We start from the raw sequence: 69,739 nt of genomic DNA, 5'->3' as shown, positions 1-69,739 counted from the left end.
GCCAAGAACAACCTGCCAGATTTTTTGGGAAGGTCAAAGGCAAAGAGTGAAAGTAAAGAACTGTTCGTGAACTAGTATGTTTTGAAGTGTACTGCCCCAATCATGGTGGTTCTTTGTAACTAATAGTTGTTGATAAGTCTGTCTTCCAAAAACTAGGCCGTTTCTGCATGGTCCAAATATCCTGGGTTAAGCAAGAGAAATACCCCATTCAATACAAGAATGTCACGCAGTTCCCGGTCCTAAAGTGGGTTTGACCTGCAATATTTCCCTGCTCCCAAGGTATTCAAAAAACACCAAATTGGTGATTCTTTTCCAAAATCCTGGGGTGAGCCCGCTACCGTGCAAACATCACAGGACCAGAACCGGTTTATTTTTCCCTGCCCAGCTGCCTGATCTCACCGTTCCTCCATCCACACCCCTGATCTCCCTGCCTGACATTCATTCAAGGTGCCACTCAACAACAACAGCCAACCAGAATGCGGGACACCGGGCATGTTCAGATACGCTTCCAATGTAAATACAGAAGTCCCGGGCTCGTGCGAAAGAAACTGGAGTATTTCCTCTCGGTCTTGACTGGATTCCTTCAAAAAACGTGCAGCCATGTGAAGGGAGAAACTAGGATAAAACAGACCCAGATTGTAAGAAACCAGTTGTAACTAGGCATGATTGTGCCATGCAGAAAAGGCCCTAGTCTAATCCTTTTCTTTTAAAATCCTAGCTAAGCTCTTGACGATCATCGACATCTTGAGGAACTGGAGTGTTTTCCGCACAAATCCCTGACAACATTTGCAAAATGTTTTAACCCCCTCCTTTTTTCATACTCATCCCCTTGCAATGATTCCTGACTGCCATTTTGTGATGGTTCCATTGGGTGGGGGTGTGTCTTAGTGGATTTGATGCTGCGTTGCTTCAAAGCTGTGTGCTGCGATTCTCATAGGTTGTATACACAAGGCTTCAAAAATTTGACTCCCCAAGTTCTGATCTCTGTTGCTACTCTCTTTCAGTCAAGATGACTTGTCTCATTCTTGAAGGAGCAGGATGCGGTATTGGCCCCAATCCTGCGAATTGCTCCCTGTGTGCATTGCAATTTAAGGGCTCACCAGGAACCTGAAATACTGTATTATGAATGGTGGTGGAAAGTGGAATCAAGGCACAACCAACTTATGCTGAACCCACAAAGTTTTGAAACAAGACATGATCAGAGGAAGTATGCCAGTACCTGCCTCTGTATAGCAACTCAGAACTTTGGGCTAGTCACAGTTCTCTCAGACCTCTCTCAGCCCCACCTATCTCACAAGGTGTCTGTTGTGGGGAGAGGAAGGGAAAGGAGCTTGTAAGCCCCCTTGAGTCTCCTTACAGGAGAGAAAGGTGGGGTATAAATTCAAACTCCTCCTCCTCCTCCTCCTCTTCTTCTTCTTGGTCACCTAACCAAGTATTGACCAGGGCCAACCCTTCTCAGTTTCTAAGAAAAACTAGGGTTAAAAACCCTTTCTCCTTGGGCTGGTATTTTATGTGTATGAACGGGTTGAGGGAATATTACAACATTATAAATCGGTAAAATAATGTTAAAAGTATAATAATTCATTAACAATGCATAGAGGCCAACATAATTTATTCTCATTTAAAAGAGTTGTTGAATATCTACACTGATTATCTACATATATATATATAAAGAAAAAAAATGTATATAATATAGGGAAGTACCATTTGTACTTTTGCCCCCCCCCCCTTGAAAAAATGTAGATCTGGCCCTGGTGAACACAAGTCTGGGAGCAAAGTTACTTCGACTGTTGAAAGATTGCCATTTCCAGCGTAGCTCCAGCGAGCAGTTTTGCAATTCAACCAAGATGTGTTTTCTTTTATGGCCGAAGACATGTGGAAACGCATACCACTTGGCATCACTGATTAACAAATAGGCCCTCTCTGGTTTCCCTTTCTTCCATGATCCAAGATGACATGTCCCATGTGTTTGGATAGCATTGGATTTCACATGGTAATCTAGGGTGAGTTGAGACACTTGACAATTAACATTGTTTTCGTTGGAAACATCGTGTTTTCTGTGGCTCTGTTTTGTCATCACTAAGCACAAAAGAAACTGATATCATAGTATTATGACTCTGTGAACCATTCCGATGGGCATGTTCGCTTCCTTCCGTGATAATCTACAAGCATCTGGGAAAACAAAGCTCCAACCTCAGTGAAAGGGAATTTTCATGTTAATTTCCCCCTTACTACCCCCCCACACCCACCAAAAAAAATCCTGATTTCATATACTCTCTCCCTGTTTGGAGTCATTAGGACATAAAAGTAAGTTGAATTATGAGATTTTAAAAATCACATTCTCCAGACGATAAGATCAAACTAGCACACACACAAACACAGAGACATGCACATTCCCCCCCCCCAATATATTTGCACAACAACCTTGTTTGGTAGGCTAGACTATGGGTGTGTTAAAGTCAGGGTCTAGTCTAGTTTTGGTATAAGTGTGACCCTCCACACTGGTTATCAGTGGTAAGGAATATCCTGAGCTATCCCACCCCACCCCAGAGAGTACTTACCCTGTCTCCACTTATTTCCTTTTGCTATCAAACATTTATCAGACATTTTTAAAGGAAACAGTGAAGCTTTATGATTGATAAGGGAGCAGATGCAAACTTGTATATTTACAGACACTGGGATACCTTCCGCACATGCAGAATACCGCACTGGGATACCATCACACACATGCTGGTTTTATTGTCATTTAATGCTTTGTTTACTGTGGTTGTTCACCGCCCTGAGCCTTTTGGGGAAGGGCGGTCTATAAATTTAGTGAAAGGAAAGGAAAGGAATAATCCACATTCAATCCACTTTCACAGTTGTTTGAAAATGGATGTTGCTCTTCCGCACAGTAAAATCCAGCTTCAAAATGCATTAAAAGTCGATTGAAAATGCCATATATTCTGCATATGCAGAAGGGGCCTACCCTGTTTCCCCGAATATAAGACATCCCCGGAAAATAAGACGTAGTAGAGGTTTTGCTGAAGTGCAAAATATAAGGCATCCCCCAAAAATGTAAGACGTAGCAAAGTTTTTGTTTGGAAGCATGCCTGACGAACAGAATACAGAAATATAATACATCCCCTGAAAATAAGACATAGCGCATCTTTGGGAGCAAAAATTAATATAAGACACTGTCTTATATTCGGGGAAACACAGTAGGAGACGAAACTACGGCAAACGCAGTCCCTACGTTTTTCCTTCTGAAAGGCAGCGTCAAGATTGTGGGGATGTAAGAAGGCCGATGGTCCCATCAATGTTTTTGGGATCTCGCCGGATGTTTTGGTAACACGTTTTTATTTGACATCTGTTTCATCGTAAAGTTCCAGGAGAACCATTTTGGCTGAGGGTGAACTACAGATGATAGATAGGTACTGATGACAGACAGACGGACAGACAATACTATAATGCCTAGAACTACAATATCATCTTTAAAAATGATGCTTTTCTTGTAAGGAAACATAAAAATGCTCTGCCATTCAAAGAGAAGAACAGCTGCAATTCCCCCAGCACAATCACACGACCTTTGAGTTTTATGAACTAAAAGAAGAGAAAGATGATGCCAAATCATCATAGGGGATTTGTAAGATTGGACAAGCAGTAAATTCCTTCCTGAGCTTTGACTTCAGCCCGTCCAAGTGACAATAAGGGGCTAGAAACCCGGCGAGTCCTTCTTTTTCTTCAAGTTAGGTGCAGTGGAGTTCTCATATTTTATTGGAAACTTTGATTTATGTTTCCTAGATCTGCTACCTACTAAAAAAGACCTTGTATTAGCAAATGGATACAGATCCAGCCCATTACTTTGGGACAGTTGAAAAACTCAAGGGGTTTTGTGAACGAATGCCATAAAACATCATTAAACGCCGGAGCGTGACAAGGGAGACAGAAGGTTTGAGTTGAAAGTCAAGAGAAGTGTTCAGAATAAACCAAAATGGACCATCAATACACGGCCATACATCTGGCTTCCATTTGCAGGAGGTCGTCAGAGGACCTCTGTGTCTGTGATGTAAATGAAGAACAGAGCCTTCTACAATTTAACTGTCATCAGCACGAATGCTTTAACTGGCATTGTAAAAGCAAAGAGCTGGGCCTCTTTCTAAATCTCCATAAACTCCTGGTCTGAATTATAAAGGAGGCCATATTACCTGAAGATGAAAGCAGTCAGGTCAATTCACTTAAAACCAGAGAATTACAACTGCTAAGAAATGATGAGTAGCAACTGTATGAGATCCCTCCTCTTTTTAAGCACAGCATCATATGTTCAGGGAGACAGGTAAGCAAAGGGAAAGTCTAGTCACCGGCAATCCAGAATAGCCTTACATCCAGTGTTGAAAAAAACTGTAAGATTCCAGTTTAGTAGTACTTTGGAGACCACCAAAAACTTTTGCGGGATTAGCTTTTGTGAGTCAAATCTCCCTTCATCAGATACAAGTGGGAATGAAAATCCCTCAGCCTTTATATGTCAGCCAGAAGGTGGCAGGTTGATTACATTTTGCAGGGTGATGACTCTACCTTTGTGTGCCCTGGTCTGGATGGCCCAGGCTAGACTCATCTTATCAGATCTCAGAAGCTACACAGGTTCAGCCCTGATTTGTTCCTGGATGAGAAACAACCAAGGAAATGTATTGTCAAAGGATCCTCTGATGATGCCAGCCACAGATGCAGGCGAAACGTCAGGAGAGAATGCTGCTAGAACACGGCCATACAGCCCAGAAACCACACAGCACCCAACCAAGGAAATCCTGGGTCGCAATGCATTGGCAAGTGATAGCAAACCACTCTGTGCATCTCTTGCCTTAAAAACATGGGAAAGTGATGGCAAACTACTTCGGAACCTCTCTTGCTTTAAAAACCAGAGGCAAGTGATGGCAAACCATTTCTGAGCATCTCTTGATGTTCAATTGTTAAAGCAAGAATGAACAAACTGAAGACAGACAATCTTGTTTGTAGCCATAATAGTTAAAGGCATCCTCAATTGGACACCATTGCTACCCTATACTAGATTGGATCATTGGTCCATCAAGGACAGTACTGTTTTCTCTGATTGGCAGTCTCTTCCCAGGGTCTTGGGCACAGGTCTTTTATACCATCTATCTCCTGATTATTTTTAACAATAAAGATGACCAGGAGTGGATCTAGGATGTATGCGGTGCAGATACTCTCTTAGGCCCCTTCTACACATGGAGAACAATGCACTTTCAATCCACTTTCACAATTGTTTGCAAGTGGATTTTGCTATTCCACACAGTAAAATCCAGCTGCAAAGTGCATTGAAAGTGGACTGAAAGTGCATTATTCTGCATGTGTGGAAGGGGCCTTACTAGACTATGACATTCATGATCAGAGATATGATGTCTTCAAACATTGGATGCTGGTGTCAGGAGGGGGTGCTACACATTGGTGGAAACAGAATCCTGATCCCCACGGATTTCTGGTCCGATTAAGCAGGGCTTGGGTTCAGGCAGAACTGATTCACATGTTCAAACAGATCAAGCTTTTACTTGCATGTGCAAATCAGGGGTGAAAGAGCTTTTGTATGACTTCACATGTATTCAGTGCGCTCAGTGAGAGATATGCACAGAAACATTATTTGGACTCAACTTATTTTTATTTTATTAGCATGCTGTTTGGATTCTTTCCTATCAACAGAGAAGGCATTCAGTTATTGCATTGGAATGGTATTTGCATGGATTTCAATAAGAAACACATTCCCAACTGACTTTTTTGGGTCACACTTAGCTGGGATGAGATGTATCGGGGAAAGTGAATGCCGAGAGCTCCCATACATGTTCCAGCACCCCTAGGAAGAAAAAGAAAGGAGTCAGATCCGGATTAGTCCGTTTAGATTAGAAAGGGATGACAAAAATGTCTTAAACATTTCTTTTTAAATGCTGACTTTTTTTTTCAGTTTGCCAATTTTGGCTCCTGCTCCATTGGTTTCTTTAAATGTATTTCAATGCCATTTCTGCTCCATTTTTATGCCACCATTGCAAAACAAAAGTTTTTCAAAATGCATATACCAGTAGTTATTGGGGGGGCTCTACAAAAGAAAACGATTTTTTTTTAAACCAGGAGATCCATCTTTTGAAGTTGTTTTTATGGTCTTCTCCCAGTCTTATGTGTACCATTTTTGGGCAGTTGAATGTGGTTTTATGCTATTTTTATGGCTGATGACTAATACTGATAGTTTTAATGTGGTTGTTTCTATTGCTGTTTTCACTTTGTAAGCCATCTGGAGGATGCCTCTGGAGGTAGCACAGACATTTTCCATATAAATAAACTGACATGGAACTTTTGGAATTGGAGCTGAAGGGATGGGATCTGTGGTTCAGATTTAAGAACTGGAGGATGTTTTATGCAGCTGAGTTATGGTACAACCATGGAGTTTCTGCAGATTCCTAGAGCTACTCACTTTAGGAAGCATCTACAAGTGATGTGACATTAGTGATGGCTCATTCCGCACATGCCGAATAATGCACTTTCAAACTGCTTTCAGTGCTCTTTGAAGCTGTGCGGAATAGCAAAATCCACTTGCAAACAGTTGTGAAAGTGGTTTGAAGACGCATTATTTTGCATGTGCGGAAGGGGCCAGATGTGCCAATGAAGAAGCCAGGAGGGTCTTAAAACTATGTTTATTCCGTGCTGCCACTCAGAACAATGGAGATGGTTGGCGGGAGTCCTCCAACCCTAGTGGGAGTAGGGTTGCCAGAATCGGTCACCTCCAGATTAGACTATTGCAACTCGCTCTACGCGGGCCTCCCCTTGCGGCTGATCCGGAAATTAAAATTGGTCCAGCATGCGGCGGCACGTCTGCTCACGGGCGGTGCCTTTAGAGACCACATCATGCCCGTGTTGCGTCGCCAGCACTGGCTCCCAGTTGAATTCTGGATCGTCTTCAAGGTATTGGTTTTAACCTTTAAGGCCTTGCACGGCTTGGGACCCTCGTACCTACGAGACCGTCTGGCCCCATATGTCCCACGCCGGTCTCTGCGTTCTGCGGAGGCCAATCTGCTGGTGATCCCCGCCCCCTCTATGATGCGGCTGGCCTCCACCAGGGCCAGGGCTTTCACGGCCCTGGCCCCTGCCTGGTGGAATGCTGTCCCTCCAGCTGTCCGGGCCCTGCGGGACCTCAATGAGTTCCGCAGGGCCTGTAAGACTGAGCTTTTCCACCGGGCCTTTGGGGAGACCAGCTGCTGATGTGGGTGCCCGAAACAAACATGCTGAGAAACACTCTAGATCCACTGTCCCTCTCGTAAGAGGAGGTTGTAATAGTCGGATGCCATCTATTTTAAAACTTAAATAAGGTTTGATATTGAATGCTGCATTTTAAGTCTTAATTTATTTTTATCTTGTTTTATTGTCTGTTTGTTAGTGTTGTACACCGCCCTGAGCCCTCCGGGGGAGGGCGGTATAAAAATGCAACAATAATTAATTAATTAATTAATTAATTAATTAATTAATTAATTAATTAATAAATAAATAAATAAATAAATAAATAAATAAATAAATAAATAAATCCAAATAGGGCCTGTAAATCTGCTGAAATCTGAAGAGATTTTCAGGATACAAAAATCCGTCCCCCTGCTGTTTTTGGAGCCTAGTCTCCATGACATTATACCCAGCGGAGGGTATTTTATTATCTAATAACTTTTGCCAGATTATCTCTAGCTCAAGATTGGAAGAAGATGTACCGTCTAAAGATGAGTGGCTGGAAGAAAACTTGGTCCTTGGACGAAGCTGACAAACTCATTTAATAAAAGAAGAAAAGGAAGAGAAAATTAAGAAGATATAATAGACCCCTTTCCTGGACTTAATTACAAATATAATTTAAGGATACTAGAACAGATAAAATACCAATGCAAGCAATTGTTTATAGCGATAAGATCTGACTGATCTCCCTGTTTCACTTTTCACGCTCCTCTTATTATTTTGTTGTTCTCGTACAGTTAGAAATAATTTGTTTAGGGAAACCTAGCAAGTTTAGTTATATAGAATAATTATACTTTTTTGCCTGCTGGATCGCTGCCTCAAATGAGAGAATGAAGAAACGCTTCATGGCTGACGAAGGGGGAAGTCAGCTGATTTTGACTGAGCTCAAGAAATCTGTGTGTGTTTTTAACACAATGATGAACTTCGATTTTTAAGTGTTTTTTTAATTTTTTAATTTTGATTTTATCTGTTGAAACTTAATAAAAACTCTATTTTAAACCAACATTGTACCCTGCTGAGATCCTTCTGCTCCCCAAAGCCCTCCCCCTCCTCCTGACTCCACTCCTAAATGCCAACCCACAGTACACAATTTGTATCACATTTGAGGAGGAGGAGGAGGAGTTTGGATTTATATCCCCCCCCCCTTTCTCTCCTGTAGGAGACTCAAAGGGGCTTACAAACTCCTTGCCCTTCCCCCCTCACAACAAACACCCTGTGAGGTGGATGGGGCTGAGAAAGCTCCACAGAACTGTGAACTCCAAAGAATTTGTCTTCCATCAAGAGACTCAAGACCGCAATTTACAACACTATTGTAAAGCGATAGAGCCGTGGTGGCGAACCTTTGGCACTCCAGATGTCATGGACTACAATTCCCATCAGCCCCTGCCAGCATGGTCAACTGGCCATGCTGGCAGGGGCTGATGGGAATTGTAGTCCATAACATCTGGAGTGCCAAAGGTTCGCCACCACTGCGATAGAGGAATGTTCACAAGTGAGTGGATCTTGCACATTATAAACAGTTCAAAGGCCCATTGTTCATCAAATAAAAATGAGTTGGAATGCCAAGTGGTGTCGTAGTTAAGCGAGATGGACTCTAATCTGAAGAACTGGGTTCGATTCCCCACTCATCCACATGAACCTGGATTGGGGACCTTGAGCCAGTCACAGTTCTCTCAGAACTCTAGCAGGCCCACCTACCTCACCAGGTGTCTGTTGTGGGGAGAGGAAGAGAAAGGAGCTTGTAAACTGCCTTGAGTCCCCTTATAGGAGACAATGGTGGGGTATAAATTCAAATTCCTCCACCTGTTCTCCTCCTCCTCCTCCTCCTCCTTCACTATTCCACAGAAGGAGGCTGTAGCACACATCTCCCAATCTCCATTCCTTTCCATCTTCCCCACAGCCTCTCCATCCCCCGCCCTTTGAGTAATCCTGAAAATTCGTCACAAAGCTTTCAAAACAATTTATGCAAACAAACACGGAGTGTAGCTGTTTGTATTGGCAGCGTATTCAACTTAACAACCTACAACAAGGAACAGATGGACTCCGCTGGGAAACCAGCTACAGAGGAAACAGTAGGAGCAAGCGTGGAAGAAACATGGAGCACCCCCCCCCCCCCAGCCACCCAATTTTGTGAAGATTACAGCTTCGCTCTTGCTTATTTCTTTGATTAAGCTGCTGTTTTATGTCCTCGCGGATCTTTACTTTGCCATTTCATGGAACAAATTCACTAGAAGTTAACATTCTCCGACAGCATACGGTTTCGACTGGCAGTGTTTCACGCACTGCGCTATCTACGTCTCCCTGATTTTCTGAAAAGTATCCAAGAAGAGGGAGGGAGGGGGGGGGAAACACCCAAAACATACAGATGTTGTACAAGGGATTGAACAAAATTAGAGACAAATGCTTTCACAACTCACAACACCCTTAATCCCCATTTAGAACCACATGGCTTGCAAAAACTTGGTTCACACAGTGAAATCTGTTGTAAAAAAACACACACACATACACCAACACAAAAACAGCCCAGCTGGATCAGACTAGCATTCTGAAACTTTAAAAGCCGGAATGGAAACATGACGGAATACCTAGAATGCGATAAGAAACGTGGAACCTCCGTATACTGAGATAGTATATCTTTGCAATGCACTGCCTCTGAATATGGAAGCTCTACATTGAACTGACATGGTCTGTTTGAATTTGTACTCTGCTTTGGACACAGTGTGTAACAGACATCCCTCTGTGATATGCCTCTGAAGATGCCAAGTACAGATGCAGGCAAAACGTTAGGAACGAGATGCACCAGGCCACGGCCACACAGTCTGGAAAATCCACCACAAGAAGAAGAAGAGTTTGGATTTATATCCCCCCTTTCTCTCCTGCAGGAGACTCAAAGGGGCTTACAATCTCCTTGCCCTTCCCCCCTCACAACAAACACCCTGTGAGGTGGGTGGGGCTGAGAGAGCTCCAAGAAGCTGTGACTAGCCCAAGGTCACCCAGCTGGCGTGTGTGGGAGTATACAGGCTAATCTGAATTCCCCAGATAAGCCTCCACAGCTCAGGTGGCAGAGCTGGGACTCAAACCCGGTTCCTCCAGATTAGATACACGAGCTCTTAACCTCCTACGCCACTGCACTACGCCAGTTAAATAGAGGCAGTTTGGGAAATTCCTGGATATTTGGGGGTAGAACTTGGGGAGGTGGGATCTTGTGAGGGGACGGGCCACAGAGAATGCCATATAGCGGCCAAGTTCTCAAGTAGTCGAGAGATTAACTGTAATTCTAAGAGATCTCCAGCCCCCGCCTGGAGGTTGGCTACCCCAGAGGGACCCGGGGTCTGCTCAAGCAGGACACCCCTTAGGTGTTAATTCCTAGGTGTTAATTTCTATTTTAAACAAAACTACGGGGGGGGGGGGGGGGGAGAAATGCAACTAAGCATCATGTCTCGTTTGGGCCTTAAGATCCTAATGATATTTCGTTTGCGCTTTCTGAACATTCCCTCTGCAGACTCCTCACACGTTAAGGTTTGTTTTGGTTTCGGAACAAAACTGGCCTTTAAAGGAAAGCTTAACAGGTTTTTAAACTTTTTTTTTAAAGCAGAGAAACGCTGCCCTCCCCAAAGGCATTCAAAAATGCAAACTAAAAACTTCCCATGAGTGGAGGCTGTGACTTGTTTCCTTCAAACCAGAAAAGTATAGCTTACTTTCAGCAACGCCTATCGGCTTAACAAGCCAAGAAGCTGTTTTGTTTCCCTGCTCTCATTAACCTGAGTGAGCAACCCCAGTTTGCTGGTCTAATTTTCCCCTTTCGGTGTTTTTCTTTCCACCTCTTTTCGGTTTTTCCCCCCCTGCTCTTACGTTTCAGCTTTTCGCTCTTTGCCAAGTTCACCTTGAGAGGCCAATACTATCAGGCACAGTTTCAGGGGGTGGAGGTGCAGTTGAGGGTGGGGGGGGGGAGGAAGACGGAAAAGAAAAGCCGGCGGCAACCACAGGATCCTCGGCGTTGAAAAACGCAATTTCAATATCAAGAAATTAACAGCAGCCCCTTTCAAAAGCCCTCTTTGTGATCAGAAACTAATAGCAGGAGAAAAGTTTTTCTTCGCCCCAGGAATATTCTCCAATAAATATTTGCGTTAGATCTAAAAAAAAAAAAAAGCACTTATTTGACGCTGTGGATTAAATGCCAGTACATTAAACATACCTGTTTTGACAGTTTGCAGCTCTGGCAAACAGGCTGTAAGGACCAGATTGGCCAGAAAGAAAACGTAGGAGTGAGGCCCCTTCCGCATGTGCGAAGTACTGTGCTTTCAATCCACTTTCACGCTTGTTTGCAGTTGGGTTTTGCTACGTCGAACAGTTGCAGGGCTGGAGCGAGGGGGAACTGTGCCCGAGGCATGCATGTGCTCTGTGCCCCTGCCACGCCTCCGCCTCCACCCCACCCACCACGCTACACCCCCACCACGCCCCCACACCAGAACGTGCCCGGTGCATCACGCATCCCCCTGTCCCCCTTGGCGCTACACCACTGTACAGCTGCAAAGTGCATTGAAAGTGGATTGAAAGTGCATTATTCTGCATGTGTGAAGGACAGAAATAGAAGCTGGGTTGTTGTGTGGTTTCCAGGCTGTATGGCCGTGTTCTAGTAGCATTTTCTCCCAATGTGTCGCCTGCATCTGTGGCTGGCATCTTCAGAGGATCCTGAAGATGCAGGCAAGACGTCGGGAGAAAATGCTACTAGAACACGGCCATACAGCCCGGAAACCACACTACGCCCCAGTGATTCAGGCCACGAAGGCCTTCAACAATACAGAAATAGAAGTGTTTGGGGAAGGAATTCTGCACAACTTTCCCCCAAAACATTTTATTTCCGCTCAAAATCTTTTATTTAGGATCCACTAAACTAGTGATTTTTCCCCCCCTAAAAGGATTTCAAAACATTTCCTGTTTGCTGTGCGGAGATTGGGAAACATTTGATTTCTTCCGCCTGATTTTGAAGCTCTCACTTTTGTTTCTCCACCACCCACTGCTCCATGTACTGTTCTATCTGCCTCTCCTTCTGAAAAAAAGAATATAAAATATGTTTTTCTCCATATTTTTGGGGAAAGAGAAGTATACGTGACCTGTTGTATTCACGCTGGTGGCATTTGTTGAAAAGAATCATGCCTACGATGGAATTTTCAAAACAGAGAAGAAGAAAGGGTCTGAAAAACCCAACTTAATTTCTTGAACTTCTCCTCTGCAAACGCTTCAAGGCACACCATTCTTACAAAAAAACAATACACCCATGCTCACACACTGTATGGTCAATATTAATTATATTGTTATCAGCAATAAAGAAAATGCAATTTCCTTCCATCAGGTCTTCTTTGATATCTTAACTAAAGGCATATTTGCAATACTATTACAAGAAGTTACAATTCGAGTCATGAGGATCCCCCGTAATAATTCAGAACATGCCTGCTCTCATATGACTGTATCCTGCCGAACTAATGAGATTGTTCATTTCATAACTTCGGTTCCGGGTTTTTTTATTATTATTTCATAAAAAAAAACTGGAGGGTCCTTATCCATTTTATGAAAAAAGAACCACCAAACCTTTGCGAAATTCATTAAATAAGCATAAAAAATTCATTAAACAAGCGAATTGCATTCACAGCGGCTGTGATGCAAATGCCCTTTAAGCAATGTAAAACTCCATATTGGTTTAACCTTTCATGTTCTGTTATTTCCATGAGGGGAGATATAATATATATATATATCTTTATTCAGGGAAGGAAAATTAAGTGTTGAGCCTGCTGATCTCTGTCCCAAGAAAGGTAGACCGACTGGCCAATATAAACAGAAGTTGAAGATCACCAAACATCAGAGTTCATTCGAACACCAAGTTCCCACAAACAGGAAACTTTTGGGTTGCGCTGATTTCAGAGCCACCAGGCATATGGTTGAGGCAACAACAGTTGCCATCTTGGCCTCTGCTGTCCTTCTGTCCTCTTTCTGTCCTTTTGCTTGGTTAATCTTAGTGGGAATTGGATTTATTGCCATGAAGAAGAAGAAGAAGAAGAAGAAGAAGAAGAAGAAGAAGAAGAAGAAGAAGAAGAAGAAGAAGAAGAAGAAGAAGAAGAAGAAGAAGAAGAAGAAGAAGAAGAAGAAGCTGTCCTTCTGTCCTCTTTCTGTCCTTTTGCTTGGTTAATCTTAGTGGGAATTGGATTTATTGCCATGAAGAAGAAGAAGAAGAAGAAGAAGAAGAAGAAGAAGAAGAAGAAGAAGAAGAAGAAGAAGAAGAAGAAGAAGAAGAAGAAGAAGAAGAAGAAGAAGCTGTCCTTCTGTCCTCTTTCTGTCCTTTTGCTTGGTTAATCTTAGTGGGAATTGGATTTATTGCCATGAAGAAGAAGAAGAAGAAGAAGAAGAAGAAGAAGAAGAAGAAGAAGAAGAAGAAGAAGAAGAAGAAGAGGAGGAGGAGGAGGAGGAGGAGGAGGAGGAGGAAGAGTTTGGATTTATACCTCACCTTTCTCTCCTGAAAGAAGACTCAAGGTGGCTTACAAACTCTTTTCCCCTCCTCTCCCCACAACAGACACCTTGTGAGGTAGGTGGGGCTCAGAGAGTTCTGACAGAACTGTGATTAGCCAAAAGCTACCCAGCAGGAATGTAAAAGTGCAGAAACATGTCTGGTTCACCAGATAAGCCTCCACCACTCAGGTGGAGGAGTGGGGAATCGAACCCGGTTCTCCAGATTAGAATTGGATTTGTTGCCATTCACATCATTTACGGCCCCATCCTAAGGGAGAGAGGCAAGTACACCATTGGGAGTGGTAGGAGGCTGTGGAAGTGGATCTGCCCTCACCTGCTCCAGTAGAGAGGCAAATCGTCCTGTATTCAGCTGTCGCGGCCCTCCTTGGTGAGGGGAAGCAGCGCTGAATGTTTCCCTGTGCCCATGCTGCCACTGCCAGCACAGTGGGGCGGTTCAGGGGCATGGCTGGGGGAGGAGCCAATGTTAGTCACCTCCCACTCGGCCATTGCCCCAGTTGTGCCAGCAGCCGGAGTGTAGGACTTGCGCCATTTTTATGGTGGAGTAAGTCCATTTAGGCCAACGGGGGCTTCTGAGTGAATAGAATAGAATAGAATAGAATAGAATAGAATAGAATAGAATAGAAACTTTATTGGCCAAGTGTGATTGGACACACAAGGAATTTGTCTCCGGTGCATATGCTCTCAGTGTACATAAAAGAAAAATACATTTGTCAAGAATCATAAGGTACAGCACTTAATGATTGTCATATAGGTCTAGTAAGCAATCAGGAAACAATCAATAGTAATAAAAACATAAAATGTAAAATCATAAAATAAAATGAAATAAAATGAAATAAAATGAAATGAAATGTCAGCACAGGCTATAGTCATACAGTCATAATTGGGAGGAGATGGGTAATAGGAATGATGAAAAAAGTAGTGCAGTAATTATATAATAAATATATAATAAATAGTTTGACATTATCGAGGGAATTATTTGTTTAACAGAGTGATGGCATTCGGGAAAAAACTGTTCTTATGTCTAGTTGTCTTGGTGTGCAGTGCTCTGTAGCGACCGCCCATTGGAACCAAGATGCTAAAGCAGCTGTGTCCAATGGACTCTTATCTGGTGAGCTGGATTTGTTTCCCCACTCCTACACGTGAAGTCTGCTGGGTGACCTTGGGCCAGTCACAGTGGAAGGCTTTTTTGCATTTTAAGCCGCCCACGCCCCACCCGTGCCACCACAAAACCTCCTTGGGTTGCTAAACAGGGTCAGTGTTTGAATGGGGAAGGCTCTGCAGAAGCAAAGCAGTGGCAAACCACCTCTCCTTCGCACTGCAGTCGTGATACGGATGTACTTAGGGGCTTCCTGCTTTCTTAGCGTGATTCTAAAAACAATTTCAGAACATGATATGCTGTTTGTGTTTTTATTTCTTTTCTGAGTTACCCGTGCTCATGGAGGATTTGTGCATAGTGAAATCCCGCCCCGCCCCACACACACACTACCATGCTTTTCAGGTGCCAATTTTTTTTAATCAAAGCATCTAGCAGAATCAAAACGGGGTTCTAAAAGGCAAGCCAGCTGTCGCTAGAAAAACTCAAGTGGATCTATGCTTAGTAAGAACGACAGCGAAAGTTTACCTTTCCCCCTTTTCCCTTCCCTCCATAGTTAGTGTGTAAAATCTCCCTTCCCTGCAAAGAGCCTCTCTGACTGAGCAAACCCCAAACGGTACTTTAAGGCATTTATCGTAACTATTATTAGATTTTGGATTAGGCCTCCCCTGATATTTCAGCCTGGCGTGAAAGCCCTGGGGTGCCTCTAAGATACTTAAACACAGACCATCTTTGGAGAAAACCTTTTTACCCAAGGCAAGCTTTTTAAAGCAGCTCTGTGCATGTGTATATAATCTTTATGCTCCCTCCCACGCACCCAGATTACTAATTCAACAGACAGAAATACACCTATATTTTATTGATAGCTCCGATGGCAAATTTGCCTTGAGTATACACAAGAATCAAATGGGAAAGAGCAGGGTCTTTTGATTAAGGGTTTTTGTTTTTAAAAAAATCAAAGTTTTAAATAAAGACCCTGGTCCTCAATTAAAAAAAAAAGAATTACACAGGTGGGTCCTTCATCCCACAAGAACTAAAACTGCTACCAGAAACTATCTAAGAGATGTTGCTTGAGGGGTCAGCAACTAATCTGGAAAAACAAAATGGCAGCCCGCCCATTGGAACCAAGATGCTAAAGCAGCTGTGTCCAATGGACTCTTATCTGGTGAGCTGGATTTGTTTCCCCACTCCTACACGTGAAGTCTGCTGGGTGACCTTGGGCCAGTCACAGTTCTCTCAGAACTCTCTCAGCCCCACCTACCTCACAAGGTATCTCTTGTGGGAAGAGGAAGGGCATAAGATGTAAGCAGTGGTGGGATTCAAATAATTTAACAACCGGTTCCGGTGGTGGGATTCAAATAATTTAACAACTGGTTGTATGTATAAGCACCATTTTAACAACCGGTTCTGCCGAAGTGGTGCGAACCTGCTGAATCCCACCACTGGATGTAAGCCACCTTTGAGACTCCTTAAGATAGAGAAGAGCAGGGCATAAAACCCTACTATTCTTCATCCAGCTCCTCTCCATGAACTCAACAGAAGACTTCAATTCTGGTTTCTCTTCGACAAGCCATACAGATTGGATCTCTTGTCAACATGGAATCTGAAATAGCTGCAAATCTGAATGTTTGCCAGCTCCCTGCATTTTTTTACTCTACCATCCTCTCAAAGATAAGGTTGCATTCATTTTTACTTCCATTGGGAAAAGTTGTTTGGTTAACTGTTAAGTAAATCAATTATACGCTTTGGGGAAAAGGAGACGTGCATTTGCTATTCACGATCTTCACATTTTATAAAGCTAGTGAAACCATATTTTATCCTATGATCATTCCAACCATGTTAGTTACAGCAAAAAGTATTAACAAGGAGTTTTGGGACACCATAAAGATTTTGTGTTTAAAGTGTTACCAACTTGTTGCCGGGTTATGGCAACCCAGTAGGATTTTCCAGGCAAGAGGTTAACAGAGGTGGTTTGTCACTTTGTCACTTTGCAGAATGACCCTGGTATTCCTTGGGGGTCTCTCATCCAAATACTAACCAGGGTCAACCTGACCTGAGATCTGATAAGAACGAGTTAGATCTGATAAGAACAAGTCTACTTTTCCAGATGTAATGAATGGATCCTTACTATAATATGTTTTTACAGTGAAAATCAACTCATTGTATTTAAACAACTAATTTTTAGTTCATGAATGCCCTTAGCTGGATGAACCAGGCTACCTGATCTCATCAGATCTTAGATGGTAAGCAGCGTCAGCCCTGATGGGAGACCACCAAGGAAGTCCAGGGTCACTAGGCAGGGGCAAGCAATGATAACCCTCTTTTGTATGTGTGTTGCCTTGATGTTGGCTGCTGGGTTTCCTGTTTGGAAGGCTCATTCCGCACACACAGAATAATGCACTTTCAAGCTGCTTTCAGGGCTCTTTGAAGCTGTGCGGAATGGCAAAAACAGTTGTGAAAGCAGCTTGAAAGTGCATTATTTTGCGTGTGCGGAATGAGCCGAAGTGTTTTGGTTAATGAAAACACTTTGCAGCCAGCTTGAGATTTCCTTAACATTTATTTGATTTTTAAATATGACAGACAGCACAAATCCAACAACAACATAATAATTATGTAGCTTTAACGAATTAAAAGCTGCACCCAAAACAAAATCTTGCTAAAACAATGGTTGCAAAGAAGGGGAAAAAAACATTTAAAGCAGGTCTAAAATGTAACAAAACTCTCCCCCAGCCCACCCAGGCCATTTAAGAATCTATTTGAGAAGAATTTGGACTCCTTGAACCCAGGCAAACCCTAAAAGGCCTGGAAAGGTCTATAGTTTTGTAAATTCCTGGTTCTGAAATATTTAGCCAATGTGGTATAGTGGTTATAATATGTGACCTGGACCGAGAGACCTGGATTTAAATCTCTACTTGGCTATGAAGCTCTCTGGATCCCTTCCAACCAGTTATTTTCTCACACTGATATACCTCACAGGACAGTTGTTCAAAAAATGGTGGAAGCAAAGACATACTACTCTGTTCCTTAGATGGAGCCCAAATAAATAAAGGCAGGGATATATGGTTCTTGAAAACCTCAGTGCCGGTTCTGCTTTGGCCGCTTCGTATTTTTCTGTTCAGCCCGTTCTGCGAGGAAAAAGAATTCTCATGCTCTTTTTTTCCCTTAGAAAAAAACATAGGTAATAAAAATACAAAAAAAAAAAAAACCATTGCCAGTGGGTATAAATTTCTTGCCCGTGCAATTTCATTCCAAGTAACAAATTAAGAAATGAGCTATTTAAAGCACAAAAGACGGGCTGTAATGTAGCCACAAAACACAGAGATCGGGAGGGGGGACGGGACAGGAAGAATCCCGACATCACAGCAATGCCATCATTTCATTTCTCCCCTTGTTTGCTTCTTGATGTACTCTGTGTTGTTGCGAGTGCTATGAAAATATCGTAATAAGATCATAATTATAAGGTTTGTTAAATTACAGAGCCGGGGCTCCACTTATTTACATGTAAATGTGTACATTGGTAATTGAAGTGCCAGATGCGTTTCTCTCTCAGTTCTGGATTCCAGGAAAATATTTATCTACCAGCAGTTTGAAGACTTCTTAAACAATGGCTTGGATTCATAAAAGGAAATTATACAAATCCCTTGCCTCTTCTCTCCCCAGCCCCCAATCCCTATTCCCTGATATGTGTACTTTTCAAGAAGTGGTTTGTGGAACAGAACAAGTTAGTAATTGGTTGAAAGTTACTGACTGATTTTTTTTCTTTAAAAAAGAGAGTGATGGAGGGAGGGAGAGAAAAGTATTTCAGCATGGCATCCGACAGCTTGCAAAAAGCACATGACGCCCACCAGTCTTCTTCAGCTCAGAAGATAACGCCACTCTTTCGCCAAGAAGCTGAAGCTGCTATTCCTGCGTTATCACCTTCTCCATTTTACTCTCACAGCAACCCTGTGAGCAGTGGTGGGATCCAAAAATTTTAGTAACAGGTTCCCATAGTGGTGGGATTCAAACAGTGGCGTAGCACCAATGGGGCAGGGCGGGGCACGATGGGGGTGTGGCCGGGCATTCCGGGGGCGGGGCATTAATAATTTCTCTGTTACTGTAAAAAACTCTTACTGTAAAAAAAAAGTTCCTAATTTCCAGCTGGTATCTTTCTGCCCATAATTTAAACTCATTATAGCAAGTCCTATCGTCTACTGCCAACAGAAACAACTACTTCTCCTCTAATTGACTGCCTGTCAAATACTTAATACTTTCAAATACTTAGTTTTGTTTCTAGAAATCAAAAGAAGGATACTTTCCTTAAACAAGGAACTTTACCATATTTCTAAAACATGTTTTTTTTTTAAAACAGCCCAACAGGGAGAATTATCCCGTTTTCTACCTTCGCTAACCAGCCACATAGGAAACAACAGGACTTTATGATTTTTGGACCTAATGGAATTTCTAACGGAAAAGCAGACCCAATTAGTAACCCCCTCTCGGCACACACAAATAATTAGTAACCCACTCCCGGGAACTGGTGAGAACCTGCTGGATCCCACCTCTGCCTGTGAGGTAGGTTAGGCCCAAAGTTCATGCATCAGAACTTTGTGATGTAGCAGGGATTTGAACACCTCGTTGAAGCTCGCCTTGCGCATAATGCATATTCTTCTAGGTACCAAGAAAACATTTTTTTAAAAAAAACTTCTTCCAAGTTGAAGAAGACATACAAACGCCTTCAAATCTGTCTAGCTCAGTAACATCTACTTTGGCAACAGTCAAACATCTGCTGAGATCTTTTAGTGTGAGAAGACTTGGGCTGAAACGGGGATGATCCCCCAGTGAGGAAGAACCCTACGATTCAACCGGGGTTTGCTGCTACTGATCCACTGATCATGTGATCAACTTCCCCTAAAGATAGCTTGAAAATCAATAATATTTTTAAAATTTTTCATTTATCCCCTTCTTTTTCCCCAGTTGGGGACCCCAAATGGCTTGCTTAGTTATCTCCCCATCTGTTTTATTCTCACAACACCGTTAGAACGACAGTGTTTAAATAATTATTTTCTTTAAATAATTGTTCCAAATGAAGATTGCTAATCCTGGGCTGGGAAGTTCAAAGAAATCTGGAGGGGAAATTCATATATGGAATTTATCTATATATCTAGGGGAAATTCCTAGATATTTAGGAAGGCCAGAGTTTGGAAAGGAAAGGGGACATCAGTGGGGAATAAGGTCATAGCGTCAACTTTCCAGAGCAGCCATCCCCACCCCCACCCCCTAGGGAATCTGATCTCTGTGGCCTGCAGATTAGTTGTAATTTCTGGGAGTCAGGCAGTTACCCCCTTGAGATTGGCAACCCTTTTACCAGTACATGCCCAATGATGTCATTTTTATTGGAAGAAAATCATCATATTTGAAATTGACGGATACATATCCAATCTACTGTTTGCAAAAAAGAATAAGAGTGAAGGGCAGTCGAGCCAATTTGCAGACATGCTTAAAAAGTAAATATTAAATCAGAAGGCACCTGCTTCTTTGAATTTTCTGAAACCACCCTTCCACAAAATGCCTTCGGATTGCCCTTGTAAGATCTTTCTCTCTCTCTTTTCCCCCTTTCTTTAAACCAGCTGGTTATGAATCACCTTCATGCTACCTTTAAATGGATGATCAATAGAATATTTCCCCATAAAACATTTGGTTTGAAATCCGATTTTAAGTGCATTAGAGTTTTTTTTTCTCCCCTGCACAGAGTGAGTGAACGCCATAATACATTGTCATCAAACCTGAAAGAAATACAGCACAGGCGAATTGTCATATTTATTTATGAGTCTATAAAAAAATACACTGTGAAAGTTCTGGCACATTTTTTTGGGGAATGCCAGCTTGAACTTTGACAAAAGTTAAAAGCCTTAAAGGGGACAATACCTTGATTTATTAGCGGAATGTTTTTAATTGCAATTGCCACAAGTCACAGGTATAAAAGAGGTTTTGCCTTTAATGGCCACGTCTCTTGTGAGGGTTTTTTCTCTCCCTCTTTAAAAATGATATACTTCTGAGGTTTTTGTATTGATTTGGCAAGATTTACTGCAGATTAGTGTAGCCGAGGTGTGGAAACTCACGTCTTCCTAGCTTCCCGGGAGTAGCCTGAAGCAGATGTCAAGGATCTATCTTTAATGCAATATGTAAAATGACAGACAATATGAAAGGAAGGAGGAAAGAAAATAGCTATCATTGGAAGGAAGATCTCCTGATTTGTTGGTGGATTCACCTATTATAGCCATATTAGTTTTGGGCTGCCCAATCCACAGCCACAGGTGGCCGGGGATAGTGGCACTGTCGCCCTGCCACCAGTGGTGGGATCCAAAAAATTTAGTAACAGGTTCCCAGGGTGGTGGGATTCAAACTGTGGCGTAGCGCCAGTGGGGCCGGGCAGGGCACGACGGGGGCATGGCCGGGCATTTTGGGGGTGTGGTATTCCTGGGTGGGGCTGTGGCAAGGACGCAGCCGCTGCGCCAGTCCTTGGGCGGGAAACGAATGCACGCAGGCGCAAGCTGCCACGCACGCCGGGGCACCTCCTGCTAGCCTGCTTCCAGTTCTGCGCGCTACTGCTGAGAGGAGGGGCGTAACTAAGGCCAAAATCACGTGGCAAAATCACCAATTAGTAACCCCCTCTTGGCACACACAAATAATTAGTAACCTACTCTCGGGAACCTGTGAGAACCTGCTGGATCCCACCTCTGCCTGCCACCTATAGAGGACCTTGCGCCAGCGTGGTGTAGTGGTTAAGAGCAGGTGGATTCTAATCTGGAGTACCGGGTTTGATTCCCCACTCCTCCACTCAAGTGGCGGAGACTTATCTGGTGAACCAGACTCAAGGTGGCTTACAAGCTCCTTTCCCTTCCTCTCCCCACAACAGACACCCCTTGTGAGGCAGGTGGGGCTGAGAGAGTTCCAAAGAACTGTGACTAGCCCAAGGTCACCCAGCAGGAATGTAGGAGTGCGGAAACACATCTGGTTCACCAGAGAAGCCTCTGCCACTCAGGTGGAGGAGTGGGGAATCAAACCTGGTTCTCCAGATTAGAAACCACCTGCTCTTGACACAACACCATGCTGGCTCTCTGGAGGCAGTACTTGAATCTGCAAGTGAAACCTCAGCTTGCAGGTTCTGTGGGGCAGAACTTGGATTGAGTTTGCAACAACAATTTTTTAAAAAACAAAATGGTTTACTTTCTCAACATACAACATTTAACATCACACTTCAAGGTCCTGTTCAGGTTGCATTTTCAAGTCCTTATATTTACAGTCTACTGATACTGCCAAGTCCAATTCTTCTTTGCAAGTGGGTTGGCTCCTGAAGACTCCAAGGGCTTGGTGAACAGGATTCAACATGATGAAGGTTTCCAGGAGAACTCTCACCCATTACAAACATAAAAAAACTCTGAAACAATAAACTCCAACATTTACAACATAGCAAAAATAAACAACTACCTTCCCAGTAGTTCCCAACAATATTGCAGTTACCTTAACAAGGTGTTAAGGGCTTATACAACTAAGGTCCGAGTCTGGTAGCCTTGTCTCCTCCAAACTACATGAGCTCTGCAGCTTCTCCTGCTTTGGGTCTCCACCCCTTTCTGGGTCAACCCATTCTGAGCATGGGGGTTACACAAGCAGAAGGTGTGAATGCGATGAGACACATGAGTGCATGAGCCTGGTATTGATTCAGATCCTTGGTCGTTCAACATCAGTTTTGTCGACTTAGCCGCTCTCCAAGGTCTCAGGCCAAGGTCTTTCTCACCTAGCCCTTACTGGAGATGCCAGGGATTGAACCCGTGACCTTCTTCATCCCAAGCAGAAGCACTTCCGCTGAGCCATGGCCCCCTCCAAAATGGAAAGGGGATATGTTGCAAAAAGAAGACAGCTATGGCTGCATCCACATAGGATGGCTATAGCACCATCACTGGGCTATGGCACTTATTCTTAACTGGATTGTTTGCTTATTTTCTGAGCTCATGGCAGCTGTGACGTGCTGTATTTCTGTCAGTTTTTTAAAAAAATTGGGGTTATGTCTACATAGCTACATTGCAGCACAAGGCTTTGAAGCTTCATAGCTACAAATCTAAAAGTAGTTTTTAAAAATGGAGTGACCACAAAATGGCAACCAGGAAGCAATTTCGAGGGTGTGAATGGGGACAGACTAGCAGGGGTCTGCAACCTGCGGCTCTCCACATGTTCATGGACTACAAATCCCATCAGCCCCTGCCAGCATGGCCAATTGGCAAAAAAGTTTTCAGGGGCTTGTGTGGAAAGGGCCACTGTGGGGCTGCCGCTGAAAAGGCCCTGTCTTGAGTGCCCACCGGATATGTTTCCTTGATTGATGGACCTCTCCCTTTGATCTTATTCCCAGGCTGGAATATATGGGAGAACACCCCAGTCCCAAGCCACAGGAAAGTCCAGCAGCAAGTGACTGCTATAACACAACAACACAGCAATAGCCAATCTTGTGTGGAGGAAGTTTAAAAAGAGCATCTTGGATCCATAGTGCATCTTCCCAACGGAAAAAGGTTTCTGCGATTGAGACTTTTTTCCCATAAGAATATCAGTTTATGAAGTTGTAAACAGAATGAATATAAAATAAGGGGGAGGCGCAAATGAGGGATATAGAACAGGAACTTGAAGCTGTGGAGAGGGGCAGACATGCAAGAAAGGATAGTCTCATTTTAATTCACGGACTCCATCTCGTCTTGGCAATTTGATCTAATAACACTGCCTTCTCCAAACAGCCCGGATCGCTTCCTGACTGACAAGTCAGCACCGTGCATTACTTTGCACATTAAATCAAGTCGAGTGTCACATGCTATACAACGATCTACCTTCTGGCTTGAAGTTCCCGCATCTTCAGCCTCTCCACTTTAAACAAGTAAAACACTTCATTGCAAGTTACTTTCTTACATCACTTTGCGTATTCTTGTGTTGTAATTGTATTCCCTCTCTTTCCTGGTTGTGTGTGTTGACTGCTAGTTGGGGAAATAAGGCCCATAATCAGACGGGTCTCACAACTAAACCAGCATATATTCCAGTTTGTCAAAACAATTAGTGTTCATTTTGGGTGTATTTGGTTAAATCGGCAGTGACTGATCAGTATAAATTATGTATTAGAGCTGTCCAGATGTACTTGTTTATTCATGCGTGGACTCGAAGAATTTCCATCTCCATCCAAAAATATACACACGAAAACACAAGATTCAGCTCAGAAACCAAGAATTTGCTGTGCTTTGAGTATTGCTTTAGACTTTCAATATTGCACCCTTAAATTTAATGCCTTTTGAATTCTCACTTACGACTCTTGCAAATGGAGTTCTGAACCGTTTCTTTTGTCAAGTAAACGACACGTTCAAATGTTTATTTGAGTTCCCCGATTGTTTTATTCCCTTGTTATTCCTGTCTGGAAAGGTGCAATTAAAAGACACATCCGCTAGCATACAGCGAGTTTCTTTCTGAATAAAAAAAAAGTCATGGCAGGAAGTAATTGTTTTAAATATTAAAAATAAAATTAAAGATTGTGTATCTATTGGCTTTTACAATTGTTCTTTTCTAACAGCAGTGATTGCTCAGGCAAAACCGATCACTTGAAATACAGATTTGGAGCTTAGGGATGTAATTTTCCTCAGTTTCTATTTCCAGAGAAAGGAATAGGAGCAGCTACAGTAAATATATCAATGATGTTTTGAGAAACCAGGGTTTCAATCGTGAGAGAGAAATTTCTGCTAGAACACACCCGTTGCAAAAAAAAAAGTCATAACCGATAATAGGTTATCCAATATGATTTAAGAGCAGATAGCCAGAAAAATCAGCGCTGTCAAATTGAGACCCGTCCAAGAATCCATTCACACCAGCTTTATGCCAATGTTTACAACTCGCTCAAAGAAAGATGTTTCAGAATTTCCTGACAGATTGTTTGCCAGCCAGTTAAGCGAAATAAAGGAGATTTCACATATGTAACAACTGAATTGCAGAGGAACCAAAGACAGCAGTTTTGACTTCTCATAAAACAGAGGTCTCGCAAGGGACGAGGCGACGGGGAAGAATCGGTGGAAATAACGCTGGTTTCAAGGGAGCGGAGTTTAATATTGCAAGTTGCTATGGGTATTGCGTCATTTTAAAGGGTCGCATCTCCCGATATTAGTGCAAATGTATAAACATAGATTATGGTATGGAAGGAGCGCTAAAGGGCAGCAAAGAGAGGGAATTAATTGCTAAAGGCCATCGTAAAAAGCTACCATTTGCTGCCGGACACAGAACAGGTAATGAATCCTTTCTTTACTTTTTAATTAAGGAATGTACTGATTTGCATTATCTAAATCACAACATTGATTCCCGACCTCTCCTTGTCCATGGGATGATGGCTTTGGTTTCTCATTTGTTTTTATGGACCAAAGCAAAGGAAATAAATTAGCATATTGTATTCTTTGGGGGAAAACCAGAACTACTTGCCTATAATCCAATAGTTCCATGCCATTGTGTCCCAGGCGTTTTGCTAGAAAATAGTTCAAGCAACATTTTTTTAAAAAAGAAAAGAAATCCAGTTGTGATTGTAGCATTTAAGAAATACATGCTCAGAAAGAGTGATTAATATGTACCTCAATGCGCAATTCTTCTGACATATACACAGTTCCATAAAAATTGCTGATCCAAGTGATTTAGAACAAGTCATTTTATTTCAATATAATTAATGTACTCTTTCCACTGGGGATTTACACAATTACATAATTAGCCATAATGTCACCCAAGGGTGTTCTTAATGACTTTGAGTATACATTTGTCTCTGTTAACAATAATTCAATCTGATACAAGTTTATATTTTGTCTGGCAAAGCCAATGTTGTTGTTGTACGTGTGTGTCGTCCCCCCCCCCCCACATTAAAAAAGATTAGTCATTCTTCCAAGGCAAACCATCGCAGCCAGGTTAGATTCAAAGACAATTGTTACTCTTCTTAAAGTAAGTCAGTGGAGTCTGGATAAACAAATTGGGTGTCTCTGCACAGATGATGAAATGATGCCCAAAGCAATGAAAAAATTACAGGTCACTTTCCGCAAAGAAAAATTACATAGAATATTTTTTAGAAATGCATATACAATGGGATAACGTCACACCTGCAGAGTACTGTAATCTTGCAAAACAGTGGGAATGGAATGAAACTCTCTTTTGCCGAGTTTATGCTGTTGCACAAATCAAGGTAAAGAAGCCTGCAATAAGAACTATTTCACATGTTCACCGTAGCAATCTTTGGCGTACATTCAATGGGGAAATAACGTCCACTCTTTAGCATGCATGTCTGTAGACTGCTCACATAGTTGGGTTTATGGGTTAGTTTTAAGAAAACAGGCATACACTTAAAAAATGTAATATGTGAAGGCGACCATCTCGGTCCCATGGCTACAAACACCAGTGAGATCAATTCTGTGAGACATCTAAGAAGATTAAGCAATGTTTAGAAGGCAGTACACAGGTTTTCAAGAGCTATGGACCTTTTTTTAGGCGGAATGTCTTTAAAACAAAAATAAAAGATATAATAGAGGAGGGAGAGATAGCAATAAGTCTCTCTAAGGGTCCCTGGTAGATGGGAGGGACCTAACACAGCAGCCAATGAGAATGAAATATGAACTAAAAAGTCACATGTTCAAATTTCATTTCCAATTACTTGGTAGTTTTTTGGTAAGTCATTCTCTCTCTGCTTCCATGTCCACATATTCTGCATGTATTTATACTCTATGAATATTATACGTATATGACATATTTATATATATTCTATATACTCTCCGCAGGTTTGGGGACAAGACCCTTGAGGTGGCTGTGGTCTGGCAGTTTTGCCCCTGCACATATCTGTTTAGAATTTATTATATATTACTACCTGTAGTAGATTGGAGTCCAGTAGCATTAACAGACCAGCAAGATTTTCAGGGGATAAGCTCTGGACAGTCTAAGCTCCCTTGGTCAGATAGTCTCATCTGACCAAGGAAGGGTTATCTCTAGAAATTTTAGCTTATACCTTGCCCATCTTCCTGGTCGCTAAAATATTACAAAACTCCAGTCTGGCGGTCCCACACAGGAGCCAGCATGTAGTGGTTAAGAGCAGGTGTAGTCTAATCTGGAGAACGGGGTTAAATTCCCTGCTCTGCCACTTGAGTTGTGGAGGCTTATCTGGTATACCGGATTAGCTTGTGCACTCCAACACATGCCACCTGGGTGACCTTGGGCTGGGCTAGTCACTGTCTCAACCACGTCCACCTCTCAGGGTGTTTGTTGGGGGGGGGGGGGCGGAAGGGAAGGAGATTGTCTGCCCCTTTGAGTCTCCTTGCAGGAGAGAAAGGGGGAATATAAATCCAACTCTTCTTCTACTACCCTCTGAAACTAGATTGAAGCAGATGTAAATTCTACAGTGTTCTACAAAAGAAAGGGGTATAGGGGAGTTAGTAGGGGCAGAGACTCCAGTTAATGGCATTGCCAGGAATTAGAGAGAACCAACCAAGGCAAGGGGAACGGATTTCTACTTGACTGAGCCTATTCCATTTCCTGCAGTAGCGGGCTGGCTCTGTTTATCCCCTTCTTTTTTGGCAGATGAGCTTCTGATCGGATTCCTCTTTGCTGATCTTGATCTAAGCCGGTTTGATCCGATCGCCCACTTCACTCGCGGCTCTCTAGCGCCACCCGTAGAGAACGCGCAGATCTGCTACTGCCTTATTTATTTTTTTTAAAATGTACTATGTATAGATTTGTCTTCATACATCCGCAACTTTCGTGTAGACGTCCCGAGCCTTGCTTTTGTATTGAACCGGATTAATAGCTCAGTCGCTGGTAGGAAGGCTTTTAATGGGTCTTCTTCCAAAGACCGCCAGATAAGTTTTGGGTTTTTTTTGCTAGGGAAGTTTTGGAAGGCAATTGTATTTGGGGAGGGCGGGGGGGTGTTTATTGGTCTGTTTCTAGGCTACGGACCCCCCTCTCCCTTATCCTGGCCCACAACTGTTTGCAAACCGTTTCGACTAATGGTCTGCAACGGTTCGTTTACTCGCTGGGAATAAGGAAACCAGAGAATTTTGTCTGGTCGCCTAAAAGGACATGGAGAGGAAGAAGAACTTCCTAGCTCACCATTTTGCTTCCAAGAATTTGGGGCAGCGTCAGTGGCATTTCCCATCTCTGACGCATTCGCACAACGACGCTGTGAGGTAGGCAGAAAGAACAAGGAAGGGCCTGGGAACCTATTTTGTTGCACAACCAAGTCAGTATTCGAACCCTGAACTCCCTCTTCTTAGGAATAAGGTCGCAGGAGAGGGGATTCGAGGCGGGAGTATGTTTGGGGTGGTACTGCTTACCTAGGTAAGGATCTGGGGATCAAGAAATGCCCCCTCCTCTCCCCCTCCCCTCCCCCTCCCCCAAGTCTGCCTTGCATTATGCCAACAGAAAACTCCCGAACTGCCGATTCCCGTTTGGTATAGGGCAAACTCTGACATTACTCCTCGTATTATTTTAGGCGTGCGCATACTACGAAGAGTGCATGGGATTACCTCCTTGGAGAAGTCTCAGACGCCCAGAGAGAGAGAGAGAGAGAGAGAGAATTTGCACTCTAATCTACAGTTATTCCAGTCTAAAAGGCCTGGATTCGGCATAAATTTGCCTTATTTTATTGTGCACCAAAATACACCGACTAAAGTAGCTCCTGATTCCCTCTCTCTTCGTCCCTCCCTCCCTCCCTCCCTGTTTTCCTGCTTCTATCTTGTCTGTCTTTCTATTTCTAGCCTTGTCTGTTCTTTCTTTCTTTCTTTTTCTTCCTTCCTTCCTTTCTTTCTTTCTTTCTTTCTTTCTTTCTTTCTTTCTTTCTTTCTTTCTTTCTTTCTTCCTTCCTTTTTCTTTCTTTCTTTCTTTCTTTCTTTCTGTTTCTTTCTGTTTCTAGTCTTGTCTGTTCTTTCTTTCTGTTTCTTTCTGTTTCTAGTCTTGTCTGTTCTTTCTTTCTGTTTCTAACTGCTTCTAGTCTTGTCTGTTCTTTCCTTCTTGTTCTAATTGTTTCTTTCTATTTCCAGTTCTTGCATTCTATTTCTAGTCTTGTCTCTTTCTTTCTTTCTTTCTTTCTTTCTTTCTTTCTTTCTTTCTTTCTTTCTTTCTTTCTTTCCAAAGCGCCTTTCCTCGCGGAGGGCGCATTGCCAGCCCCGGGACGGGACCCTCCAAGCGGGCACCTTGTTGGCCAACTGGCCAGGGTGTTAAAGCGGCTGGTTGGACCAGGGCCGGGCCATTTGTTAATGGAGGCAATTACGCACAGGCGGTAATGGGCAAGCGGGTCCCTGGGCAGCCATCAATCATCCGCCCATTGATCTGTCAGCGCCTTCTCTCTCAGACCCCCCTCCCCTATCCAGCAGTTCCTGCCTCTTGGGGCCGGGCCGGGGTCTGGCGGAGAGACCCTCATTTATGGGGGGGGGGGGGCGGTCCTTAGCCTGCACTTTAGAATTGCAAAGGGACAGAAAAAGGCTAGCCTCTAAAGTCCCTCCCGGGGGGGGGGGTCTTGCTTCCATGTGGAGGGGCTCACATACCCTCCTCCCCCCCAATGCCAGCTAACATGATGGCGCGTCATTTGCCTGTCTCCACCTTCAGGAAGGAAAGAGGGCAACCCCTTTAAAGGAATGTGTCATTTTTGAGATGCCAAAAAGGGAAGAGGGGTTTTTTTTTTGGGGGGGGGGTAATATAGCAGAAGGACCCCCCTCTCCAATAAACACCGAGAGAGACTGTGCCGGCAGACCCACCCACGCACCAGGAATTGAAACCAACTGTGGCAGGTAACCCAAGGAGAAATACTTTCCAAATAGAGCATCATTTAAGCGGAACAAACGCTTGAGATCCGCGCAAAAGGCGCCTGATTCACCCGATAATTAACTTTTTAAAAAAAGAATGTATCCCTATTCCGTTTGTTTTTTTAGTGAATTATTTCTCAGATCCACCCAAATCAGCTGGTAGCAGCAGGCTGCAAGCCAGAAAAGACGTTCTTCTTTCTGTCCTACAGAGGAAGGGATTACTTTTTTCTGGGATGTCCTTGCTGCTGACAGTCAAATGTTAGGGAAAAACAAATGCGCATTTGACCGCGGATTAATGGCGAGATGGATCCGCTCTCGTCTGAACGGCCCTCTCTTGGGTGTGTTCGGTGAGAAGGAAGTCCTGGTAGAATGAGGCTGCGATCCCCTGCGGTCCTACCTGGAAGTAAACCTCCTTGAACTAGCGGGGCTTACTTCCGAGTAGAGGTGGTTAGACTGGGGCTGTGGGTTTCACCTTAGGCGGTAGTCCTGGACACAGTCACTTGGGAGGGATCCCCGTGACATTCCGATGGGCTTCCTTCCGAGTAACAGTGGGAGTTAATTCTTATAGGTCTGCGCTATAGGATGTCTACACGCCCATGCCTCCAAACACGAAGTGGGTTTCTTGACCCCCTCCCCTCCCGAGTCTCCGTAGTCATTTTCAGGGTTCTGCAGGGTGCTTTGGTCCTCTGGAAGGCCGACCCAGCTTCCGCGCTGGCATTCCTCTCCTTGCCACAGGATTCGAACTCAGGACTGCACCCAGTCCCTGGGAGCGAAACACAGCCCGAGAAATCCTCTCCTTGAACTCAGAACGCTCCAAAATGTATCGGTTGGGTCTAGCTTCTTAACCGGGTTACAAACCCTCTGGAGTGGGTGTATGGGGTCGACAGGTCGATCCACTGGATTCTCCAGCACTAGATCTGTCTTGAGCGACTGAACGCCACTTTCTGGGTGGGGAAGAGCTGTCTGCCCTCTCCCCGTTTTCCTTCGAAGAAAAACAAAATTTTTAAGGGGGAAACCACCGCAGGCAGGGCTCTGCCCCGAGAAACTTCCAATAGACCTTTGGAAGGGGGAGAGGGCTGCGGGGCCCAAGAAAAACATGGCGAAGAGGCTGAGAAAACGCAGCTTCTGAGTAGGGGGGAGGGCGTTTGCATCTTTCCCCCATCCTTGAAGTCAAGTGGTGTATGGTTGAGATTTCCAGCTAGGTTTTCCAGGTGCTGGCTCTAGGGAAGGGAGAGATGAAGTTTAGGAAAAGATGTTTGCAGGGTGGGTAAGAGGAGGAGGAGGAAGAAGAAGAAGAAGAAGAAGAAGAAGAAGAAGAAGAAGAAGAAGAAGAAGAAGAAGAAGAAGAAGAAGAAGAAGAAGAAGAAGAAGAAGAAGAAGAAGAAGAAGAAGAAGAAGAAGAAGAAGAGTTTGGAGTTATATCTTTCCTTTCTGTCCTGTAAGGAGACTCAAGGTGGCTTACAAGCTCATTTCCCTTCCTCTCCCAAAACAGACACCATGTGGAGTGGGTGGCAGGCAGGGCTGAGAGAGTTCTGTGAGAACTGTGACCAGCTCAGGGTCACCCAGCAGGCTTTATGTGTAGGAGTGGGGAATCGAACCTGGCTCTCCAGATTAGAGACCACCGGGTCTTAACCACCACGCCACCCCTGGAGAGCAAAGGAGGAGAATCAGCACCATGTCCCTGGAGTGAGAGAAAGAGGGAGTGAGAGTGTGTAGGACTGGAAGAAGGCAGGCAGGCAGGCAGGCAGGCAGGCAGGCAGGCAGAAAGAAAGAAAGAAAGAAAGAAAGAAAGAAAGAAAGAAAGAAAGAAAGAAAGAAAGAAAGAAAGAAAATCTTGTAGGAAAAGGAGACCATATCCAGTTCAGCTTGGGTGACCAAGCCCTCAAACTCACTGCGAATTTGGTCTTTTTAAGGAAAAAATAAAATAAAATATGGACAAGCAGAGAGGAAGAACTCTTCCGGGGGGGGGGTGTTGGCCTGCCTCAGGAGGAAGATGCTGCTCAGAGAGGAACCCCCCAAGAATTGTTTTCCTGTTATCCACACGTGGGCTAGACAGGAGTTGGGGTTAAAAACCGCTTTTCCTCCTGGTGGCTGCAAACCCCATTCGGGATGGTGCCAAAAGAGAGAAAGGCAGCGCTTTCTAGCGGGCTTGGGGGCGAGGGATGCCAACCTCCCGGCCAGGTGAGTGCGTCTCGGACAGGTAGGGGGCGGGCGGGTTCTGCCTGGTGGCATTGGTGGCGCCCCTGCACATCCCCAACCGGGGCTCGCGGGTCCGACGTTCCCAGGCGATTGGCAACCAGGAGCCGGATTACTCCTGACGTCAGCCGGCCCCCGGGGGGACCCAGCCGGGCTCAAGAGCCGGAGCGGGGCGGCAAAACAATGCCAGCCCCCTCCGCCGCTCGCCAGCCTTGACGTTTGCACAACCCCCACCCGCAATTTCTTGGCAACCCCTCCCCCCTCCTCCTCCTTCCCCAACGCAACTCCTTTTCAGTAGGGGAGACCCCCCCTCCACACACCTTCTATAGATTACATATCTCCAGCCATCTATATATTATCTATATATTTAGACTGGGTCCTTCCCTCCCCCCCCCCTTTTTTTTTTTAATTTTAAAGAGCCATCATAAGGAAGTATTGGGAAGCTTTTCCGCAGATGCCGGCTGGCGATCTTTTCTAATTGTCGGGGCTTCTTTTTTTTTGGGGGGGGGGGAAGAGGGAGAGACACAGAGGGAGGACCGATTAATTGATAGTCCCCCTAATTGATCGCCCTCCCGGAGGGGGACATGGGGGTGTGAAAAGGGGGGGCACCAGGCGGTGGGGGGAGGGGAGAGGCCGGGCGGGCGGGCGGGCGGGCGGGCGGGGGAGGATTTGGGGGAAAGGAGGGGGGGGGTCACCCCATCTCCTGCTTCGGAGCCGGCAGCGGAGCGCCGCGATGTCTTTCCCCCAATTTGGCTATCCCTACAGCACCACTTCTCAGGTAAGTCCCAAAAACGCGCGTCAGCTGCTCGGGAGCGCTTTTTTTGGGGTGGGGCGAGGCGGTGGGGTTCCGGGTGTCCTTTATTTTCATTTATTTTCACCCCCCCCTTTCTCTTTTTAAAGAAAATTATGCGGGGCGCCGCCAGGGCCAAAAGACAGACACCCCCCCCCCCCCATTTTTTTTAAATTTTGCTTTGATCTGTTTGCTGTCCGCGGGAGATTTTGTTTTTAAAGGTCTTGGCGCAGAAGGTTTACGAGGGAGGGATCCCACTGACTTCAACCGGGGGCGGCTCTCGAGGAAGCCTGTGGTTTACTTTTTCTGCCCCCCCCCCTTTAAAGTGGAAACAAGTTGCTTATTTGCTGGGGGGGGGGACCACGGGAAGCAACCCCCGAAGTTCCACTCCTTTGCAAATCTGGTATCGATCTGCAAGTTCAGGGAGCGCCAGGAAGGGAGCGCCGGACGGAAAGGGATTGACTCCGGTTCCAAGCCCGATCCGAGGCCATCAGTTTTCGCGAGTTTCTTCCAAGAAACTCGAATTTGGAATGACTCCCGAATCACCTCCTCCCCCTTCCCCCCACCCCGCCCCTGGCACCAAAATTACGGCCAGCAACTAGGGGAGCCGGGCGTGCGACCCTGAAAGCAGTTTACCCGGGCGTTTGCGCGAATGGAGCGCAGGGGATCTTACTTCCGAGTAGACCCGGCCGCCTCAAGGCTCTTCCCAGCTTCGGGCGCCGAAGTGAGCCCCATCAGTTTTGACGGCCCCGGCCAAGATCATCGCGGTGGGTGCTGCTACTCGGGAGTAAGCCCCCCTCCCCGTTTCAATGCACGGCACTGACAGGTGAAACTGCCTTCGGTTTTTCGGACTGATCTGATTTGCGCTTCCTAGGCGAGCGCCTGCCAGCCCCTTGCGTGCATTCTTCTGCACGTGTGGGTGCGCTGACACGCGCCCGCTGTCAAACCCGACACGGAGCCATCATTTATTTCCGAGAGAGGCTCCTGGCTTCACCTGAGACCAGATGTACCCCCACCTTTCCTATCAAATTTATTTTAAAGGGTTGTGTTAATTGTTTGACTTCTGTGTGTTCAACGGGGGTGGGGGGTCCAGCTGATCTCCTAACCTCTCGCACGGTTCTTGCACGGGTCTTATAACTGTGTTGCGCCCCCCCCCCCCCAATTCAACACGATGGGAAGAGAACAGGAGATTCCACAAGATTTCTGGCCAAGATGGTAAGTCCCCCTCCCTTAGAGGGCGGCCAAAGGACCACAAAGGGCACAAGAAATAAACCACATTTTTGCTATTTTATTAATTAGAAGAAGAAGAAAAGTTTGGATTTACACCCCACCTTTCTCTCCTGTAAGGAGACTCAAGGGGGCTTACAAGTTCCTGTCCCTTCCTCTCCCCACAACAGACACCTTGTGAGACAGGTATGGTTGAGGGAGACTCCACACACGCACGGGGGGGGGGGTTGCTCCTTTAGGGGTGCCTCCTCGGAGGAGCAGGGGAGCTCTTCTTAGATCTTAATAGGGTCCGACCTCTGCGGGCTCCGGAAAGAAGTTGGGCTGCTTCCTGAAGCCTTGGCGCAAGTCCGGAGCGACTTGATCCGGAGTCACGCCGATTCACTCACGCTGGCCGACTCTCGCCTGGCAGCGGCTTCTGGAGGGCTTCGGCGTGGAATTCGAACCTGGGACCGCCCTCGGCATCAAGGGTCCCTCCAGTGGTTTTTATCCCCTTCCTCTTTGTCTAGGCAGCCCCCTCCCCTCCCGCGATCCTCTCTGTCTTCCTCCACCTCTTCTTTTCTCACGTTCCCCCTCTCTCTCCTTCCACCCCCAACCCAGTTCTTCGTCTCCGCAGCTTCCACCACGACCTGCTGCGACTCCGCATCCCGAGCCGCGTCGGATGCGACCACCGGCTCGACCCAGACGACCACCCTTCGCTGCCCCTCTTATGAGAACCGCCTGCTGGCAGGATCCAGGTCGGACCTCAATGCCGCGCTGGGCATGTACGGCTCGCCCTACGCCAGCCAAGGCTACGCCAACTACCTGCCTTACAACGCGGATCCCTCCACCCTATACACGACCCTGGTGAGTGGCTGAACCGAGGGTTTCAAGGGGAGAGAAGGCGCTAGTCCAGGGGTCTGCAACCTGCGGCTCCCCAGATGTTCATGGACTACAATTCCCATCAGCCCCTGCCAGCATGGCTAATTGGCCAAGGTGGCAGGGGCTGATGGGAATTTTAGTCCATCAACATCTGGAGAGCCGCAGGTTGCAGACCCCTGCGCTTGTCCCTGTGTGGTCAAAGTGTGGGGTGGGAGCGTTTTGATGAGCCTGCCAGGCTGCGATCCCACGCCATGCACGCTTCCTTGGGAGGAAGCCCTAAGGAGGCTTCCTTCCCACCAAATGCGCTTAAGGATCCGGGAAAGCAAGAAAGAAGTCCTACTCCTAAGCACTTCGACTCCGAAGTCAGTCCCACTATGTTCAACGGGGGGTTACTCCCATGAAAAGGTTTTATTTAAAATGGAAGGATATCTGACTTTCCATATCCATATGGTAACTCTCCATGGCCTTTTCATTTTTAAAAAGGCTCCCTGGGTAAGTCCTCTTGAACTGAGAAGTTCATAAAACCTGGAATCCAGGTGTGTGTGTAGCCACAATTATTTGGGAGTAAGTCAGGATGCAGATGTGGGCTCCTCCTTGTATACCCATCTTCCTTCCCAGGGAAGGTGTCTAAGAGTAGGGTGAATAATCGAGTTCAAAACTGTGCCTGGAATGTGCGGGGAAGAATCCCAGATGCTTGAAACTGGTGTTTTTTCCCAAACTCTGAACTAGCAGCCAATGTCAGCTCCTGGGGGGCAGAGATCAGTCCATCTGAAATGGCAGGTGTATCCCATGGCCTTTCCAAACCGAAAGAACTGCAGTCTGATTCCGTATGGGCCAAAAACAGCAGTGTGAAAACGGTGTGAAAGTGGTGTAAAAGGGTTTAAAACAGCTTAAAAGGATTTATACTGTTTTCACACCATTTTCACACCGCTTTTTTTGGCCCATGCGGAATCAGCCTCAGTTCTCTGTTTCCAAGGAGTTTACTTTACAACCTAACTTTGAAGGGAAGGGGGAACTAAGGCCCCTTCTGCACATGCAGAATAATGTACATTCACTCCACTTTCACAATTGTTTGTAAGTGGATCCTGCTGTTCCGTACAGTAAAATCCAGCTGCAAAGTGCTTTGAAAGTGGATTGAAAGTGCATTATTCTGCATGTGCGGAAGGGGGAATGAGAGAGAAGAAGAAATGTAGAATTAAGGACCACAAATGTAAAATGCAGCCACAGGTACCTTATTTTGTTTGTTGTTTTATGAGGTGGGTAGTAAAGAGAATGGATAGCCACTGGTTGCCTGTGGTGGGAGATGTAGGAGCTACAGGTTTATAATGCCCCTTTCAGATCAGGCGTGTGTTTTCCCCCTTGGATTCTGACATCCCTACAAGTTGGTTTTATCTATTTGTTTTCCTGGCAGTCTGGAGTGTGGAAAGTTTCTCCTAGTGTCCAGAGTTCAGAATTGAGAAAAGTATTTATTCTGGATTAATGACTCAGGAATTGTAGAAAAGTGTCAGCTGGTGAACGTGGTGTCATTGTCGTTGTCACAGTGTGGTGTGGTGGTTAAGGGCAGGTGGACTCTAATCTGGAGAACTGGACTTCTCTCAGCCCCACCTACCTCACAAGGCATCTGCTGTGGAGAGAGGAAGGGAACGAGTTTGTAAGCAGCCTCGAGACTCCTTATAGGAGAGACGGGCAAGGTATAAATCCAGACTCTTCTCCTTCATGGTCATCAGTGAGTGAGTTCTCTTCCTGGGCTGTAGCTCAGTGGTAGAACATGTGCTTGGCATACCGAAGATGCCAGGTTCAATCCCAGGCATCTCCAATTAAAGGACCAGGAAGCAGGAGATATGAAAGTGCCTCAGCCTACCATGGAAAGCCGCGTCTCCAGTCTGAATAGACAAGACTGACTTTGGTGGGCCAAGGTTCCGATCCAGTAGATGGCAGCTTCCTGTGTTCAGGTGCTCTCCCTCCCCCACTCCCCAGGGAGGGAAAGGACCCTTCTGTGACTCTTGATAGCGTTGCCATTCACTTTCCAGAACTCCCAGTACGAGATCAAGGAAGGCGCCTCAACTTTACATCCGGGGATTCCTCAGCCGGCCACTGCTTATTACACCTATGAACATTCCTTGGGGCAGTACCAATATGACAGGTAATGCATGGGATGGGCAGGTGAGCTTGGTGGACACCTTCCGTCACCGCCACCCTCATGTCCAACTTCTAGTATTAGCTCAGCTCACTTGCCTCTGACAATCGCTCAAGAGAAAGTGGCGCGCCTGCCTTGTTAGCCCTCTTGCACTGGAGTAAATCCCGCCAAACTTAGTGGAATTTCGTGAGTGTGAGTGTGAGTGTGAGTGAGAAAGAGAGAGAGAGAGAGAGAGAGAGAGAGGAGGAAACACCTGAGTGACAGGCTGTGTTTCTTTGCACATGTGTTGTGTGTGTTGGAAGGGGGGGAATCTCATTTTCAGTGGGACTGAGTGTATGATAGATCGTCCAAACACATCAACACATATAATCAACACTATTGATACTATTGACACACACATACGTGCACATACGCACACTCATTAATATAGACACTAATAAGCAACCATTTATACATATATAAATGGTTCATAAATATATATTTGCACAAACTTACACACACATATAATCATTTTATAGACACTAACAAGCAGACTTCTCGTGTGTGTGTGTATACACATCATCAGATATCTCATATGCGTGTGTGGCGTAGGAGGTTAAGAGCTCGTGTATCTAATCTGGAGGAACCGGGTTTGAGTCCCAGCTCTGCCGCCTGAGGTGTGGAGGCTTAACTGGGGAATTCAGATTATCCTGTACACTCCCACACACGCCAGCTGGGTGACCTTGAGCTAGTCACAGCTTCTCGGAGCTCTCTCAGCCCCACCTACCTCACAGGGTGTTTGTTGTGAGGGGGAAAGGGCAAGGAGATTGTAAGCCCCTTTGAGTCTCCTGCAGGAGAGAAAGGGGGGATATAAATTCCTCCTCCTCCTCCTCCTCCTCCTCCTCCTCCTCCTCCTCCTCCTCCTCCTCCTCCTCCTCCTCCTCCTCCTCCTTCTTCTTCTTCTTCTTCTTCTTCTTCTTCTTCTTCTGTGTGTGTACACATCTTTCAGTGTTTATGGCAATTCTGTATTACAATTTTCATGTTTCAGACTATATTTATTTTCATTGATTTCATTATCCGAATGTGTTTCATTTTGCTTCATTTATGTCATCTTTCTCCCGAATGGCGGCTTATTTAGTTCTCCTCTCCTCTGCTTAATCCTCAAAACAACCCAGAGGTAGGCTAGGCTGAGCCGGTGTGATAGGCCCAAGGTCACCCAGCGAACCACTATGAAGTGCTGTGGTCGTGTGGGGATTCAAACCTACATCTCGGTCTGGCACTCTAACCATTACACCACACTGAGTTCCTTGCCTGAGGCCACCTAGTGATTACAAAATTTAGAAATGCTATTGGAACAGTATTGGATCTATACTAAACATTGTAGTAAAGCTGGAATATAAACAACACAGTGCAGTAAAGAAATAAGGAATCATGTAAAAACTCAAAAATTGGGTTACAGAAATTAGAAAACAATGCAGGGTAGACACGATGACGATATCTTGAAGCTCAGAATGGTTTTCTATTTAAATGGAAGGCATCTTACATTGGTGGGTGAAGAATAGCAGCTCAAAGCCTTGAACAGATGTATGCCTCAAGTCGTCTGTGCTCTTCTTCCTTGCCATCAGGTATGGAACTGTGGATTTCAGCAGCTCGGCCAGACGCAAGAACGCCACCCGGGAGACCACCAGCACCCTCAAGACGTGGCTGTACGAGCATCGGAAAAACCCCTACCCTACCAAAGGAGAGAAGATCATGCTGGCCATCATCACCAAAATGACCCTGACGCAAGTATCAACTTGGTTCGCCAATGCGCGGAGGAGACTCAAGAAGGAGAACAAGATGACCTGGTCTCCAAAGAACAAAATGGGGGAAGAGAGGAGAGAGGATACCAGGAGGCATGGGGACGATTGTAGCAGCGACAATGAAGATAAAGGTAAGAATGGACATCCACCCACCCACCCACCCACCCACCCACCCATCCATCCATCCATCCATCCATCCACCCATCCATCCATCCATCCATCCATCCATCCATCCATCCATCCACTACCCATCCATCCCTGCCCCATCCATCCACTACCCATCCATCCCTGCCCCATCCATCCACTACCCATCCATCCCTGCCCCATCCATCCACTACCCATCCATCCCTGCCCCATCCATCCATCCATCCATCCATCCATCCATCCATCCATCCATCCATCCATCCATCCATCCATCCAGCCATCCATCCATCCATCCATCCATCCATCCATCCATCCATCCATCCATCCATCCATCCATCCATCCATCCATCCATCCATCCATCCATCCATCCATCCATCCATCCATCCATCCATCCATCCATCCATCCATCCTTTAGCTCTTTGTCTGCCTGCCTAGCCGTCTGTCTTTCTTGCATTTAAGAATACATGTGTGCATCTGCTAAAATGTCTAACAGTGCAATTCTACGCAGAGTCGCTCCTGTCTAAGCTGGTTTGCTTCAAAGGGCTTAAAAGGAAGTGACATTGGTTAGAACCGCACTGCAAGTGAAATTTATTCAGGGTCAGTTCTGAAGAAGTTTCTAACGAGTTTGTCCCATGCACCGGGTTTTATTCTAAAAAGTATCTTGAATCTGAACATGCAGGTTTTCTTCTTAACTATTAGGGTCTGGTGCTTCTTAACTACTAGGCCTTGGTCCAAGGGAAATAATAAAAGTGTGTGCGTGTGAGTGAGTGAGTGAGTGCGGTAGGGGGGAAATCTGGTACCCAGGGCAAAATGGCACCTGCGCCTCCCGCCCCCCCCCCAACACGCCTCACTTACCTTTAAAAGTTAAAAGAGCAGCCTGCTCCAGTTTGCAGGGGCTGCTCTGGGCCATGGGGGCAGCCTGAGGGGAGAGGTGGGGGAGCGATTCTCCACCCCCATGCCTATGCCTGGGCATTTGTCCCACCCACCCTGTGGTAGCTCCGCCTATATTGTGTGTGTGTGTGTGTGTGTCTGTGAGGATATATGAGAGATTTTGAGTCCTTGGAGGTGAGACTCATATGCAAATACTAAGCATTACTACTTTCATGCTAGATTCAAGTCCAGAAGCAGCTTAGAGACCAACAAGGGTTTCAGCTCTGGAGTCTGGGCTCTTGAAAGCTCAGACCCTCAAAATCTTGTCAGTATCTAAGATGCTCCTGGACTCAAACCATCCCTTTTGTGCTTCAGACCAGCACAGCCACTCTCTGAAATTCTTGTCCCTCTAGTATTTCACTGAAGCCCAAAGTGTTGTTTTGCATGTTATCAAGTTTGCAACCAATTCATTTTGAGCCCTGGATAGTCCTGGTTACTCACACCACTGCATAATGTTTTCTTAAGTCCTGGCAGGGGATGGAGTTGATGGCCCTTGCAGTCTCTTCCAACTCTATGATTCAGCGTGGTATAATGAGCCAGCATGGTGTAGTGGTTAAGAGCAGGTGTACTCTAATCTGGAGAACTGGGTTTGGTTCTCTGCTCTGCCAGTTGAGCTGTGAAGGCTTATCTGGTGAACTAGATTAGCTTGTGTGCTCCAATACATATCAGCTGGGTGACCTTGGGTTAGTCACAGTTCTTTGGAGCTCTCTCAGCCCCACCCACCTCACAGGGTGTTTGTTGTGGGGGGGAGGGAAAGGAGGTTGTAAGCCCCTTTGAGTCTCCTTGCAGGAGAGAAAGGGGGGATATAAATCCAAACTCCTCCTCCTCCTCTTCTTCTTTGATTCCAATTGGTTTTGAATAAGATGACCAGATGGTCACCTTGTAAAGCCGGGACGGGGGTAGGTGGCTCCGCGCGCGTGCGCATGCACCTGCAGGAGCGCACTGCCTTCTGGGGCGCTGCCGTTTCCCGCCCTGTGATAGGGCTGGAAACAGCAGCGCCCCAGAAGGCAGTGCGCTCCTGCGGCCGTGCACGTGGGTGGCTGCCGCACTGCCTTGTGCCCCAGAAGGCAGTGCAGCAGCCTCCCAAAAATCGGGACAATGGAAATAACCCGCAGGACGCAGGACAAATTGGGTGAAGGCGGGACTGTCCCGCCAAAAGCGGGATGGCTGGTCAGCCTAGTTTTGAAGTAACTCCTTGCTTTTGTCCACCCACCCACCCCCTTCTGTTCTGAAAATGCAGACCCAAAAAGTGGGAAAGAAGACAAGGAGCTGCGGCTGAGCGATCTGGAGGACCTGGATGATGAGGAGGCGGAGACCAAGGCTGAAGCGGAGCTGAAACACCCCCATCAGGACCGGCCAGTCGTCATCAGCAGCGCCTTAGCAGAGTGCGAGAAAAACAACTGTGGCTTGACTCCGCCCAGCCACTTCCGGGTGTTTTCCTGCACCAAAAGCGATCTGGCCACTTCGGGGGACTTTCTGAGCCACAAGGGGGCTGCCTTAGCGAGCCATCTTGGCAGCCATAGCCAATCCTACGAAACTCCGGAGAAGCCCCGGATCTGGTCTTTGGCCCATACGGCAGGTGCCAACGTGGTTGTGGGACCCGCAATCAACCCCGGTCCGAGGACAGAAAGCCCGGATTGTTTAGTGCTCCGGGGAAGGCTCCCTGGGGCCGGAGGACAATGCAGCGAGGAGAAGACGCTGGACAGCCTTGTACGGATGCAACCCCTTCATGACAAGGCCTTGGAGGAGCTGAGCCAGCCGACCAAAATCTTTAGGAATTCTGCTTTCAACTTGCAGTCCATCTCACTGAACTGTGCTTCCTACCCCATGCTAGGGGAGACCTGCCAGTACTCAGCTGGAGCTGAAGGTAGCTATCATCTTGGGCTGCTTCCCTTCCTCCCATACCCAGAAGCAGTGCTTGGGTGGTAAGCACATGTGGCATCAGAAAGCCCGATGGTGCACTTGCTCATGAACCAGAGACATATCTAGGGACAATGTAGCTGAGTGCAAAATCTGAGTGTTCTGCCCCCTCCCCGTACAGGTGGCCGCCCTCCCCCACCACAACCAAACAACTCTTTTTCCACCAGATTTTGTCTTGAAGTCAGTGTATGGGCCGGGGGGTGGGGAGGAGGAGGTGTGTGGGGGACTAAATGACCACAGCCCGGGGACATTTGTCCCCATATGTTCCCCAGGCCTCTGCTGTGAACACGTTAATTTACTGCTATATGTTTTGGTGGCATTGAGTCATTGGAAGTCGCCTTTCTAAATGGTGAAAAGGCCTATTGAGCGCACACAATAATTAAAAATGCTGGGGGAATGCAGAGAAGGAATATTATCCGCCCTAACTCTGGATCATCATAGTGGGAAGGGAATGGAGGCAGAAATTGGCATCCAGGGACATCACTGAAGGTAGAAATAGCAAAACCAAGGCTGTCTTCACAGGAAATATCAAAAAGAAGATCATAACTTAATTCATGGTTTAGGTAGCCCTCAGTCCACACCAAGGAATGCCAAGTCACAATTGACTTATGGGAATCCCAGTGGGATTTTCAAGGCAAGAGATGAGATGAGCAGGGGTGGTTTGGCATTATCTTCCTTTGCATAGTCTTGGTCTTTCTTGGTGAACATAAGAACCCAAGAACATAAGAATGGTGGTCTCCCATCCAAGTACAGACCACACCCAATACTGCTTAGCTGCAGGTAATATGTTTTATAAGCTACAGCTAATGTACTTATTTGTCATTTTTTCCCCTTAGGGTGTGATTTAGCCAAAGGGAAATGTTTTTAAGCCACTGGACTCACTGGGAAAATATTACACAAACACTTTTCTCTCCTGTTGACATGGTTGGGAGTTAACGGTGCTTGACTTTGGCTGGGTCATCATGCCATTCATTTACACCTTCTTTTCAGTCATATAACATAGAACAACTCACTAGTAAAAATGCAAAGGAGAGGAAAGGCAGCCCAGTCTCTTGGAAGCTAAGCAGGGTTAGTATTTGGATGGGGACCACCAAGGAAGACTGTGTAGAGGAAGGCAGTGGCAAACCACCTCTGATTCTCACTGACCTTGAAAGCCCCTTGCTGGGATTTCTATATATTGACTGTGACTTGATGGCACTTTACAGACACTCTTCACTATCTGGAGGGAAGGCAGCGTGGTGGTTCAGTCCTATCACACGAGATCTTGGAAGCAAAGCAAGACTGGTACTTGGATGGGAGATCACCAAAGAAAAACTGTGCAGAGAAAGCCAATGCCAAACCACCTCTGCTTCTCGCTTGCCTTGAAAACCCCTTGCTTGGGTCACCATGTTGGTTGCAACTTGATGGCACTTTGCTCTGAAGCAAAATTGCAAATTAAGAAGGGGAGTAGTTGACTTAACCACTGGCATTTAAACAGAGCCTTTCAGGGGCCTACAAGTTAACTGAGAGAGGGCCTAGAACTCATTTTAGGACAGAGGTTTCAGGGGGTGTCCACAACAGCCAACCAACTAATTCTCTGTATTGCTACGAGCACTTATTTGGCACTTGTTTTATTTAAGACATTGTTCAAAATCTCTCAAGGGAGCTGAGGGCAGCTTGTATGGCTCCCCTCTGTACAATTTTATTCTGAACCCAGTGAATGAAGTTTGACTGAAAGGGTGAGTGAATCATCCAGCGCTTCATCTCAGAGGAAGGATTTGATCACCTGTCTTCCCAGTCCTCGTCCAGCACGCAAAGAACACTGGTTCCCACAGCTCTTGAAACCAGGGACATATCTGCTGAAAACAGCACCCAGCGCAAGCACTACAGCTCACCTTTCCCCCTCACTCCACAAGCAGTTCAGGGGCAGGGTGCACCTGTTTGACGCTTTGAGTTTGCAGTTTAAATCTCAATCCAGCCAGACTGAGCTCAGCATCAAACTAAGCAGCAGTGGCGTAGCTGTTAAGAGCAGGTGCACTCTAATCTGAAGAACTGGATTTGATTTCCCGCTCTGCCACTTGAGCTGTGGAAGCTTATCTGGGGAACCAGATTAGCTTGTGCACTCCATCACATGCCAACTGGGTGACCTTGGGCTAGTCACAGTTCTTTGGAGCTCTCTCAGCCGCACCCACCTCACAGGGTGTTTGTTGTGGATGTGGGAGGGAAAGGAGATTGTAAGCCCCTTTGAGTCTTCTCCTTCTCCTTCTCCTCCTTCTCCTCCATCTCCTCCTTCTCTTTCTCCTTCTCCTCCATCTTCTCCTTCTCCTTCTCCTTCTCCTTCTCCTTCTCCTTCTCCTCCTCCTCCTCCTCCTCCTCCTCCTCCTCCTCCTCCTCCTCCTTCTTCCTTCTTCTTCTTCTTCTTCTTCTTCTTCTTCTTCTTCTTCTTCTTCTTCTTCTTCTTCTTCTTCTTCTTCTTCTTCTTCTTCTTCTTCTTCTTCTTCCCTGATACTTTCCACTTTCCCTAGCATTATTATCTTCTCCAGTAACTCTCATAATGGGACTCATGTGCGACAGCCTCAGCTTAGTCATTTTAGCTTCTAGGGAGGGTTTAGGCTTGATTTGAGCCACAATCCACTGGATTGTCTTTTTGGCAGTCCAAACTATCTGCAATATGAACCCATATAAATGAACAGAAGTAGTAGTAGAAAAATGGGAACTGCACTTATGCAAACCAATCCACCTGTTTGACAAATTGAGTCGATGGGACAGCAGTCTTTCAAAATACATGGATTTATTTTTCTACACGTTCTTTTCTGCCTAACATTTATAGTTTGGAGATTCTTGTACTTGTAGTGATTAGTTCAATGTGTACCAGTGCCATGATGGTAGAGAATAATTCACCAGGAATAGATTTTTTTTTCTGTCCTGTGTTGTTAGAGAGGCACTATTAGCAAACTGATCTCCTTCAAGCCTTTGAACTGGTCAGAACTGGAGACAAGACTCAGTCACTGACAAAAAAAAGTGAAAGATGTAAGATAGCCTTTGTTCTATTCTTTATAGAGCGGGCATTTCTTTCTATCAATCCCTTTCAGTATTTGTTGTTCGGTGTTTTATGTATGTGTGTATTTATTTATTCATTTGCATTTTATTTTTTAATGGTTCTTGGAAATGATGGGAGGTTTAAAAGGCGGGGGGGAGGTTGGGATGTTCTCTTAGGTGCCCTTCTGCCGGGTTACTGATAAACTATTCAAACTACGAGGATATATCTCCAAACAACTGTCTGATAACTGCATCCCTTTGTTTTCTGGATTAAAATGCATAGCATGCCCTCCTCTTTGAAAGTTTGTTTTTAGAATTTGCAGCTGTTTTTGTTTGGTGTCTGCATAAATGTACATGAATATACATGAAGTGCATATGTGAACGGTCACATGAAGTTTCCTTACGCTCACTCCTGTTCACAAGTTATAGTGAGCACAATCCATGTGGAAAAAACTTGAGGGTTTTGTCCAGGGGTCTTCAAACTATGCCCCTCCAGATGTTCATGGACTACAATTCTTATCAGCCCCTGCCAGCATGGCCAAGTGGTAGGGCTCATGGGAATTGTAGTCTCTGAACATCTGGAGGGCCATAGTTTGAAGACCCCTGGTTTTGTCCCTTCATACCTATGTTGAGTAACTCCCATGTTACATTCAACGCTTGCACCGCTGAACATGTAGTTTAAGTCTGTTTATTCAAGTAGATCCCCAGTTTCAGATGTAAAATGAACATGTTTTCGCGGTTCCTTGCAAACAGATAAGCACAAGTACAGGGAGAATGCAGGTGTGTGTTATTGCAACATGTGAACTTCTGGTCTCCCTAGGTCAGCATTATCTACAATGACCGGCAGTAGACTTTCTCATCACTTACTACTAACTGAAGATGCTAAGGATCAAATGTAGGGGGTTTTGAGTGCAAAGCAGATGCTTTACCACTGCACCATACTCCCTTCATGAAACATCTTAATGGAGTATGACATCCTGTTGACATCCTGTTGTCAAGGAGGCAAGGACAACATAAGAGCACAGACTCATGCAGAGACATGGAGGCAGCCTCCTTTGCATTTGAGGCTTCTGGAAAGGTTTAACTGTTTAATGTGTTTAGGTGTTTCATGATGGGAAGGTGGACATTGTGTAGGTTCTTCCTTTCGGAGGCTGGGAGGGCTAAGAGCTGCCTGCCGCCTGTGATCCAGTAAGGCATTGTGTTTTTTCTTCGTCAAAACAGGGTTTGGGAGAACGGTAAGAGCCGCCCATGGCTCTCTAGATCTGAGCGAAGTTTGTCTCAGTCAGCAGAAGGACAAACTCCGAACAGCTTTCAGGCCGGTGCTGAAGAGGTGAGGCAGGTAAGTATCGGAAGACTTTGTGCTGCAACACCTGAATGCACAGAATCCTTTCCCTTTAGAATTCCTTCAAAGGCAGCACCTATTTTTAGTTTTTCCATGTGTTCCCGTCAGGGGACTAAGAGAGGGCCCTATTTCATGTCTGAACACAGTCAAAACCTGCAGCACAATACGGCATGTTTGGCGCATCTGTGAACATCCTGCGCTTCTCTTGTCTGCCATGTTTAGTCCACTCAGAGCAATCAATTAAAATGTTGCGATCAATGGAAAAAAAGTGCTCAATTAAGAAGGCAATAGATTATTTTTTTAAAAAATCTCAATTGGTTTTAATTTTAGAAATCCCTTGCCTGTCAGGTGCCTTGTTTGAAAAAAGTGTTCCTTCTTTTTCACACTATAATTATGTCTCCTACCATGTTTTCTTCCTTCCTTTGATCCTTGTTCCGTCTTTCATCCCCTTTCTTTGTTGTGCATCACTTGGGCATATACCTCAATCTCTCCCCTCCCCCTCCCCCCGCATGTGTCCCTCGCAATCCGCATTAGATTGTCATTTCCTTGGGAGTCCTTTGAGTCTCCTTACAGGAGAGAAAGGGGGGGATATAAATCCAAACTCTTCTCTCTCTCTCTCTCTCTCTCTTTCTCAGGCTAATCGAGCGTTGGAGGAACTTCTCAAGAAGGTTCAGAACTACTAGGCTTTCCCAGGAAGTTGTCCATCACTCCCGATGCAAATTCTCTCTTTCTCTCTCTTCACACCCTTCAAAGCATGAACTGCGACTACAGCATCGTTCTCATGGTAGTGGTGGTGAAGGGATCCTCCCACATATGCACAGCTCTTCAAGGTCACCACCCAAAGCCCAGCCAGAAAGGAACTGTTGGGATTTGTTTCTGCTACGTTATATGAACATGTCCCGCGCACTGAGCCACCAGGTCATGCCAGATCGAAGCATCCATCTGCAGCATGTCTCAATAAATGCATTCCGGAAGGTCTTGGCTTCCACGACAGGCCTGTTGTCTTCTTTAAAGAAAACCTCCAATCTGTCATATGTGATTTCTGAACATATGGGTCGTCCTCTTCCTTCTGTCTGCATGGGATGTGGAGCTTTTTTCCTTTCTGTCAGCCCTCGTCCTCAGTTTCTTTTTCTGATCCTTTTGTCTTTTTAATTTTTTTTAAAAAAATAAGATGTTCTTGTCAGCCATTTTGTCGTGTGCTCTGAAGGGGATTCTTGCGTAGTGCAAAATGCAATTTTGTTTATTTCTTGTTCTTGTACAAAGATGCCACAGAAAATATTTTTCAAAATCTCTAATTAAAAACCCGCCAAATGAGTGTTGTTGAACGGAACTGTGAGCTTGAGCGGAAGGATGCGCAATTGAGTTTTGTTATTCCTGATTGTCAGTCTTGTGAGGAGGATGGGATGGTGGGACCTTACACACGGACTATTTCATATTTCTTTGCACATATAAAGTTGCCGTACACTGCACTGGATCATTCCATTCCAACCCCTTTAATGGCATATACAAAACATAACACAATACCCTCTCAATTGACACAATTTAGAACACATAGAAATTACACCAGTTAAAATTTTTGCCACAGCTTCCAATGCCTCATAGCAATCACTGTTTAGATAAAAAATAACCTTCTGTTCATCAGTTGTCCCTTCAAACTCCCACAAAAAGGGGGGTTATACACACAACACAAGCCTTTATTAGCATATAAAACAGGAGAAAAATTTAAAACAAAACAAGGTTAAGAAATACAGTTAAAATTACTAATTTCCAGAAAAGGGGGGTTATATAATTTTCCCTACATAAAACATAAAAGGGACAGCATAACATTGTGTGGGACACAGATTCCGCACAATCCCGATCACATAAACATTTCCTGTCTTTTTGCAGAATCCCTAGACCAGAGGCGGAGCAAGAGGGGAAAGCACCTGGTGCACTGGTGCTTCCTCTGCCCCTGCCCCAGAATGCTCCCGCCCCACCCCCGGAATGCCCCTGCCATGCCCCCGGAATGCCTTCGCCACACCCACACAGTGTTGTACCCGCCGCCCCCTTGGAGCCATGCCTCTACCCTAGACATCACCTTGTTGAAGGGAAGAAGGGAAGATATTACATCTAGCAAGGGTAAGAGCTCTATGCCATCGAGCCTCAGCTAATAAATAAAGGTATTGGGAAGCAGATAATCTAGCAAAGGGGATTGTCAAAACAACAGGGGAACAAGTTTTGCTGGCTGCATCCAACATCCGCAGAAATTCCACATGGAAAAATGCACTGGGCCATTGGCAGACCTGACTGGATTTCCCCAAAGCTGCTCTGAGATCTTTTTTGTTAGAATGGGACAACTTCTGCATGTGTGTGCTCTACATTAAGCTATAATGTTCTGCCATATCTTGACTGCAGGCCAGGGCCTCCTCCTCCTCCTCCTCCTCCTCCTCCTCCTCCTCCTCCTCTTCTTAAAAAAACAAAATAAAACCTCTGTGATCCCAACCTTGGTTGGCTGAGATCCAAGTCAAATAAATAAACTTTTAAAAATTAAACCATTTAAATAAATAAATTTAAATTGGAGGATCTGTTGCAGTTTTGCAGGTTCTATTTTGCCAGGCTTATGGTTGAGGGCAGTGGCGTAGCACCAATGGGAAAGGGGAGGCGTGATGCCCCGGGTGCACACTGTGCGGGGATGTGGTCAGGGCATGGTTGGGATGTGGCGGGGGCATGGTGGGGCCATTCCAGGGAGGGATGCGGCAGGGGTGCGGGGCCCACCCGTACCCTGGGCGCAGTTTCCCCTTGCTCTGCCCCTGGTTGAGGACAGCAAAATTGTTCCACCATAGCTGGCTTCCCTCCCCCCTTTTCCTTTCTTCTCCTTTCCTCCTTTTCTTCCCCTCTTTCTTTAGCTCATTCCCCTTAGTGAGAGATTTTATGGTACCTTTTAATGTATAGCTGTATATTTTAAATCCTTTAATGTATTGTCACAAGCTGCCCTGAACATATCAAGGGGAAGAGAGGTCTAGCAATCAAACCATAAATAAATATAAAATAAATAAATAATTTTTGAAACCACGTCAATAAAACAATTAAAAACAGATCTAAAATGCACACAAAGACATAAAATAGTACGGGGCAGGAAGGAAGAATTATTGAGGGCATGCCAAAACAATGAGGTATAATAAACCAGTACAGCAGAGGAAGTTGTTGTCTAATCCCTTTCTCCTTTTAGCAAACACTTGCTTAAAAGTAAAGGAAGTCTGTTGCACAATACCAGGGCATCACTGACCCACAGGTGACATTACAGTTGCTTTGGCGGAGAAAACCGAAAGCTGGCCTGCCCTGCCTATCCTGTGAAGTGGTCAACCCAGTGGTGGGATGCAAAAATTTTAGTAACAGGTCCCCATGGTGGTGGGATTCAAACTGTGGCGTAGTACCATTGGGGCTGGGCGGGGCACGATGGGGCGTGGCCGGGCATTCCAAGGGCGTGGCATTCTTGGGCGGGGCTGTGGCAAGGACGCAGCCACTGCGCCGATCCTTGGGCAGGAAACGAATGCACGCAGGCACAGGCTGCCACGCACGCCGGTGCACCTCCTGCTAGACTGCTTCAAGTTCTGCGCGCTACTGCTGAGAGGAGGGGCATAAGTAAGGCAAAAATCACGTGGCAAAATCACCAAATAGTAACCTCCTCTCGGCACACACAAATAATTAGTAACCTACTCTTGGGAACCTGTGAGAACCTGCTGGATCCCACCTCTGGGTCAACCCATTCTCATCTACCACTTTCCCTTTTAATCTGCTGCATGATAATGGTTTACAAAGAGGGTCAAAACCAAGCTGAGCATCCATGGGCTGGTGCCCAAAACTCAGACAAGGCCATGTTCCCTCCATAAGGAGAGATTTTTAAAGGGCCCATTTTTGCATTTGAAGCCTTACCTTCCTGAAACACGCCTGGCGGGCCCTTTGGTGGTCTCTGGAAAGTGGGGCTGGGTTACCACAAGGGGCAGGCTTTTAGGAGGACCAGGTTGACTAGACAGGTGGGCCAAGTTTCAAGCTCTGCCTCCACTCATATCATGTTCTTCCCTTGACCATGCTGGCTGTTCCTTTGGGTTACAAAGGTCACTGTTCTCTCCTTCTGGTCTCTAGCAAAGCCTGTAAGGTCCGGACATGTCACTTTCCCCTCCTTGGCATCTACGCCTGACATGCCGAGTAGAGCTTTTGATGCCTCGTTCCCAGGAAGAACAGGCAAAGCAGGGCTTTGTCGATGGGTCAAGATCCTCATTCATTTAAAAGAGCAACTCCACATTGCACTTGGGCAAAACAGAAAGGAACACACCCCTCTGCATTCTTGGGCTTTAATTAAAAGTGTCGTTAGACACTTTCTGAACAGACAGTCGAGCCAAGCAGAGGTGAAAGGAAGAATGTGGCTTTTGTTTCTTCTGTCTCTGCAAGCCGTAGCCATAATTTTATCACAGTGCTAATTAAGAGGTCATCTGTAGATCAACTCTATACCAGCTTCCCCCCAAGTTCACAGGGGTCAGTATTTTTACATTAAGTCGTTTGCAGTCAATATGGTCAAACAGATTCTGCTTTAATAAATCAGAACTGATCAATAAGGGAGAGATGGGTCTACTGGAGGCAAGCACAGGGCAATTCAAGTGGTCCTCCATCCACCTAAATGGAACTACGTATAGTGACAGGGTCACACATGAATGTATTAAGTCTGTTATCCTACATTTGACCCTCACCGGCCTGCCCCCATGCAGGCGGCCTGCCCCGTGTAATACCCTGAAATTTTGGTACCACTAGCTTTAAACATGTGCCCCTTGAAAGCTGAAATGGAAAAAACCACCAAAAAATCCCCCCCCCCCCCAAATCAGACGGACCCGAATTTTTCGGTTATACCCGAATATGTTATTTGTCTTATTCGGCCACACAGATCATTTTATGCCCGAATAAATCCAAATCCGAATTTTACTGAATTTTTAGGGTATTGACCAAGCCTAGTGATAGGCTACGTTACCATTCATCTAATGCCAGCAACTGACATGGAACTTGGTGTATTTGACAAGTACATGGTCTTTCCAGTTAACATAGCCTTGTTCATCCCTGGTTTACTCAATCATTCATTGGCTTACTCAACCACTTGGTTAAGCAGACTACTTATTATGGAAGAGCAATGTCTTGAGAGGTGAAAGCTGTCCTTAAGATGTCTGATCCACAGTGATCCATTTTGCATGTCTAAGTTCACTGTCTGAGAGCCTGCGAGGTGTAGTGGTTAAGAGCAGTGCTCTCAAATCTGGATAACCAGGCTTATTTCCCACTCTTCCTTATAAAGTCTGCTGGGTGACCTTGGATTAGTCACAGTTTTTTCAGAACTCTCTCAGCCCCACCTAGCTCACAAGGGGCGATTCCGCACACGAGTAAAATAGGTTCGACCCAGTTCCCTGAGAAGGGTACTGACCTAGGTCGAAGCCATTGTTGTTCTCCACTGCAACCAGCTTGATCCCAGCTCGGAGGGCGGAATCATCCTATGCCTCTTCGCCACTCCGTTCCGATTGGCTACTGTTCTACGGCCATGTTCCGTCTATCCCCACACATGTTATTAAAAAAACTGCCATGGGAATGGAGGGACGAAGGTGGCGTTTTTTGATTGGCCAGCTGTACGCATGCCCGAAACACTCAGCTGTGATTGGCTGAATGGAGGACTTCTGGCACCAGAGATTCCGCACTTTACTGGAATCGAGCTGAGTTCAAGCGTGGTTCCCTGAAAAAGTAGTAGTTCCCAACTGGAGTCGGAAATTTGACCGTTACACGGGGCGAAGCTGGTGCAAAACCACATCGATCCCAGTGGTTGTGCGGAGCACTTAGGTCGAACGCAGCTCGAACTTAGGTCAATAACTCAAGTGCGGAATCGACCACGGTGTCTGTTGTGGAGAGAAGAAGGGAAGGAGTTTGAGACTTCTTATGATTGAGAAAAGTGGGGTAGAAATCCAAACTCTTCTCTTCTCCTACTATACTCCTTGAGGGACAGAGGTATAAGCAGGTCCTTGCCTCAAACACCTTCAAGAGAGATTTCACATCTCCTGACCTTTTCAACAGAGGCAGGTTATGTGCCTGGCAGCAAAACAGCATTGTACGTCCTGATCCCATCCGAGTGAAAATCACCTCAAGAGCAAATAATGCTGACGGCTCAACCCTGTGGATTCAAGCAGGTTGGCACAAGAAGCAAGTTGATTATTCACACACCCATTTCCATCTGGCCCTGTCCAATCCCTTCATGTGTCGAGATAATTTTGACACCTTCCTGTCAGCCTGCATTCTCTTCCTTGTCTTGAAGCCTTCTTGGGTAAGCTCGGGAGATCAAGGAAGAAACAGCACAAGCTGGTGAAGTGACCTGCAGCTTAGAGGCAAAGAAATTAAGCTGCGAAAAGATAAACATTATTTCAAGTCGGATTTGAGGGATTATGGCTTGTAATAAAGAGTATTAGGCCCATTCAAGGGGGCTTTCTGCAAGGCGGCCATCTTGGTTTCTCTTCCCCTTCCTTTTTTCAGGAGAGATTCCAAGTACTTTCCTGTAATCACTCCAGCTGTTCCCTTGTTTCCCATACATTCTTCCATAAAGACATGGAATTGATCCGGTTTTACACCAGAGGAGCTGAATCCACTCGGATTGGGCTCCACACAATTCACTGGAACAAGCTAGCATGTGTCTATTGTAATACTTTTGAGTTAGCGGAAGATTTCTCACCTGCCATTCTTTCTGTTTAGATCATCTTCCCAAATCCAGTCTTGATTTCACATCTTCCTCGTATAAATTAGCCTATGGGTTCTTCTTCATTTTTGTTTCTTTGAATTGTTTCCCTGGAAAAAAATTAAATATTTGGGGCCATTGCTTATGCATCAAGGAATTAACATTTTGCATCGTATGTGTAAATAATGCGCATTGCACAAAACTATATAGTGTGATTTTTTTAAAAAAAGAACATGCTTGTGCAATACAAACTAATTTGAAACACTAATGTGAAGAATGAAAAAAGACTGACAATTTATATAACTAAATGAAACAGGAGCAGCAATATTGTTCACAACCCTTCTTTTAAATGATATGGAGGGGACTAACAGTACGAACATATAATTTTATTCAGTGGATATTGTCGAATTGGGTCCAGGGTTGTTTGGATCCTGATACACTGGGAAGTAAAATAAAATGTAAGCATGTGGTTTGTTGCAATGAACACACACACACACACACACACACACACACACACACACACACACACACACACACACACACAGAGAGAGAGAGAGAGAGGTTTGTTTGCTTTTAATTCCAGTGTAGGGGATCATTTTGACCAAGACTGTTGTTAAAATTATTTTTGTCCGATACATGATCAGCTCCACACCTGTTATCTTTGTATCTTTTAAAAAAATGTAAATGCATATTCATGGGACTGAAATAAGAGCTCTCCAAAGTGCTGATTGAACTGGCAAAGAGATCCAAACTCTTCAGTTTGTATAAGACTATGTATATTTTGGAGAATATTGTGTTTGCCAGAATATCACTGTTGGTCACTGGGAGTGGACTCAAGTATCATAAAAAGAAGCGGGGGGGGGGGGATCAGTCGTTGGTACCTGGATCACTAAGACATAATAACATTTGAATCTAATGGGAAAGATTCCTAATATTGCAACTATAAAACGGGGAGGGGCACACAAATAAACATATTTTATTTATTTATATTTATTTATTACTTAGATTTGATAGACCGCCCACCCCCGAAGGGCTCTGGGCAGTTCACAATACATATATTAAAACTATACCAGATAAAACAAATTACAATAGCGTAAAATCATACATACCAAATTAATATGCAAAGGGTCATCCATCCATCCATCCATCCATCCATCCATCCATCCATCCATCCATCCATCCATCCATCCATCCATCCATCCATCCATCCATCCATCCATCCATCCATCCATCCATCCATCCATCCATCCATCCATGGGTGGGTGGGGGGGGGGGTGGGGGGGGGGGTGGGTGGGGGGGGGGGGGGGTGGGGGGGGGGGGGGGTGGGGGGGGGGGGGGGTGGGGGGGGGGGGGGGTGGGGGGGGGGGGGGGTGGGGGGGGGGGGGGGTGGGGGGGGGGGGGGGTGGGGGGGGGGGGGGGTGGGGGGGGGGGGGGGTGGGGGGGGGGGGGGGTGGGGGGGGGGGGGGGTGGGGGGGGGGGGGGGTGGGGGGGGGGGGGGGTGGGGGGGGGGGGGGGTGGGGGGGGGGGGGGGTGGGGGGGGGGGGGGGTGGGGGGGGGGGGGGGTGGGGGGGGGGGGGGGTGGGGGGGGGGGGGGGTGGGGGGGGGGGGGGGTGGGGGGGGGGGGGGGTGGGGGGGGGGGGGGGTGGGGGGGGGGGGGGGTGGGGGGGGGGGGGGGTGGGGGGGGGGGGGGGTGGGGGGGGGGGGGGGTGGGGGGGGGGGGGGGTGGGGGGGGGGGGGGGTGGGGGGGGGGGGGGGTGGGGGGGGGGGGGGGTGGGGGGGGGGGGGGGTGGGGGGGGGGGGGGGTGGGGGGGGGGGGGGGTGGGGGGGGGGGGGGGTGGGGGGGGGGGGGGGTGGGGGGGGGGGGGGGTGGGGGGGGGGGGGGGTGGGGGGGGGGGGGGGTGGGGGGGGGGGGGGGTGGGGGGGGGGGGGGGTGGGGGGGGGGGGGGGTGGGGGGGGGGGGGGGTGGGGGGGGGGGGGGGTGGGGGGGGGGGGGGGTGGGGGGGGGGGGGGGTGGGGGGGGGGGGGGGTGGGGGGGGGGGGGGGTGGGGGGGGGGGGGGGTGGGGGGGGGGGGGGGTGGGGGGGGGGGGGGGTGGGGGGGGGGGGGGGTGGGGGGGGGGGGGGGTGGGGGGGGGGGGGGGTGGGGGGGGGGGGGGGTGGGGGGGGGGGGGGGTGGGGGGGGGGGGGGGTGGGGGGGGGGGGGGGTGGGGGGGGGGGGGGGTGGGGGGGGGGGGGGGTGGGGGGGGGGGGGGGTGGGGGGGGGGGGGGGTGGGGGGGGGGGGGGGTGGGGGGGGGGGGGGGTGGGGGGGGGGGGGGGTGGGGGGGGGGGGGGGTGGGGGGGGGGGGGGGTGGGGGGGGGGGGGGGTGGGGGGGGGGGGGGGTGGGGGGGGGGGGGGGTGGGGGGGGGGGGGGGTGGGGGGGGGGGGGGGTGGGGGGGGGGGGGGGTGGGGGGGGGGGGGGGTGGGGGGGGGGGGGGGTGGGGGGGGGGGGGGGTGGGGGGGGGGGGGGGTGGGGGGGGGGGGGGGTGGGGGGGGGGGGGGGTGGGGGGGGGGGGGGGTGGGGGGGGGGGGGGGTGGGGGGGGGGGGGGGTGGGGGGGGGGGGGGGTGGGGGGGGGGGGGGGTGGGGGGGGGGGGGGGTGGGGGGGGGGGGGGGTGGGGGGGGGGGGGGGTGGGGGGGGGGGGGGGTGGGGGGGGGGGGGGGTGGGGGGGGGGGGGGGTGGGGGGGGGGGGGGGTGGGGGGGGGGGGGGGTGGGGGGGGGGGGGGGTGGGGGGGGGGGGGGGTGGGGGGGGGGGGGGGTGGGGGGGGGGGGGGGTGGGGGGGGGGGGGGGTGGGGGGGGGGGGGGGTGGGGGGGGGGGGGGGTGGGGGGGGGGGGGGGTGGGGGGGGGGGGGGGTGGGGGGGGGGGGGGGTGGGGGGGGGGGGGGGTGGGGGGGGGGGGGGGTGGGGGGGGGGGGGGGTGGGGGGGGGGGGGGGTGGGGGGGGGGGGGGGTGGGGGGGGGGGGGGGTGGGGGGGGGGGGGGGTGGGGGGGGGGGGGGGTGGGGGGGGGGGGGGGTGGGGGGGGGGGGGGGTGGGGGGGGGGGGGGGTGGGGGGGGGGGGGGGTGGGGGGGGGGGGGGGTGGGGGGGGGGGGGGGTGGGGGGGGGGGGGGGTGGGGGGGGGGGGGGGTGGGGGGGGGGGGGGGTGGGGGGGGGGGGGGGTGGGGGGGGGGGGGGGTGGGGGGGGGGGGGGGTGGGGGGGGGGGGGGGTGGGGGGGGGGGGGGGTGGGGGGGGGGGGGGGTGGGGGGGGGGGGGGGTGGGGGGGGGGGGGGGTGGGGGGGGGGGGGGGTGGGGGGGGGGGGGGGTGGGGGGGGGGGGGGGTGGGGGGGGGGGGGGGTGGGGGGGGGGGGGGGTGGGGGGGGGGGGGGGTGGGGGGGGGGGGGGGTGGGGGGGGGGGGGGGTGGGGGGGGGGGGGGGTGGGGGGGGGGGGGGGTGGGGGGGGGGGGGGGTGGGGGGGGGGGGGGGTGGGGGGGGGGGGGGGTGGGGGGGGGGGGGGGTGGGGGGGGGGGGGGGTGGGGGGGGGGGGGGGTGGGGGGGGGGGGGGGTGGGGGGGGGGGGGGGTGGGGGGGGGGGGGGGTGGGGGGGGGGGGGGGTGGGGGGGGGGGGGGGTGGGGGGGGGGGGGGGTGGGGGGGGGGGGGGGTGGGGGGGGGGGGGGGTGGGGGGGGGGGGGGGTGGGGGGGGGGGGGGGTGGGGGGGGGGGGGGGTGGGGGGGGGGGGGGGTGGGGGGGGGGGGGGGTGGGGGGGGGGGGGGGTGGGGGGGGGGGGGGGTGGGGGGGGGGGGGGGTGGGGGGGGGGGGGGGTGGGGGGGGGGGGGGGTGGGGGGGGGGGGGGGTGGGGGGGGGGGGGGGTGGGGGGGGGGGGGGGTGGGGGGGGGGGGGGGTGGGGGGGGGGGGGGGTGGGGGGGGGGGGGGGTGGGGGGGGGGGGGGGTGGGGGGGGGGGGGGGTGGGGGGGGGGGGGGGTGGGGGGGGGGGGGGGTGGGGGGGGGGGGGGGTGGGGGGGGGGGGGGGTGGGGGGGGGGGGGGGTGGGGGGGGGGGGGGGTGGGGGGGGGGGGGGGTGGGGGGGGGGGGGGGTGGGGGGGGGGGGGGGTGGGGGGGGGGGGGGGTGGGGGGGGGGGGGGGTGGGGGGGGGGGGGGGTGGGGGGGGGGGGGGGTGGGGGGGGGGGGGGGTGGGGGGGGGGGGGGGTGGGGGGGGGGGGGGGTGGGGGGGGGGGGGGGTGGGGGGGGGGGGGGGTGGGGGGGGGGGGGGGTGGGGGGGGGGGGGGGTGGGGGGGGGGGGGGGTGGGGGGGGGGGGGGGTGGGGGGGGGGGGGGGTGGGGGGGGGGGGGGGTGGGGGGGGGGGGGGGTGGGGGGGGGGGGGGGTGGGGGGGGGGGGGGGTGGGGGGGGGGGGGGGTGGGGGGGGGGGGGGGTGGGGGGGGGGGGGGGTGGGGGGGGGGGGGGGTGGGGGGGGGGGGGGGTGGGGGGGGGGGGGGGTGGGGGGGGGGGGGGGTGGGGGGGGGGGGGGGTGGGGGGGGGGGGGGGTGGGGGGGGGGGGGGGTGGGGGGGGGGGGGGGTGGGGGGGGGGGGGGGTGGGGGGGGGGGGGGGTGGGGGGGGGGGGGGGTGGGGGGGGGGGGGGGTGGGGGGGGGGGGGGGTGGGGGGGGGGGGGGGTGGGGGGGGGGGGGGGTGGGGGGGGGGGGGGGTGGGGGGGGGGGGGGGTGGGGGGGGGGGGGGGTGGGGGGGGGGGGGGGTGGGGGGGGGGGGGGGTGGGGGGGGGGGGGGGTGGGGGGGGGGGGGGGTGGGGGGGGGGGGGGGTGGGGGGGGGGGGGGGTGGGGGGGGGGGGGGGTGGGGGGGGGGGGGGGTGGGGGGGGGGGGGGGTGGGGGGGGGGGGGGGTGGGGGGGGGGGGGGGTGGGGGGGGGGGGGGGTGGGGGGGGGGGGGGGTGGGGGGGGGGGGGGGTGGGGGGGGGGGGGGGTGGGGGGGGGGGGGGGTGGGGGGGGGGGGGGGTGGGGGGGGGGGGGGGTGGGGGGGGGGGGGGGTGGGGGGGGGGGGGGGTGGGGGGGGGGGGGGGTGGGGGGGGGGGGGGGTGGGGGGGGGGGGGGGTGGGGGGGGGGGGGGGTGGGGGGGGGGGGGGGTGGGGGGGGGGGGGGGTGGGGGGGGGGGGGGGTGGGGGGGGGGGGGGGTGGGGGGGGGGGGGGGTGGGGGGGGGGGGGGGTGGGGGGGGGGGGGGGTGGGGGGGGGGGGGGGTGGGGGGGGGGGGGGGTGGGGGGGGGGGGGGGTGGGGGGGGGGGGGGGTGGGGGGGGGGGGGGGTGGGGGGGGGGGGGGGTGGGGGGGGGGGGGGGTGGGGGGGGGGGGGGGTGGGGGGGGGGGGGGGTGGGGGGGGGGGGGGGTGGGGGGGGGGGGGGGTGGGGGGGGGGGGGGGTGGGGGGGGGGGGGGGTGGGGGGGGGGGGGGGTGGGGGGGGGGGGGGGTGGGGGGGGGGGGGGGTGGGGGGGGGGGGGGGTGGGGGGGGGGGGGGGTGGGGGGGGGGGGGGGTGGGGGGGGGGGGGGGTGGGGGGGGGGGGGGGTGGGGGGGGGGGGGGGTGGGGGGGGGGGGGGGTGGGGGGGGGGGGGGGTGGGGGGGGGGGGGGGTGGGGGGGGGGGGGGGTGGGGGGGGGGGGGGGTGGGGGGGGGGGGGGGTGGGGGGGGGGGGGGGTGGGGGGGGGGGGGGGTGGGGGGGGGGGGGGGTGGGGGGGGGGGGGGGTGGGGGGGGGGGGGGGTGGGGGGGGGGGGGGGTGGGGGGGGGGGGGGGTGGGGGGGGGGGGGGGTGGGGGGGGGGGGGGGTGGGGGGGGGGGGGGGTGGGGGGGGGGGGGGGTGGGGGGGGGGGGGGGTGGGGGGGGGGGGGGGTGGGGGGGGGGGGGGGTGGGGGGGGGGGGGGGTGGGGGGGGGGGGGGGTGGGGGGGGGGGGGGGTGGGGGGGGGGGGGGGTGGGGGGGGGGGGGGGTGGGGGGGGGGGGGGGTGGGGGGGGGGGGGGGTGGGGGGGGGGGGGGGTGGGGGGGGGGGGGGGTGGGGGGGGGGGGGGGTGGGGGGGGGGGGGGGTGGGGGGGGGGGGGGGTGGGGGGGGGGGGGGGTGGGGGGGGGGGGGGGTGGGGGGGGGGGGGGGTGGGGGGGGGGGGGGGTGGGGGGGGGGGGGGGTGGGGGGGGGGGGGGGTGGGGGGGGGGGGGGGTGGGGGGGGGGGGGGGTGGGGGGGGGGGGGGGTGGGGGGGGGGGGGGGTGGGGGGGGGGGGGGGTGGGGGGGGGGGGGGGTGGGGGGGGGGGGGGGTGGGGGGGGGGGGGGGTGGGGGGGGGGGGGGGTGGGGGGGGGGGGGGGTGGGGGGGGGGGGGGGTGGGGGGGGGGGGGGGTGGGGGGGGGGGGGGGTGGGGGGGGGGGGGGGTGGGGGGGGGGGGGGGTGGGGGGGGGGGGGGGTGGGGGGGGGGGGGGGTGGGGGGGGGGGGGGGTGGGGGGGGGGGGGGGTGGGGGGGGGGGGGGGTGGGGGGGGGGGGGGGTGGGGGGGGGGGGGGGTGGGGGGGGGGGGGGGTGGGGGGGGGGGGGGGTGGGGGGGGGGGGGGGTGGGGGGGGGGGGGGGTGGGGGGGGGGGGGGGTGGGGGGGGGGGGGGGTGGGGGGGGGGGGGGGTGGGGGGGGGGGGGGGTGGGGGGGGGGGGGGGTGGGGGGGGGGGGGGGTGGGGGGGGGGGGGGGTGGGGGGGGGGGGGGGTGGGGGGGGGGGGGGGTGGGGGGGGGGGGGGGTGGGGGGGGGGGGGGGTGGGGGGGGGGGGGGGTGGGGGGGGGGGGGGGTGGGGGGGGGGGGGGGTGGGGGGGGGGGGGGGTGGGGGGGGGGGGGGGTGGGGGGGGGGGGGGGTGGGGGGGGGGGGGGGTGGGGGGGGGGGGGGGTGGGGGGGGGGGGGGGTGGGGGGGGGGGGGGGTGGGGGGGGGGGGGGGTGGGGGGGGGGGGGGGTGGGGGGGGGGGGGGGTGGGGGGGGGGGGGGGTGGGGGGGGGGGGGGGTGGGGGGGGGGGGGGGTGGGGGGGGGGGGGGGTGGGGGGGGGGGGGGGTGGGGGGGGGGGGGGGTGGGGGGGGGGGGGGGTGGGGGGGGGGGGGGGTGGGGGGGGGGGGGGGTGGGGGGGGGGGGGGGTGGGGGGGGGGGGGGGTGGGGGGGGGGGGGGGTGGGGGGGGGGGGGGGTGGGGGGGGGGGGGGGTGGGGGGGGGGGGGGGTGGGGGGGGGGGGGGGTGGGGGGGGGGGGGGGTGGGGGGGGGGGGGGGTGGGGGGGGGGGGGGGTGGGGGGGGGGGGGGGTGGGGGGGGGGGGGGGTGGGGGGGGGGGGGGGTGGGGGGGGGGGGGGGTGGGGGGGGGGGGGGGTGGGGGGGGGGGGGGGTGGGGGGGGGGGGGGGTGGGGGGGGGGGGGGGTGGGGGGGGGGGGGGGTGGGGGGGGGGGGGGGTGGGGGGGGGGGGGGGTGGGGGGGGGGGGGGGTGGGGGGGGGGGGGGGTGGGGGGGGGGGGGGGTGGGGGGGGGGGGGGGTGGGGGGGGGGGGGGGTGGGGGGGGGGGGGGGTGGGGGGGGGGGGGGGTGGGGGGGGGGGGGGGTGGGGGGGGGGGGGGGTGGGGGGGGGGGGGGGTGGGGGGGGGGGGGGGTGGGGGGGGGGGGGGGTGGGGGGGGGGGGGGGTGGGGGGGGGGGGGGGTGGGGGGGGGGGGGGGTGGGGGGGGGGGGGGGTGGGGGGGGGGGGGGGTGGGGGGGGGGGGGGGTGGGGGGGGGGGGGGGTGGGGGGGGGGGGGGGTGGGGGGGGGGGGGGGTGGGGGGGGGGGGGGGTGGGGGGGGGGGGGGGTGGGGGGGGGGGGGGGTGGGGGGGGGGGGGGGTGGGGGGGGGGGGGGGTGGGGGGGGGGGGGGGTGGGGGGGGGGGGGGGTGGGGGGGGGGGGGGGTGGGGGGGGGGGGGGGTGGGGGGGGGGGGGGGTGGGGGGGGGGGGGGGTGGGGGGGGGGGGGGGTGGGGGGGGGGGGGGGTGGGGGGGGGGGGGGGTGGGGGGGGGGGGGGGTGGGGGGGGGGGGGGGTGGGGGGGGGGGGGGGTGGGGGGGGGGGGGGGTGGGGGGGGGGGGGGGTGGGGGGGGGGGGGGGTGGGGGGGGGGGGGGGTGGGGGGGGGGGGGGGTGGGGGGGGGGGGGGGTGGGGGGGGGGGGGGGTGGGGGGGGGGGGGGGTGGGGGGGGGGGGGGGTGGGGGGGGGGGGGGGTGGGGGGGGGGGGGGGTGGGGGGGGGGGGGGGTGGGGGGGGGGGGGGGTGGGGGGGGGGGGGGGTGGGGGGGGGGGGGGGTGGGGGGGGGGGGGGGTGGGGGGGGGGGGGGGTGGGGGGGGGGGGGGGTGGGGGGGGGGGGGGGTGGGGGGGGGGGGGGGTGGGGGGGGGGGGGGGTGGGGGGGGGGGGGGGTGGGGGGGGGGGGGGGTGGGGGGGGGGGGGGGTGGGGGGGGGGGGGGGTGGGGGGGGGGGGGGGTGGGGGGGGGGGGGGGTGGGGGGGGGGGGGGGTGGGGGGGGGGGGGGGTGGGGGGGGGGGGGGGTGGGGGGGGGGGGGGGTGGGGGGGGGGGGGGGTGGGGGGGGGGGGGGGTGGGGGGGGGGGGGGGTGGGGGGGGGGGGGGGTGGGGGGGGGGGGGGGTGGGGGGGGGGGGGGGTGGGGGGGGGGGGGGGTGGGGGGGGGGGGGGGTGGGGGGGGGGGGGGGTGGGGGGGGGGGGGGGTGGGGGGGGGGGGGGGTGGGGGGGGGGGGGGGTGGGGGGGGGGGGGGGTGGGGGGGGGGGGGGGTGGGGGGGGGGGGGGGTGGGGGGGGGGGGGGGTGGGGGGGGGGGGGGGTGGGGGGGGGGGGGGGTGGGGGGGGGGGGGGGTGGGGGGGGGGGGGGGTGGGGGGGGGGGGGGGTGGGGGGGGGGGGGGGTGGGGGGGGGGGGGGGTGGGGGGGGGGGGGGGTGGGGGGGGGGGGGGGTGGGGGGGGGGGGGGGTGGGGGGGGGGGGGGGTGGGGGGGGGGGGGGGTGGGGGGGGGGGGGGGTGGGGGGGGGGGGGGGTGGGGGGGGGGGGGGGTGGGGGGGGGGGGGGGTGGGGGGGGGGGGGGGTGGGGGGGGGGGGGGGTGGGGGGGGGGGGGGGTGGGGGGGGGGGGGGGTGGGGGGGGGGGGGGGTGGGGGGGGGGGGGGGTGGGGGGGGGGGGGGGTGGGGGGGGGGGGGGGTGGGGGGGGGGGGGGGTGGGGGGGGGGGGGGGTGGGGGGGGGGGGGGGTGGGGGGGGGGGGGGGTGGGGGGGGGGGGGGGTGGGGGGGGGGGGGGGTGGGGGGGGGGGGGGGTGGGGGGGGGGGGGGGTGGGGGGGGGGGGGGGTGGGGGGGGGGGGGGGTGGGGGGGGGGGGGGGTGGGGGGGGGGGGGGGTGGGGGGGGGGGGGGGTGGGGGGGGGGGGGGGTGGGGGGGGGGGGGGGTGGGGGGGGGGGGGGGTGGGGGGGGGGGGGGGTGGGGGGGGGGGGGGGTGGGGGGGGGGGGGGGTGGGGGGGGGGGGGGGTGGGGGGGGGGGGGGGTGGGGGGGGGGGGGGGTGGGGGGGGGGGGGGGTGGGGGGGGGGGGGGGTGGGGGGGGGGGGGGGTGGGGGGGGGGGGGGGTGGGGGGGGGGGGGGGTGGGGGGGGGGGGGGGTGGGGGGGGGGGGGGGTGGGGGGGGGGGGGGGTGGGGGGGGGGGGGGGTGGGGGGGGGGGGGGGTGGGGGGGGGGGGGGGTGGGGGGGGGGGGGGGTGGGGGGGGGGGGGGGTGGGGGGGGGGGGGGGTGGGGGGGGGGGGGGGTGGGGGGGGGGGGGGGTGGGGGGGGGGGGGGGTGGGGGGGGGGGGGGGTGGGGGGGGGGGGGGGTGGGGGGGGGGGGGGGTGGGGGGGGGGGGGGGTGGGGGGGGGGGGGGGTGGGGGGGGGGGGGGGTGGGGGGGGGGGGGGGTGGGGGGGGGGGGGGGTGGGGGGGGGGGGGGGTGGGGGGGGGGGGGGGTGGGGGGGGGGGGGGGTGGGGGGGGGGGGGGGTGGGGGGGGGGGGGGGTGGGGGGGGGGGGGGGTGGGGGGGGGGGGGGGTGGGGGGGGGGGGGGGTGGGGGGGGGGGGGGGTGGGGGGGGGGGGGGGTGGGGGGGGGGGGGGGTGGGGGGGGGGGGGGGTGGGGGGGGGGGGGGGTGGGGGGGGGGGGGGGTGGGGGGGGGGGGGGGTGGGGGGGGGGGGGGGTGGGGGGGGGGGGGGGTGGGGGGGGGGGGGGGTGGGGGGGGGGGGGGGTGGGGGGGGGGGGGGGTGGGGGGGGGGGGGGGTGGGGGGGGGGGGGGGTGGGGGGGGGGGGGGGTGGGGGGGGGGGGGGGTGGGGGGGGGGGGGGGTGGGGGGGGGGGGGGGTGGGGGGGGGGGGGGGTGGGGGGGGGGGGGGGTGGGGGGGGGGGGGGGTGGGGGGGGGGGGGGGTGGGGGGGGGGGGGGGTGGGGGGGGGGGGGGGTGGGGGGGGGGGGGGGTGGGGGGGGGGGGGGGTGGGGGGGGGGGGGGGTGGGGGGGGGGGGGGGTGGGGGGGGGGGGGGGTGGGGGGGGGGGGGGGTGGGGGGGGGGGGGGGTGGGGGGGGGGGGGGGTGGGGGGGGGGGGGGGTGGGGGGGGGGGGGGGTGGGGGGGGGGGGGGGTGGGGGGGGGGGGGGGTGGGGGGGGGGGGGGGTGGGGGGGGGGGGGGGTGGGGGGGGGGGGGGGTGGGGGGGGGGGGGGGTGGGGGGGGGGGGGGGTGGGGGGGGGGGGGGGTGGGGGGGGGGGGGGGTGGGGGGGGGGGGGGGTGGGGGGGGGGGGGGGTGGGGGGGGGGGGGGGTGGGGGGGGGGGGGGGTGGGGGGGGGGGGGGGTGGGGGGGGGGGGGGGTGGGGGGGGGGGGGGGTGGGGGGGGGGGGGGGTGGGGGGGGGGGGGGGTGGGGGGGGGGGGGGGTGGGGGGGGGGGGGGGTGGGGGGGGGGGGGGGTGGGGGGGGGGGGGGGTGGGGGGGGGGGGGGGTGGGGGGGGGGGGGGGTGGGGGGGGGGGGGGGTGGGGGGGGGGGGGGGTGGGGGGGGGGGGGGGTGGGGGGGGGGGGGGGTGGGGGGGGGGGGGGGTGGGGGGGGGGGGGGGTGGGGGGGGGGGGGGGTGGGGGGGGGGGGGGGTGGGGGGGGGGGGGGGTGGGGGGGGGGGGGGGTGGGGGGGGGGGGGGGTGGGGGGGGGGGGGGGTGGGGGGGGGGGGGGGTGGGGGGGGGGGGGGGTGGGGGGGGGGGGGGGTGGGGGGGGGGGGGGGTGGGGGGGGGGGGGGGTGGGGGGGGGGGGGGGTGGGGGGGGGGGGGGGTGGGGGGGGGGGGGGGTGGGGGGGGGGGGGGGTGGGGGGGGGGGGGGGTGGGGGGGGGGGGGGGTGGGGGGGGGGGGGGGTGGGGGGGGGGGGGGGTGGGGGGGGGGGGGGGTGGGGGGGGGGGGGGGTGGGGGGGGGGGGGGGTGGGGGGGGGGGGGGGTGGGGGGGGGGGGGGGTGGGGGGGGGGGGGGGTGGGGGGGGGGGGGGGTGGGGGGGGGGGGGGGTGGGGGGGGGGGGGGGTGGGGGGGGGGGGGGGTGGGGGGGGGGGGGGGTGGGGGGGGGGGGGGGTGGGGGGGGGGGGGGGTGGGGGGGGGGGGGGGTGGGGGGGGGGGGGGGTGGGGGGGGGGGGGGGTGGGGGGGGGGGGGGGTGGGGGGGGGGGGGGGTGGGGGGGGGGGGGGGTGGGGGGGGGGGGGGGTGGGGGGGGGGGGGGGTGGGGGGGGGGGGGGGTGGGGGGGGGGGGGGGTGGGGGGGGGGGGGGGTGGGGGGGGGGGGGGGTGGGGGGGGGGGGGGGTGGGGGGGGGGGGGGGTGGGGGGGGGGGGGGGTGGGGGGGGGGGGGGGTGGGGGGGGGGGGGGGTGGGGGGGGGGGGGGGTGGGGGGGGGGGGGGGTGGGGGGGGGGGGGGGTGGGGGGGGGGGGGGGTGGGGGGGGGGGGGGGTGGGGGGGGGGGGGGGTGGGGGGGGGGGGGGGTGGGGGGGGGGGGGGGTGGGGGGGGGGGGGGGTGGGGGGGGGGGGGGGTGGGGGGGGGGGGGGGTGGGGGGGGGGGGGGGTGGGGGGGGGGGGGGGTGGGGGGGGGGGGGGGTGGGGGGGGGGGGGGGTGGGGGGGGGGGGGGGTGGGGGGGGGGGGGGGTGGGGGGGGGGGGGGGTGGGGGGGGGGGGGGGTGGGGGGGGGGGGGGGTGGGGGGGGGGGGGGGTGGGGGGGGGGGGGGGTGGGGGGGGGGGGGGGTGGGGGGGGGGGGGGGTGGGGGGGGGGGGGGGTGGGGGGGGGGGGGGGTGGGGGGGGGGGGGGGTGGGGGGGGGGGGGGGTGGGGGGGGGGGGGGGTGGGGGGGGGGGGGGGTGGGGGGGGGGGGGGGTGGGGGGGGGGGGGGGTGGGGGGGGGGGGGGGTGGGGGGGGGGGGGGGTGGGGGGGGGGGGGGGTGGGGGGGGGGGGGGGTGGGGGGGGGGGGGGGTGGGGGGGGGGGGGGGTGGGGGGGGGGGGGGGTGGGGGGGGGGGGGGGTGGGGGGGGGGGGGGGTGGGGGGGGGGGGGGGTGGGGGGGGGGGGGGGTGGGGGGGGGGGGGGGTGGGGGGGGGGGGGGGTGGGGGGGGGGGGGGGTGGGGGGGGGGGGGGGTGGGGGGGGGGGGGGGTGGGGGGGGGGGGGGGTGGGGGGGGGGGGGGGTGGGGGGGGGGGGGGGTGGGGGGGGGGGGGGGTGGGGGGGGGGGGGGGTGGGGGGGGGGGGGGGTGGGGGGGGGGGGGGGTGGGGGGGGGGGGGGGTGGGGGGGGGGGGGGGTGGGGGGGGGGGGGGGTGGGGGGGGGGGGGGGTGGGGGGGGGGGGGGGTGGGGGGGGGGGGGGGTGGGGGGGGGGGGGGGTGGGGGGGGGGGGGGGTGGGGGGGGGGGGGGGTGGGGGGGGGGGGGGGTGGGGGGGGGGGGGGGTGGGGGGGGGGGGGGGTGGGGGGGGGGGGGGGTGGGGGGGGGGGGGGGTGGGGGGGGGGGGGGGTGGGGGGGGGGGGGGGTGGGGGGGGGGGGGGGTGGGGGGGGGGGGGGGTGGGGGGGGGGGGGGGTGGGGGGGGGGGGGGGTGGGGGGGGGGGGGGGTGGGGGGGGGGGGGGGTGGGGGGGGGGGGGGGTGGGGGGGGGGGGGGGTGGGGGGGGGGGGGGGTGGGGGGGGGGGGGGGTGGGGGGGGGGGGGGGTGGGGGGGGGGGGGGGTGGGGGGGGGGGGGGGTGGGGGGGGGGGGGGGTGGGGGGGGGGGGGGGTGGGGGGGGGGGGGGGTGGGGGGGGGGGGGGGTGGGGGGGGGGGGGGGTGGGGGGGGGGGGGGGTGGGGGGGGGGGGGGGTGGGGGGGGGGGGGGGTGGGGGGGGGGGGGGGTGGGGGGGGGGGGGGGTGGGGGGGGGGGGGGGTGGGGGGGGGGGGGGGTGGGGGGGGGGGGGGGTGGGGGGGGGGGGGGGTGGGGGGGGGGGGGGGTGGGGGGGGGGGGGGGTGGGGGGGGGGGGGGGTGGGGGGGGGGGGGGGTGGGGGGGGGGGGGGGTGGGGGGGGGGGGGGGTGGGGGGGGGGGGGGGTGGGGGGGGGGGGGGGTGGGGGGGGGGGGGGGTGGGGGGGGGGGGGGGTGGGGGGGGGGGGGGGTGGGGGGGGGGGGGGGTGGGGGGGGGGGGGGGTGGGGGGGGGGGGGGGTGGGGGGGGGGGGGGGTGGGGGGGGGGGGGGGTGGGGGGGGGGGGGGGTGGGGGGGGGGGGGGGTGGGGGGGGGGGGGGGTGGGGGGGGGGGGGGGTGGGGGGGGGGGGGGGTGGGGGGGGGGGGGGGTGGGGGGGGGGGGGGGTGGGGGGGGGGGGGGGTGGGGGGGGGGGGGGGTGGGGGGGGGGGGGGGTGGGGGGGGGGGGGGGTGGGGGGGGGGGGGGGTGGGGGGGGGGGGGGGTGGGGGGGGGGGGGGGTGGGGGGGGGGGGGGGTGGGGGGGGGGGGGGGTGGGGGGGGGGGGGGGTGGGGGGGGGGGGGGGTGGGGGGGGGGGGGGGTGGGGGGGGGGGGGGGTGGGGGGGGGGGGGGGTGGGGGGGGGGGGGGGTGGGGGGGGGGGGGGGTGGGGGGGGGGGGGGGTGGGGGGGGGGGGGGGTGGGGGGGGGGGGGGGTGGGGGGGGGGGGGGGTGGGGGGGGGGGGGGGTGGGGGGGGGGGGGGGTGGGGGGGGGGGGGGGTGGGGGGGGGGGGGGGTGGGGGGGGGGGGGGGTGGGGGGGGGGGGGGGTGGGGGGGGGGGGGGGTGGGGGGGGGGGGGGGTGGGGGGGGGGGGGGGTGGGGGGGGGGGGGGGTGGGGGGGGGGGGGGGTGGGGGGGGGGGGGGGTGGGGGGGGGGGGGGGTGGGGGGGGGGGGGGGTGGGGGGGGGGGGGGGTGGGGGGGGGGGGGGGTGGGGGGGGGGGGGGGTGGGGGGGGGGGGGGGTGGGGGGGGGGGGGGGTGGGGGGGGGGGGGGGTGGGGGGGGGGGGGGGTGGGGGGGGGGGGGGGTGGGGGGGGGGGGGGGTGGGGGGGGGGGGGGGTGGGGGGGGGGGGGGGTGGGGGGGGGGGGGGGTGGGGGGGGGGGGGGGTGGGGGGGGGGGGGGGTGGGGGGGGGGGGGGGTGGGGGGGGGGGGGGGTGGGGGGGGGGGGGGGTGGGGGGGGGGGGGGGTGGGGGGGGGGGGGGGTGGGGGGGGGGGGGGGTGGGGGGGGGGGGGGGTGGGGGGGGGGGGGGGTGGGGGGGGGGGGGGGTGGGGGGGGGGGGGGGTGGGGGGGGGGGGGGGTGGGGGGGGGGGGGGGTGGGGGGGGGGGGGGGTGGGGGGGGGGGGGGGTGGGGGGGGGGGGGGGTGGGGGGGGGGGGGGGTGGGGGGGGGGGGGGGTGGGGGGGGGGGGGGGTGGGGGGGGGGGGGGGTGGGGGGGGGGGGGGGTGGGGGGGGGGGGGGGTGGGGGGGGGGGGGGGTGGGGGGGGGGGGGGGTGGGGGGGGGGGGGGGTGGGGGGGGGGGGGGGTGGGGGGGGGGGGGGGTGGGGGGGGGGGGGGGTGGGGGGGGGGGGGGGTGGGGGGGGGGGGGGGTGGGGGGGGGGGGGGGTGGGGGGGGGGGGGGGTGGGGGGGGGGGGGGGTGGGGGGGGGGGGGGGTGGGGGGGGGGGGGGGTGGGGGGGGGGGGGGGTGGGGGGGGGGGGGGGTGGGGGGGGGGGGGGGTGGGGGGGGGGGGGGGTGGGGGGGGGGGGGGGTGGGGGGGGGGGGGGGTGGGGGGGGGGGGGGGTGGGGGGGGGGGGGGGTGGGGGGGGGGGGGGGTGGGGGGGGGGGGGGGTGGGGGGGGGGGGGGGTGGGGGGGGGGGGGGGTGGGGGGGGGGGGGGGTGGGGGGGGGGGGGGGTGGGGGGGGGGGGGGGTGGGGGGGGGGGGGGGTGGGGGGGGGGGGGGGTGGGGGGGGGGGGGGGTGGGGGGGGGGGGGGGTGGGGGGGGGGGGGGGTGGGGGGGGGGGGGGGTGGGGGGGGGGGGGGGTGGGGGGGGGGGGGGGTGGGGGGGGGGGGGGGTGGGGGGGGGGGGGGGTGGGGGGGGGGGGGGGTGGGGGGGGGGGGGGGTGGGGGGGGGGGGGGGTGGGGGGGGGGGGGGGTGGGGGGGGGGGGGGGTGGGGGGGGGGGGGGGTGGGGGGGGGGGGGGGTGGGGGGGGGGGGGGGTGGGGGGGGGGGGGGGTGGGGGGGGGGGGGGGTGGGGGGGGGGGGGGGTGGGGGGGGGGGGGGGTGGGGGGGGGGGGGGGTGGGGGGGGGGGGGGGTGGGGGGGGGGGGGGGTGGGGGGGGGGGGGGGTGGGGGGGGGGGGGGGTGGGGGGGGGGGGGGGTGGGGGGGGGGGGGGGTGGGGGGGGGGGGGGGTGGGGGGGGGGGGGGGTGGGGGGGGGGGGGGGTGGGGGGGGGGGGGGGTGGGGGGGGGGGGGGGTGGGGGGGGGGGGGGGTGGGGGGGGGGGGGGGTGGGGGGGGGGGGGGGTGGGGGGGGGGGGGGGTGGGGGGGGGGGGGGGTGGGGGGGGGGGGGGGTGGGGGGGGGGGGGGGTGGGGGGGGGGGGGGGTGGGGGGGGGGGGGGGTGGGGGGGGGGGGGGGTGGGGGGGGGGGGGGGTGGGGGGGGGGGGGGGTGGGGGGGGGGGGGGGTGGGGGGGGGGGGGGGTGGGGGGGGGGGGGGGTGGGGGGGGGGGGGGGTGGGGGGGGGGGGGGGTGGGGGGGGGGGGGGGTGGGGGGGGGGGGGGGTGGGGGGGGGGGGGGGTGGGGGGGGGGGGGGGTGGGGGGGGGGGGGGGTGGGGGGGGGGGGGGGTGGGGGGGGGGGGGGGTGGGGGGGGGGGGGGGTGGGGGGGGGGGGGGGTGGGGGGGGGGGGGGGTGGGGGGGGGGGGGGGTGGGGGGGGGGGGGGGTGGGGGGGGGGGGGGGTGGGGGGGGGGGGGGGTGGGGGGGGGGGGGGGTGGGGGGGGGGGGGGGTGGGGGGGGGGGGGGGTGGGGGGGGGGGGGGGTGGGGGGGGGGGGGGGTGGGGGGGGGGGGGGGTGGGGGGGGGGGGGGGTGGGGGGGGGGGGGGGTGGGGGGGGGGGGGGGTGGGGGGGGGGGGGGGTGGGGGGGGGGGGGGGTGGGGGGGGGGGGGGGTGGGGGGGGGGGGGGGTGGGGGGGGGGGGGGGTGGGGGGGGGGGGGGGTGGGGGGGGGGGGGGGTGGGGGGGGGGGGGGGTGGGGGGGGGGGGGGGTGGGGGGGGGGGGGGGTGGGGGGGGGGGGGGGTGGGGGGGGGGGGGGGTGGGGGGGGGGGGGGGTGGGGGGGGGGGGGGGTGGGGGGGGGGGGGGGTGGGGGGGGGGGGGGGTGGGGGGGGGGGGGGGTGGGGGGGGGGGGGGGTGGGGGGGGGGGGGGGTGGGGGGGGGGGGGGGTGGGGGGGGGGGGGGGTGGGGGGGGGGGGGGGTGGGGGGGGGGGGGGGTGGGGGGGGGGGGGGGTGGGGGGGGGGG

At 56.3% G+C, this 69,739-nt stretch overlaps 1 protein-coding gene across 4 annotated transcripts; it reads left to right on the top strand.

Moving 5' to 3' along the window:
• The first annotated feature begins 24,975 nt into the window (after nt 1–24,975).
• Nucleotides 24,976–47,564, top strand: IRX6 (iroquois homeobox 6). 4 transcript variants are annotated; one of them, XM_048516246.1, is made up of 7 exons: nt 24,976–25,149; nt 34,493–34,738; nt 36,784–36,896; nt 38,495–38,802; nt 40,987–41,613; nt 45,906–46,023; nt 46,662–47,562. In XM_048516246.1, the coding sequence occupies exons 2-6, from the start codon at nt 34,655–34,657 to the stop codon at nt 46,016–46,018; spliced, it is 1,245 nt and encodes a 414-aa protein (XP_048372203.1). In that variant the 5' UTR covers nt 24,976–25,149; nt 34,493–34,654; the 3' UTR covers nt 46,019–46,023; nt 46,662–47,562. The 4 variants fall into 4 exon arrangements, with proteins under 4 accessions (XP_048372203.1, XP_048372200.1, XP_048372201.1 ...); XM_048516243.1 differs by lacking the exon at nt 24,976–25,149 and adding an exon at nt 31,236–31,863 and having other exon boundaries at nt 46,662–47,564; XM_048516244.1 differs by lacking the exon at nt 24,976–25,149 and adding an exon at nt 32,575–32,656 and having other exon boundaries at nt 46,662–47,564.
• The last annotated feature ends 22,175 nt before the right edge of the window (nt 47,565–69,739 follow it).

The sequence above is a fragment of the Sphaerodactylus townsendi genome, linkage group LG14, assembly GCF_021028975.2.
Source record: "Sphaerodactylus townsendi isolate TG3544 linkage group LG14, MPM_Stown_v2.3, whole genome shotgun sequence".
Classification (NCBI taxonomy): domain Eukaryota; kingdom Metazoa; phylum Chordata; class Lepidosauria; order Squamata; family Sphaerodactylidae; genus Sphaerodactylus; species Sphaerodactylus townsendi.
The sequence above is the reverse complement of the archived record's forward strand: the minus strand, read 5'-3'. Positions and strand labels throughout refer to the sequence as shown.

Bases quoted from the DNA above. Each gene is read 5' to 3' on its own strand.
- IRX6 (XM_048516243.1), top strand. From the start codon at position 31,792: ATGGTGCCAAAAGAGAGAAAGGCAGCGCTTTCTAGCGGGCTTGGGGGC. The intron at 31,864-34,492 runs GTGAGTGCGTCT...CCCCCAACCCAG, and splicing joins GATGCCAACCTCCCGGCCAG to TTCTTCGTCTCCGCAGCTTC. The intron at 41,614-45,905 runs GTAGCTATCATC...TCGTCAAAACAG, and splicing joins GTACTCAGCTGGAGCTGAAG to GGTTTGGGAGAACGGTAAGA.